The sequence below is a fragment of the Populus alba genome, chromosome 4 (assembly GCF_005239225.2).
Source record: "Populus alba chromosome 4, ASM523922v2, whole genome shotgun sequence".
In the NCBI taxonomy this organism is placed as follows: Eukaryota; Viridiplantae; Streptophyta; class Magnoliopsida; order Malpighiales; family Salicaceae; genus Populus; species Populus alba.
This window is the reverse complement of record NC_133287.1, coordinates 20,692,220-20,758,178: the sequence shown is the minus strand read 5'-3', so window position 1 is coordinate 20,758,178 and position 65,959 is coordinate 20,692,220. Positions and strand designations below refer to the sequence as shown.

The 65,959-nt window shown below is 34.1% G+C and overlaps 8 protein-coding genes and 1 pseudogene across 17 annotated transcripts in view; 5 read left to right on the top strand and 4 right to left on the bottom strand.

Annotated features, from left to right (window-relative positions):
• The first annotated feature begins 11,343 nt into the window (after positions 1 to 11,343).
• LOC118038915 (CEN-like protein 2) lies at positions 11,344 to 12,969 on the top strand. Its single transcript, XM_035045426.2, has 4 exons — positions 11,344 to 11,809; positions 11,905 to 11,966; positions 12,246 to 12,286; positions 12,364 to 12,969. The coding sequence occupies exons 1-4, from the start codon at positions 11,606 to 11,608 to the stop codon at positions 12,579 to 12,581; spliced, it is 525 nt and encodes a 174-aa protein (XP_034901317.1). The 5' UTR covers positions 11,344 to 11,605; the 3' UTR covers positions 12,582 to 12,969.
• A 3,105-nt stretch (positions 12,970 to 16,074) lies between these two features.
• On the bottom strand, positions 16,075 to 20,229 carry LOC118038917 (cytochrome c1-2, heme protein, mitochondrial). The gene is made up of 8 exons (XM_035045427.2): positions 20,074 to 20,229; positions 18,943 to 19,020; positions 18,448 to 18,668; positions 17,554 to 17,833; positions 17,401 to 17,472; positions 16,694 to 16,810; positions 16,521 to 16,586; positions 16,075 to 16,440 (listed from the first exon to the last, which is right to left on the bottom strand). The coding sequence occupies exons 2-8, from the start codon at positions 19,000 to 19,002 to the stop codon at positions 16,324 to 16,326; spliced, it is 933 nt and encodes a 310-aa protein (XP_034901318.1). The 5' UTR covers positions 19,003 to 19,020; positions 20,074 to 20,229; the 3' UTR covers positions 16,075 to 16,323.
• Positions 20,230 to 21,101: 872 nt separating this feature from the next.
• On the bottom strand, positions 21,102 to 23,602 carry LOC118038740 (uncharacterized). The gene is made up of 3 exons (XM_035045153.1): positions 23,189 to 23,602; positions 21,822 to 23,097; positions 21,102 to 21,370 (listed from the first exon to the last, which is right to left on the bottom strand). Exons 1-3 carry the CDS (start codon positions 23,600 to 23,602, stop codon positions 21,102 to 21,104), a joined length of 1,959 nt encoding a protein of 652 aa, XP_034901044.1.
• A 2,232-nt stretch (positions 23,603 to 25,834) lies between these two features.
• On the top strand, positions 25,835 to 30,289 carry LOC118038918 (uncharacterized). 2 transcript variants are annotated; one of them, XM_035045428.2, is made up of 5 exons: positions 25,835 to 26,035; positions 28,190 to 28,443; positions 29,241 to 29,452; positions 29,537 to 29,804; positions 29,899 to 30,289. In XM_035045428.2, the coding sequence occupies exons 2-5, from the start codon at positions 28,192 to 28,194 to the stop codon at positions 30,187 to 30,189; spliced, it is 1,023 nt and encodes a 340-aa protein (XP_034901319.1). In that variant the 5' UTR covers positions 25,835 to 26,035; positions 28,190 to 28,191; the 3' UTR covers positions 30,190 to 30,289. The 2 variants fall into 2 exon arrangements, with proteins under 2 accessions (XP_034901319.1, XP_073264985.1); XM_073408884.1 differs by lacking the exon at positions 25,835 to 26,035 and adding an exon at positions 26,174 to 28,065.
• Positions 30,290 to 30,627: 338 nt separating this feature from the next.
• LOC118038741 (cytochrome P450 78A5-like) lies at positions 30,628 to 32,308 on the top strand (annotated as a pseudogene).
• A 3,411-nt stretch (positions 32,309 to 35,719) lies between these two features.
• On the top strand, positions 35,720 to 45,886 carry LOC118038919 (uncharacterized). 7 transcript variants are annotated; one of them, XR_012169641.1, is made up of 18 exons: positions 35,720 to 35,855; positions 36,176 to 36,461; positions 36,907 to 37,150; positions 37,396 to 37,673; positions 38,637 to 38,801; positions 38,919 to 39,683; positions 39,801 to 39,895; positions 40,295 to 40,357; positions 40,450 to 40,538; positions 40,640 to 40,705; positions 40,927 to 41,550; positions 41,656 to 41,724; positions 41,902 to 41,972; positions 42,051 to 42,108; positions 43,121 to 43,397; positions 43,619 to 44,306; positions 44,878 to 45,160; positions 45,292 to 45,886. XR_012169641.1 is itself a non-coding variant. In XM_035045432.2 (16 exons), exons 2-16 carry the CDS (start codon positions 36,187 to 36,189, stop codon positions 44,227 to 44,229), a joined length of 3,744 nt encoding a protein of 1,247 aa, XP_034901323.1. In that variant the 5' UTR covers positions 35,720 to 35,855; positions 36,176 to 36,186; the 3' UTR covers positions 44,230 to 44,483. The 7 variants fall into 7 exon arrangements, 5 of the variants coding, with proteins under 5 accessions (XP_034901323.1, XP_034901324.1, XP_034901320.1 ...); XR_012169640.1 differs by lacking the exon at positions 44,878 to 45,160 and having other exon boundaries at positions 45,292 to 45,883; XM_035045432.2 differs by lacking the exons at positions 44,878 to 45,160; positions 45,292 to 45,886 and having other exon boundaries at positions 36,907 to 37,144; positions 43,619 to 44,483.
• Positions 45,887 to 48,084: 2,198 nt separating this feature from the next.
• LOC118038920 (transcription factor TGA9) lies at positions 48,085 to 54,943 on the bottom strand. 2 transcript variants are annotated; one of them, XM_035045435.2, is made up of 13 exons: positions 54,542 to 54,943; positions 54,244 to 54,387; positions 54,061 to 54,152; positions 53,600 to 53,685; positions 53,031 to 53,291; positions 52,285 to 52,323; positions 52,118 to 52,177; positions 51,949 to 52,026; positions 51,801 to 51,849; positions 51,307 to 51,578; positions 50,586 to 50,807; positions 48,966 to 49,108; positions 48,085 to 48,435 (listed from the first exon to the last, which is right to left on the bottom strand). In XM_035045435.2, the coding sequence occupies exons 2-13, from the start codon at positions 54,345 to 54,347 to the stop codon at positions 48,348 to 48,350; spliced, it is 1,494 nt and encodes a 497-aa protein (XP_034901326.1). In that variant the 5' UTR covers positions 54,348 to 54,387; positions 54,542 to 54,943; the 3' UTR covers positions 48,085 to 48,347. The 2 variants fall into 2 exon arrangements, with proteins under 2 accessions (XP_034901326.1, XP_034901327.1); XM_035045436.2 differs by having other exon boundaries at positions 53,603 to 53,685; positions 54,542 to 54,942.
• A 1,931-nt stretch (positions 54,944 to 56,874) lies between these two features.
• LOC118038921 (F-box/LRR-repeat protein At1g67190) lies at positions 56,875 to 60,562 on the bottom strand. Of its 2 annotated transcripts, none has more exons than XM_035045438.2 (2): positions 60,405 to 60,562; positions 56,875 to 59,931 (listed from the first exon to the last, which is right to left on the bottom strand). In XM_035045438.2, exon 2 carries the CDS (start codon positions 59,744 to 59,746, stop codon positions 58,487 to 58,489), a length of 1,260 nt encoding a protein of 419 aa, XP_034901329.1. In that variant the 5' UTR covers positions 59,747 to 59,931; positions 60,405 to 60,562; the 3' UTR covers positions 56,875 to 58,486. The 2 variants fall into 2 exon arrangements, with proteins under 2 accessions (XP_034901329.1, XP_034901328.1); XM_035045437.2 differs by having other exon boundaries at positions 56,875 to 59,911.
• A 2,105-nt stretch (positions 60,563 to 62,667) lies between these two features.
• LOC118038922 (transmembrane 9 superfamily member 5) overlaps positions 62,668 to 65,959 on the top strand; it is a 3,494-nt gene continuing 202 nt past the window's right edge. The window contains exons 1-7 of the mRNA XM_035045439.2: positions 62,668 to 62,952; positions 63,086 to 63,126; positions 63,351 to 63,939; positions 64,048 to 64,179; positions 64,701 to 64,857; positions 64,964 to 65,448; positions 65,688 to 65,959. The exon at positions 65,688 to 65,959 is cut by the window's right edge and continues 202 nt beyond it. Coding sequence (XP_034901330.1) covers positions 62,813 to 62,952; positions 63,086 to 63,126; positions 63,351 to 63,939; positions 64,048 to 64,179; positions 64,701 to 64,857; positions 64,964 to 65,448; positions 65,688 to 65,904 — 1,761 coding nt within the window. The 5' untranslated portion in view covers positions 62,668 to 62,812 and the 3' untranslated portion in view covers positions 65,905 to 65,959. The remainder of the gene's footprint in view (positions 62,953 to 63,085; positions 63,127 to 63,350; positions 63,940 to 64,047; positions 64,180 to 64,700; positions 64,858 to 64,963; positions 65,449 to 65,687) is intronic.

Genomic DNA, 65,959 nt, shown 5'->3' with positions numbered 1-65,959 from the left:
CCAGAAAAAAATAATAAAAAAACCGAACCTTGAAAAAAAACTGATTAAAATTTTAAAAAAATCAACCGGTTTGGTTCGGCTCTGGTTTTATAAGCCTAAAACTGAAAAAACCGAACCAAATCTAAACCGAAAAAAATAGCAAAAACCGAGTCAAACCGGTTTAAAGCGGTTTTTGTCCTAATAAACCGAACCAAAACCAGTTAATTTGAATCAGTTTCGATTTGATTTCAGTTTTTTTAAAAAAAAGTTGATTTAATTATTTTTTTATAAAACTAAACCAAACTAAAAATAATCATTCCTACTCATGTTCATAAAAATAAAGTGATTATAAAAATGTTAGAAGAAATTAACGACGTGATCATCCTATTTATGGTCGGGTTCAAGCCCAAATTAAGAAAATATAGCCGGCTCCAGTTATAAGCCGAAATGAAATTCAGGCCTGACATTATGGCCTGATGGCAGCTGAAGAAAATCCCATCCACGTCTAGACCTAACTCAATCCTCTTTTTTATTTTTCTGGGTGCTGAATCCAATTGAGAGTGTGAAGCTTATATTTCTTCCATCCCCCAATTCAATTGTTATACTCGGGAAAATTAAGGAGACTTTTATTCTTTTAATAAATAAAAAAATAATTAGCATATGCCACTAATATACCAGTCAATAGACTAGGCTGGTGCTTTTAGAACAGATCTAATTTAACCTATATTAAATAAAAAATAAAAATATATTATTTTCAAATAAAAAAATTTAAAAATTAAGTTAATTCTTGTATAAGTTTTAACCATAACTAATGAGTTATTAAGGAATTATCAAGTTGACTGAACCAATATAATCGAGTTAATTTAATTCAACATAAAACCCCATTTATACTAAGTTTCAAGTTAACCTGTTATGTAAATATTTGTTTTATTATAAGTGTTTGGAAATGTAGTTATACCTGTATTTTCAAAAAAAATTTTGCTAAAAATTAATTTTTTTTGTATGTTTTGGATCGTTTTGATGCGCTGATCTTAAAAATAATTTTTAAAAAATTTAATAAATATTATTTTAATATATTTTAACATAAAAAATACTTTAAAAAACAACACGACTAAACTTTTAAACAGTTATTCTAGAAATTGGCTTTGTTTTATTGCATTGTGGAAAACCTAATTGAATCCCTATAGGCTAGAGCATGTATCAATTCTCAATTAAGCCCGGAACAATTCATTTTTGTACTAAAAATTTACAAACATTTCTCAACTGGATCCTCCTGTCAAGTATCTTTTAGCAGAAATTAAAAGAAGGACCCAATTGAGAAATGTTTGATGCCTTAGGGACTAAATTGATAAAATATCATGTCGGGGACTTGACTGACGATGCAGTCGAGGTTTCTCCAGAAAGCTCAGCTTTCTGTCAGTGATGGAACCAGACTGAAAAGGGAGAATGATGGCAAAAAAGATGGAGATGACATTTGTTGAAAATAGGCTAAACTCAAGTGTGGTCACGATAAATGGTTTTGACCTCATATATTATTGCAACGTGCTCATGGTGCCATAAAAAAATAAAAAAGATTAAAAATCACAAAAGTAAAATTGAAGTTTTAAGAGATAAGGGGGAGGTAAAAAGCAAAGAAAACCAAGGTTATTAAACTCCAATTGCGGATATTAGGTGAATTAATTAATTCGAATTAAAAAAAAAAACATTTTAAAAAAAAAAAATCAACAAGTTTAATTTTGATAGAATTAATCTAGATTTTTAACTATATAACATAAGGTTAATTTTTTTTTTTTAATTCAAAAAGGTGTTAAGCATTTATGTCAAATCATATCAAATTTAATATTAAAAAAAAAAAACACAACAACAGGATGCTTAAAGAATCAATTCAACCCAAGAGTTTAAATTGCTAGATAATGTTTCAAAATATAATTTATATTATTCTTTAATACACTCCCTCAAAGTAAAAGTTCTCTTTAGAATTAAAACTTATATAGATATATACTCTTATACTTAATTTTTATCGAATAAATAAGAACAGTTATATTTAAATTTCAAACCGTTTGGTTATCAAAAACTCTGATATCATGTTAAAAAATTAATTTAATTTAAAAAATTTAAACTTATTAAATAAAATTTATATTATTTTTTTTTAATCAATATCAAGATAAAATATGTCATGCACAATTGTGTAACTTTCATGTAGTACCAAAGTGGAGGCCCATCTTGTATTTGACTATTCTTCAAGGCTTGTCCAAATGGTAAATGAGAGCACATTTATATTTGCGTTGTCATTTAAGATTCCAATCATAAGGGAAGATAGAAACAAATGTTTATAGTTTATACATAATAAACATACACACACCCACATCAAGTTTAGATAATTATTTTATTTTTAATATAATACATCAAAAACAATATAAAATTACATTTAAATAAATAAAATTAAATTTTCATGGAACGCACGCGTTCCCAAACGGTGTTTTAAAATGGATCGAGAAAGGTTTAATTAGATACGAAGGGACACGTGTCAGGCTCATATTGGTTCTAATTGTTTTCTTCTGGGATTAAAATCAAAAAATTAAAAACATGATCGGTGTCCTTCCTTCCAAGTTGTTGAGAGAAAATGGGGTTGCAGGTTTTAAACGAGAAGTTCTATGCAGTGTAGCGAGCTAAAGCTCATGGGCGCTCTCACTTGAATTGAAGGGAGCAAAAGGCCGTCGTCTTTGCCAAAAATCAATATAACATGGATCGATCCCTGGTTTCATTAAGGTTTAAGCCAGAGGCACACTTCAGCTCTGCACGAGAAACAGAGCCTGAGCTATGAACACAGGCCAGTTTCAACGAGAATATTCCTTCCTTGTTCTGGTAAAGCATCAGGGTAATATTTATAGTTTTTTTTTTTTTTTTTTGTTATTTGTAATGTATGTGTATGATCAGTGTATATGTATAGAATCAAGGAGTGATGATGATGTTTTATCGTTTATATATGCAACCTCTCTCGATTGGAATAAAGTGACGTAATTCATAATTCAGATGAAGCGATGCATGATTTAATTTACTCCAATGAGAGATATGGAGGGGGGTCTTCTCTTCCTTGCTTGTTTTTCTTGTTTTTAATAATAACATGATGTTGACCGAGTGTGCAAGAAATCTTTAATGTATCTCCTCCGCCAATCACCAGCAGAACATCTGCCGGTGTCCTTCTCGAGGGGGATTTACGTGTTTGATTTCCATCCATTGCTCCCAAAACAATAAATCAAAGGAGCAGTACTGCGTTGTTCATGTTGTTGACAGCTGAGAGGGGCTATAGACCCTTTTTCTAGGGTTGGATCATGGATGGATGGCGAGGAATTACCCAGTTCAGGACTTGAATTTGCCATTAGATCTTCGGCTTTTCTTCTCTCGCGTACGAACGGTCTCAGGCGGTTTCCTCCTCCTCCGCTGCCTTGACCCCTGCCATCCTGGCCCTTGCTCTCCCTGGCCCCGCTGCTCGCGGTTTTGTTCCGTGGCTCTTGGAGCTCCTCTGATTCGGGAATTTCCATTTTGCCTCTGTTCCCTTTTCTTCTGATCTCTTTTGCCTCACCACGCTAGCTTTTGTACCGCTTTTGGAGCGTGCTCTTGTTTCTCTTTCAGCCATCTTGTTCGCCAGCAGTATATTCTATCTTGTTGTAAAAAAAGACAGTATACAATGGCTCCACACACGGTGGTCGTAGCGGATACGAACATTTACGTACACGCCGTATAAATTGGTTCTAAGAAACTTGTCGAGATTTGTTCCCAAAACATGGCATCTCTCTCCTCCTATCCCGTGTCCCTTTCATAATGGACCACTGCATAAAATAAATATTGATAATATGTTCTTGAAACACTCTTAAGATTTTCAGTATTCCAGTATCCAACATTAATTTCTTTTTTATGTATGCTAATGTATACATAGCACGTTTAGTCATGAAATAAACCTGTTTTTGTTTTTTGAAAGTATTTTTTATTTAGAAATTTATTAAAATAATTTTTTTTACTAATTTTAAAACATAAAAACAAGGTTTAAATTAAAAAAAGAAATTGCTTGATTTACAAAAAGCGATAAATATAGTAACGCAACGCAGCTGTCAAATACCCCGGAGTGCCCCCACCACCGGTCATTTTTTAAACTTGACAAATGGCCAGATGTACGGAGACTTGGTGACCAGCTGCAAGTATCAGTCGCCTTTTTCAAAGAGGGGATTCTTCTAAAATCAATTGATTCCCTTCAGCTAAATTTGTTTCTTCACGGGGATGTGCTTGAGTGCTCTCTCAGTCCTGACTGCGCTGTTTCCTTTTTCTGCCCTACTCTCTTTTTGTCACTCTGATATTTATGAATTACGTTTTTTTTTTATTAATTTAATTTAAAAATATAATTGGGGCAAAATGCATATCACGGATTTGAAAAAAAAAAAAAAAAAGACAATATTGTTTTTGTTTTTATTTAAAATAAATAAACGAATAAGTCTATATCCTTCACAGGATCAAACTTCGCATGGGTTTGACAACCACTATTTCACTTGGGATTTTTGTTGCCATTTAGCTTCTTAATACTGTAGCACGTGAATGGTTGAAAATCATTGAAAAAGTTTTCAAATTGGTATCTTTTCTAAATTACAAATATGTCGATGAGTCGTGTGACCTGTTTGTATTTTAAAAATATTTTATATTTTTTTGTTTTAATTTAATATTTTTTTTAGTGTTTTCAAATTATTTCAATGTGTAATATCAAAAATAATTTTTAAAAAATAAAAAAAGCATCATTTTAATGTATTTCTGAGTAAAAAACATTTTAAAAGACAACCACAACCATATTCTCAACCACGTACAATACTAGACTATTTTTTTTAATATGAAAAAAAAATCATGAATGGTTATGTTTTGAAGTAGTAAAAGAAATTTAATAGTCGTATTAATATTAAAAATAATTTTTAAAAAATAAAAAGGTATTATTTTAATGTATTTCCGAGTAAAAAATACTTTAAAAAACAACCACAATCATATTCTCAACCATGGCTATGTTTTTTTTGAAGTAGTAAAAAAAATTTCATAGTCGTATTAAAATTAACTTGATTAATAATATGATAAAAAATATATATATGAGAACACACAAGTGTTCTTGTGAGCGCCACAGGGTAGCTATTTTTTTTATATCAAAATACTAAATTATCCTTGATTAAATTTGATGATTATTAAAATATATATATTAAAAAGAAGAAGAAAAAAAACCCTGAACCAAGGCAAAAACAATTCTCATTCAAGGTTGTTTTGAGTAATTTTACTAAGCAAATGCAATGAGAAAGGCAAAGCTACCCTTGCCAGGCAAAAATTATCATTTTACTTTTCAATTCACTATGTAGTGAGTCCACGTGTACAGTAATAAATGTACAATAACAGTGGTAGTTGGTTTAGTTTCTTTTAATGATTAATGTACATTTATAAACGCATGTGATCGTATGAATTATATTTTAAAATATTTTTTATTTAAAAATATATTAAAATATTATATATATTTTTATTTTTTAAAATTTATTTGTGATATCATCATATTAAAAAAAACACTAAATTATAAAAATATAATTTAAAAATAAAAAAATAAAAATTATATTTTTAAATGTAAAAACAAACACACGCAGAACACGAAAACCTTATTCCTGCATTGTACATCCATCCACATGTATACATGTGAACTTTTTTTTTGTCTATGCAAGAATCTTATGGTGCACCAGGAATAATTATTGGCAATATATTAGGAAAACCTCTTAGTCCCGGATTATTATTTAATTCTCAATTCCATCCCAAAACAATATTTGATTGTTAATCCCATCCCAATTCACAAGATGTTTGTAAATTGAGTCATTTTCTCTATGATCATCACGACGTCTTGATACAAGATTCCAAAATTCTCTTCAGAATGGAATTTTTTTATTTCATAAATTAACTGAATCGATAGGCAAATCGCGTGATGCTCTAGGGACCCAGATGAAAATATATTAAGTTTGAGCACCAAAGTAAGAACTGGTTGAGAGGCTTCCCTGAAACAAGTTCTATTCATGAAATGGTGGTTAAGGGCCCACATCTCTGGCATAAAGAGAGGAGGGAGGGAGCTGAAGGAGGAGCATGTACCCGTCTTAAATATGCTCGAATTGATGGGTCGTGCACCGTGTCAATATTTATAATTAAACACCTGACTTTATTCCTTGTTATATAACATTATTTCTTCAAACTTATAAAAAATTAAAAAAAAATTACAACCATTAAACCTCTTCAAACCCGATAAGTTGAGAAAATTTCATGATTAAACTTAATTCGAGCAACTTAAGAAAGTATTAACATAAATAGTGCTGTAAATGGTTTTTTATTTGGATACATGTTAAAATAAAATATGTTTTTAACATTAATACGTTAAAACAATTTAAATATATATAAAAATTAATTTTAATTGTTAGAGAACACAATTCCAGAGAGTGCTTGAATTTAATTAACTATAAAGATTTTGTTTAGAAACGCGATTAAAATCATATTGTTTAAATATATATATATGGTATTAAAAATATATTTTAAGAAATAAAAATAAATTATTTTAAAACATTTTAAAATAAAAGATTAGATAAAAATCAATAACTCTCGTCGTACCACTAGACACCTCCAAGTTCTCAAAGAATTGTTTGGATAAAAATAAGTAATTCAAGTCTATCCAATATACAGCTGCTTCTGGGGGTCATCTCAAATCAAGTCTGACAGCCATGAGAAAAAAGGGAAGAAAAGAACTTTCAACCTCGCACTTATAGGCCTTTTTGGTTTCAGGTTTCCATGGATCGAGATGATCATTCGGCATACGAATTGATAACTTGAACTCGAGACGTCTTTCTGTCTACATAAATCTTATGAGATATTTTGCTTTCTCCAAATTAGGTATCCATCATCCTGCAAAGATGGTGTTCTTGTTCATGATTATGTCAGGAAATCAATCAAATTGATGATATAACATTTAAAGTAATTAAAACCTTTCTTTCTCTCTCGAAATCCATGTTCATCAAGGTGTTTTGTTTCCTCTCTTTGTCATCAATAATTAACATACATGCTTATATATGTACAAAATAGCATCGATTATAATTTAAGCTTTGTACGTAATCATTATTCTAGCTTCTTCTTTTTTTTTTTTTTAATTATATCTGATCTTGATGATTCAACTCAACTCCAGTTTTTTCTTCATTAAATTGTTGATTCTTGGTTTTCCCTCCCCTCGGTTTATTGATAATATCCTGGATTTGCAATATATATATATATATATATATATATTTGGAAGGATATTAACTGACAAGAACACAACGTAAGAACTATTTAAATCTATCACTTTTACTGCTAAGAAAATTCGACCACTTGAATAGATTAGCCCATGAAACTTATTTTTTTTGGTTCATTCAAGGGAAAACCATAGCAGCAGGAGGAATAATGCAGCCTACAAAACCTGAGAGTCACAGCTCCACAAATGTCCTCGGAGAGGACTTCCACGAACCTCACTGAGGTTCCACAAAATAGATTATCAGTAATATATAGCTAGCCTTAGCCTGTCATATTTTTTAATCAATTCTGATCTTATATATATGTATATATATATACAGTCGATACCTCCACTGTTTGATAACAGTTGTGTTAGGTCATATATCATCTCTTCGCAATTAAGAGCTGAAATTGAGCTTAATTACTTCCTTGTTTTGGAAGAAATCTCGAATTTGGATGGTGCCTAAAAATCAAGAAATTCATAAACCATATATAAAATCGATACAACTTGAATACAAGATCCATGATAGAAAGGTTACTCCAACTGTAGTAATCTAGCTGCTAATCTCTGTGGGTTAGCTAGAGCATGATCGATATTGATTTGTTTGCTCTCATCTGTTAAATGTTTTTTTTTCTTTTCCTTCTTTGATACCAAATAGTGGAGTAGCATAACAATGTGTATGATTGACTACAAAGCATCCACTTTTCGACCTCATAAGAACCCATGATTCTAAAAGCTTTTGAACAATGTGAAACCCAGTGCGGAATATCAAGGAAAAAGATGAATGCTTGAGCTTCCATTTGTGGCAATCCAGCTTCATTGCTACCATGTTTAGAAAAACAACGGGACCCTAGCTATGAATCTCTTTACATGAAATGACCCCAAAGCACTAGCAGTCTTTGTTTACCGGCTCATGGTGGAGTTCCTTTATGCCCTAAATTCTCCAGAACTTGTCCAAATAGGGTAACTTCACAAGTGATGATGGCAGATTCTGGAAAGGTTCTAGCAACACCCATCTCAAGAATTTTCCTTTAATGTAAAAGGCCATGATCGAGCAGTTCCTAGCTCGAGAATGTCTCCGCAGGATCTGCTTAAAACTGTTTTTAAAAAACCAAGAAAGACAGCTACTTCAGCTCTACCATGCACAAAGAAATATAATAATCACATGGTGAAAGCTGTTAATTTGGAAGAATATTATAAATTTCTTATTGGTTTTTGGCTCATCAAAGAGACGAGACGAGTGCATGGTTCATCAAGGTTGCGTTTAGATAGTATTTTAGGATAGAAAAGATAACATAATTGAAGAGATAGAACATGAATATAATATAGATTATTTCTAGAATAATTTCAAAGTGAATTTTTTTATTATTAAAACATAAAATATAACAATCAAATAAATAAAACAAAAGGCAGCAAGATTGAGGAATGGTTAAGAACAGGTAGAACTAATAGGTAAGGTAATAAATTCTACCAGTCCGTGCAGAAAAATTTATGCAGCCAACGGCGGGGTAATTGATGACAACAATGCATCATGATGGGGAAGTAAATCTTACTTTTCTTTTCAAATTTAGAAGAATTCATTCTAGCTCAGGTTTGAGATTGGATTATGGGTGGGAATTTAAAAGGATATTGATTATTATAATTACAAAGGATTTCCAAAAAAATAAAATTATTTAGTAAAGTTTATATATAGAGAGCTCAAATGGTGAATAGAAAATTTACTGTATGAAAAAAAAAAATATATATATATATATATATATATATGTATGTATCAAATCAGGTACCTAACATGCTCTCGTGAGTCCCTCTTCATAGCACTGTTTTTTACTTTTACTTTTAGTCTTGAGATTTCAAGGCCTGTCTTTTTTCTATAATCACACTAAATTTATAAAATATTTGCAAAATCGAGAGTAAAATTGAGAATTTCAATGTAGAAGGAAATAATAGATAACTATGCATGCAAATGTTTTATAAATTTATAAAACATTTGCATGCATAGTTATCTATTATTCTCCTTCTATGTTTTATAAATTTAGTGTGATTTTAGAAAAAAGATAGGCCTTAAAATCTCAAGAGTAAAAGTAAAAGTAAAAAACAGTGCTATGAAGAGGGACTCACGAGAGCATGTTAGGTACCTTGATTTGATACATACACACACACACTATTCATAATAATATATTTATTAATTTAACTCTTTGATATCTTAAATTTTTTTTTTTTAATTTCATCATTTACTATTATATTTAATGAAAAATTGTACTTTTTAATTTTTTTATATTAAGTTATATATCAGTTCTATAAATTTAGTTTTTTTTTTATTTTAACTTTTAACATTAAATCGGTTAAAAATAGAACTTTCATAGTTTTTTTTTTGTTTTTTTATGAATTTATCATGATTTTATAACTCGGATTGTAAATTTTAGCATATTAATAAGAGTTGACTTGAAAAAAAAGTTATTTTTTAATTGATTTTTTTTTAATTTTTTCATTTTATATTAGTTTATTGAAAATCGAGTTTCATAATTTTTTTCATTTTGCTTCTATATGATTATTTGAATCTCGTAATATAGTTTATGGATTTGTCGGGTTGACCTCAGTTGAATTTGTTCAGTATTTAAGTCCTTTTATAATTGATTTTTTTTTTCATATTGGGCCTCGTAATTTTTTTTGCTTTCAATTAAATTATTTTGATCTCATGATCTAAGTCACATGTTTGGTAAGTTAATTGGATTCATTGTTTTTATACCTTCTCAATTGATTTTTTTCAATTTTACCTATCCAACAACTCAATCTTTATTTTTTTTTTCAGTTTTTTTTTTCAATATCATCTTTCAATATTAAGTTGTTGGGAATTGAGCTTCATAATATTTTTCAATTTTTTTGTAAAGTTATTTCGATCTCATGATTTTTTTCCTCAATTTCAACCTTCAACATTTAGTTTGTTGAAAATTTATGGAGTTTCACAAATTTTTCTATTTGTTTTTTTATAAAGTTATCTCACTCTCATGATCAGGTCACGAGTTTAACAGGTTAGGTTATATTGACTTGAGTTATTTTTTTATTTCACCCTTTAACATTGAGTTAGTTGAAAATTGGTATATTATTTTTTTTTATTTTTTTTTCTATGAGATTATTCTGATTTCATGACTCGGGTTACGAGTTCGATAGGTAAACTCGAGCTGACTCAAGTAATTTGAATAGAAACTAACTTTCATACTTTTATCTTAACTTATTTTTTATAGAATTATCACGTTCTTATAATTAGAATTATAAATTTAATAAGCTAACCTAGATATTCATTTAATATGTCACAGTCCCTCCTAGTATTTTTTTAAAAAATATTATCTAATATTTCATAAAAATATATGTGTGTGTCTATATATATATTAATATGCATCATATACATTAGCAATACTGAGACAATTTTGTTTAGATTAAAAAAAAAAAATCTGAGCTGCAGCGCAGATCAATAATATAGAATATTTATATTTGATATTGACATTTTCCGTAAGATCCGAGTTCCAACCATCTGGAATGTACAATAATAAGCTACAAATAATGGGTGTGAGAGAGAATCCATAACCTAGCCCTGCATGATGTGATCTCCCCCTCCCCCCTCTTAACCTACCTCCAATGTGTGAGAATTATTACTTCCATATTTCAGACCCACACACAGTACTGCAGTAAATTAATTAATGAAGTATGCCCACAGTTACCTATCACGGTATGAGGTATCAAATTTGTTGCCAGCAATGTTCTACCACACATTATATGATAGCTCAGTACTTGTATATCAGCTCGAAGGGACTGGATGAAATATATCCTTTTCTATGATTTATTGAATTTAATTTTGAGATTAACGCTTCAAGAAATTACTAAAATTGCTTGAATACACAGGCCAGCATAAAAAAAATACGTTTCCAGACGATGAAAACTGTGTTTTGCATCAAAAAGCATCCTTTTTTGGTGTTTTTTCATACGAAATGTAGTTTGAACAGTGGTTCAAACGAATTTTTAATGTACAATGAGCTTAATCTGACTTTAATAATCTCTTGATGTTGTTTTATTTTCTGTGACCCCACCTTCCCCGAGGCTCATGAGCTTCCATGGATCTCAAGTGGCTTGAAGGATACATCTCAGCACTATAAATATCAGGCTTCCATCCCCAATTCCCAGCACGAGTTCTTCCAAAAGAGAAGGGAACATAGCAATATCGTTAGCTTATCCACTCCCTCCATCACTCCCTTTTTGTGTACTCTAGCTCTCCTTGTCTCTTTGTAACATCCAGTCTTCCATAGTATACAAATATTTATAGATATCATGGCAAAGATGTCAGAGCCTCTTGTGGTTGGGAGAGTGATTGGAGATGTTATCGATCATTTCACTGCAAATGTGAAAATGACAGTGACCTATCAGTCCAGCAGGAAGCAGGTTTTTAATGGCCATGAGCTATTCCCATCTGCAGTAACTCAAAAACCTAAAGTTGAGGTTCATGGAGGTGATATGAGATCCTTTTTCACCCTGGTATGATACATGTTTGTATTTTTTCTTCCATGCCCAAGAGCTCCTTTTCCTTCTTCTTTGATAGTGTTCTCACTGTATAACCTTGATGGCTGCAGGTCATGACAGACCCTGATGTTCCTGGTCCTAGTGATCCATACCTCAGGGAGCACCTACACTGGTATATATATCAATTTCTCTAAATAATCTCTCCTCCTATATGTGTAGAACTCAAGCTAGCAAGGAATTATTTCCATGAATGATAATTGAAACAATTATTAATTGAATTCCAAGTAACAACCCAAAAATAGTTAAAAAAGCTGCCTCTATCATTTCCAGATTTCTCACACAACTCAAGTAGAAAAGGTGTAATCATGTTGAGTAATAAAAATAGTAAGAAAAAGTACAGTTAAAATCACATCCTCATTGCTTTACCTTGATTTGACCAATATCATTACAGGATAGTAACTGACATCCCAGGCACAACAGATGCCACATTTGGTATGATTCTTCACCCTGATCTAAGAAGTAATGATTTTTGAGGGTTTTCTTTTCCTTTTAATCATGACTACCTGCAGGAAGGGAGGTGGTGAGCTATGAGATGCCGAGGCCTAACATAGGGATCCACAGGTTTGTTTTCCTTCTTTTCAAGCAGAAAGGAAGGCAAACAGTGACCACTCCACCTTCAAGGGACAAATTCAACACCAGGAAATTCGCTGAAGAAAATGAGCTCGACCTGCCTGTAGCAGCTGTCTTCTTCAATGCTCAAAGGGAAACAGCTGCGAGGAAACGTTGAGGAGAGGATAATACCAGAAATCAGAATGAATAATTGACCACTGCCAGCATCATGCCCCTTCTACTGTACTGTCAACTGCTCCTGCACTGTATTTGAACTCGATGCAGGAGAAAGAAAATAACCCCGAAAAAAATTAAATAAGATTATTAGTGTTTATGGATGAATAGTATACATTACATCCAGAATATCGCAATCCCTTTGGCTGGATCAGATAATATCCTAACAAAGGACCTAGCTATCAGTTGTCAATGCTGCCTGTCTGTTTGGTTAGTGTAAGAGTGAGACCCCCTCTCCCTCTTTTGTATTCTTAGCTGCCTGCTACTTGTAATAATAGTACAGAGGAAAACCTCAGTTTAGTCCTGAACACATGACTTTATTGTCAACTGTGTCTCAAAAATCTCGTGATCTTGTCAATTTTGTTCCAGACATAATCGGTCGATACTAAACAATGCGAGCTATCCTTCCATCGATTCACTGTTGGCAACAAGAAGTAGACTGGCCGGCTATGTTGGGTCCAATACTACTGGCTGGTTTCACAAGGATTCAGGCAATCGTTCGTAGAGACGATGATATGATCTGCGGGCAGACGCGCGAACATGTGGATAATTAATAGCAAGAAAAGAAATAATTAATTAACAAGAAGAAGTACAAACAATGACAGTACTCTAAACTTGTAGTTTTTGTTCTCAAATAAAAGTGTAAGGAAACATGTTTCCTTGAAAAAGGTTTATGACTTCTTAAATATATCAGAAACCATCATTCATATATAAGCTAATAAATCAAAATATTAAGATAACAAAATAACATAAAATTCAAAATTAAATATAAAATCTAGAAAAATAATAAAACTGGCTTGAATAAGACGTTTAGGGCCTAATCTTTAGAGATTTAGATTTAGTTACAGGATTTAAAGTTAAAAGGTTTAAAGGGATTTTCAATAAAATTTTTCGAAGTGAATGAATTAAGATTAACTTCAAGAAGTTATTAAATAATAAAATATAAATCTTGATTATTTTAAATCATATTCAAGAAAGATTGGAGATGGACATTCATATATTAGAAAACAAGTGAAATAAAAAAATTCAAATATGCTAGTTTTGACAAAAAAATTTATTGTTTTGAATAATAACAAGATATACAAAATAAATTTTAATATGATTCTAGTTTTATTGGAAAGTAGACATTTATATATAAAATACTTTTTAATTCATTAAAAAGAAAAAGAATCATGAGTTTGAATCCTATTGAGTTTTGATTCTATTAACAAATTATAAAAGAAGCTTTATTCTTATTTAAATTAGTTCGGCTATTATTTTATTTATCTTTTGTTTATTATTAGAGCTTTTATTTAAATTTGGATTCATTGAATTATTATTATTTATTAGGTTTGTCTATACTTACTATAAATATCATGTCTGACTTAGGATTCTTTATAGTATAAACACTTTTTGTAGAGATGTTTTTGAGAAATTTTTATTTTTAATAAAGAAATTAACATCCTTATTATTTTTGTGTGGTTGAGTGATTTTCCATACTAAGTTATGGATTGAAATTACAAACTCTTTGAAGGATTAATTAAGTTTGTTGTAATTTTATACTACTTTTTATATCACTTTTTAAGCTTAGAATGATAGTGATTATTGTGTATAACTTTAATTCTTTTTCAAGTAGGTTTTTATTGAGTCAAGTTGCAAACAATTTAAATATAATTTTAATGTATCTTAAGAGATATATCTGCATTATAAATTTAAACTCAATCCAACAATCGAATAAAAAATCTTATTGCCACTATATTGTTCTAAAGTAATCAAGTAGTCTCTTTTTTGGATTTAGAGTGTGTTTGACAGTGTGGTAGCAGTTTCTTTTCAAATAAATTTTCATGCCGAAATGCATGCCAATAATATTTTTTTATTTTTTAAAAATTATTTTTGATATCAGCACATCAAAACGATTCAAAAAGTAAAAACCACACTTAATTTTAATAAAAAAAAAATTTAAAAATTGATGGGAATGCGGTTCTTCCAAACATGCTCATATTGCCCAACTCATTCATAAAAGCATACGATGGACCATCCATATGGTCTATTCGAGGTAAATCCTCATCTAACCAGGATAGATTCTCATTGGACTGTTTAGAATAGGCCACATCTACATGTTGTAAAAGACAACTATAATCACGTTTCCGAACAAACTTTAACGGTGGAGGTGGTTGTTGTTCTGTATCAAAAATGTTTTTAAAAAATGAAACTCACGGTTAAACGACGGCAACCGCCAGGAGGGTCTTTTAAGGTTCTGGTCTTCTTTTGAAACGCTGCCTGCTGTCTTGTGGCTGAGAATGAAGGGCCAGGTAGTACGATTATTGTAAGCTGTCATTGACGGTTTCCTAGTCTAGCACAGAAAGCACGCCTACAGACAGACATTGAATTTCAAGTAGAAAATCAGCTTTGCTAAGAATCTGGTTTTGTACATACCCCTTGGATTAAGGTACGTACCGCCCTGTAGAGTTTAGCTTACGGGCTAAACGAGGCGGAACCTCTCATCTCTCGACCTCTGCTTTTACCACTGGGGCCCAGCTTGTAAGATTTTATTACCAGAGGACTTTTTTCAAATATTTTTCGCCTTTTGTTCCAATTATTTTTGAAATCCGATCTGATCTAAGGATCACGAGTTAACTCATCGAGTTAAACATTAAATAATATATTTTGATTGAGTTTTTCGTTTTTTTTTAAATTTGATTCTCAGTCACTTAATTTTTATTTTTGTTTTGAATTTTGTATGAGTTTTCAATTTTGCATCTCGATTGAATACATGATGATATTTAAGATTTTGGTCCTAAATATTTTGATTTTTAATTCTTTTTATCAAGTTTTTTTTTAAAATTTCATCATTAAATTCATAATCTTGATTTACTTTTTAATTTCTTTACCCAGCTGTGATAAAAAAAAATTATTATTTTTTATTAATTTTCATTATTTTAATTATTGGAGATTGACAATGGTTTTTTTTTTTTTTGTCAGTTCTCTTTCTATAATGTATTCGTTAATATATATATATATATATATATATATATACACTTATAGCACTTAAAATTTAACTCAGCCCGGCCCTACAGCAAAGCACAGGGAAGCTATCTAGTAAATGCTATAAAATTATAGCTAGTCCTCCAAGTTAATGACATCGTACATATTGCACCTGTAAAGAGATCACATGTTCAAATTCCTACTTCCTTGCAAGAAAATGTCAGAACTCCCCTCTAACTTTAAGTACGATAGCAAGATGACTCCTGTCAAATATTAATAGTAAATATCCATCTTTCTAAAGGCTCTCAGCCAGTTAGTAATAGTATTGGCTGCATCAGAGCCAGGTCTGCTCCTAATTTATCTAGGGTTTTTACACTTGGGGCGGCAATCCTCAGGGCCAGAGTTTGTAAACAGTTGATTTTGTGCTTTTCAGCACCCAAATATCAAGGATTCTTTAAAGAGCTTGAAGAGAGTGAACCAAGCATGAGGATATATCCATCACCCAGAAAGAAATTTAACAAAAATTCATGTACCAGTCGCACCATTACAAGTATGGAGGAGCTTATTTTTCTACCTCAATTTCAGACTCTTTGGGTCACTCCATCACCATAGTGATAGAACAACCGATCATAGCCAAAAAAAAGAAACCTAGTTTTCTTACAAAGGAATTATTGCCAATCCACGTCCTCCCAGAGATAAGAACGAGAGAAGCCGGATAGAAGCTAATTGACAACATCAAGGACCAGCCTGCGAGACTTGAGAACCGACCACTTCAAACGCCGGTAATAACCAGCTTGAAGCAACGCCAAGGAGAGTACGAATATCCACTTGAAACCCATCTGCATCAGAGAGTGCATGTCATGTACAGTAAATTCTTGAGGATATAAGGTGCTGAAAACATGTTTTTATGCTACGTTACCAGTTTCCTCTCTTCCATTTCTGGTTCTGCAGCCCATGACAGAAACGACACAACATCTTTTCCCATCTGAAACACAATAAATAACATGAGATTACCTGATAGAAAGTACATTCCAGTCTTGCAGTTAATGCCTCTCCTGAAAACCTGGCGACAAAAATAATTAAGAAACCAACCTGAGCTTCTGTTGCAGGGGTACCATCTTCATACTCAACAGCACCGTCAATGAGCATTTGAGGCATGGCAATAGCTCCCCCGGGAAAGTAAGGATTGTAGTGCAGACCCTCTCGGATCTACAGTGCCATTTTGAAAATATATATTTGAGGTTAGATGAGGAATGAAAACAAGATACTAGTAAATTCAAACATGGAAATATAAACTTCTTGATTAAGCATACGAAGACAGACATGTGTGGTAAAGGAACATGGTCCATGATGTCAAGAACAAGAGGAGCAAAAAAAAAACTCTTCCTTTTGAAGAGGAAGATGGATTTACAAGCATTTCACCCGATCTTAACTGAGAAATTTAAAAAAGAAGAATAATACATGGTAGCGAACTTTGCAGACACCTATGAATATCCCCTTTCCGGCAAAGAAAAGGGACTTCTGCACAAATCAAAACTGACTTGCACAAGTGAAGAGAAGCACAAAATGCATCATGCATTGTAACAAAGTTTTTTCTTGAACAAAGTTGGCAAGTTTTTTTTTTTTTTTTCTATACCAGAGTTGTCAGTCAGCAAAGCATCTGTTCACTAATTTATCAGCCAAACTTCTATGTATCTTATATAAAATTGTGGTTCATACTTTCCTTCAAGCTATATAAAGAACAACAATATGTTCTATGTAAAAAATTGTGCTGTAAAAGAAACTTGAGCAGAAATTACCGAAACACCAGCAGGAGGATCACGATAACCAGTTAAGAGAGAAAACACATAGTTTTGACCATTGTGACGAGCCTGAAAGAACAAAGTGTAAGATATTTCTGCAATAGATCATAACAACTTCCAAATTTTTTTCAAAAAGAAGGTAGGTAGTACTTTTGTAATAAGACTTAAATCTGGAGGATATGCTCCTCCATTAGCAAATCTAGCTGCTTGTTCATTTGAATATGGCTGAGGAAAACGGTCACTAAGTTTACCCGGACGTGTAAACATCTCACCCTCATCATTAGGTCCATCAACCACCTCAATTTCTGCCGCCATAGCCTTGGTCTCCTCTTCTGTATATGCAACACCCACCAAATCACGGTATGAAATCAAGGACATGGAGTGGCAAGATGCACATACTTGCTGGTAAACCTGGTGACCACGACGAATCCTGCTCAGGAAAGATTCATCTCATTAACAGCACCGGAGACTGCATTTTATTTGTAAACAATAACTTAACCAAGCATATGACAATGTCCTAAAGTTATCCGGGTAATTTTTTTATGCAAACACAGCCACCACCAGAGGAAGAAAACATAAATTGCATAAGAAAAACAAAGTTTTCACATTTTTTCCTTCTACTATAAGACAATAAATTTTTTTGAAAGCAGGATATTTTACTGCTGCAAATTTATGAAAACACACTTACATATGCTACCCAAAAAAAATATCCACCAAACCAATAGGGACCAGCAATATGGTTCATGTGCAAAATGAATACACTAAACATTATAGCTTGAGGTCACGGGAAAGCCTTAAGTACATAACATAACTGATATAACAACCATTAAGCTTCTTCCAAGTCAAGTTAAAATGTGCGCTTATATGTGAAAAATAATACTCAGGAAGCATGGCATATGAACTCAGAATCCCTTAGACCGGGGATAGCTTGGACACAAGTTTACATAACTTCACTGATGTAATAATGATTAAGCTCTTTCAAGGTTGAGTAAAACTGAGGGCTTAAGCACGTCTTCTACAGAAAGGATGGAGAAATATACTCACGAAGCATGGTCATATGAGCTGAGAATCCCATTGTGAGGCCAAGGATAGCTTGGACACTCTAACCCATGCTCAGCCTCATCGGCAGATGCTACTGATGCAAAACTCAGAAACCCTGAAAGTCCAGCTCCGAGTAATGCAAATGCTCTTAGGGATTTCATACCCACAGATCCAGCATCATCATGAAATTTCTTTGAAGTAAAGGAAGATAAGACTGGAGGGACCTGCAAAATTGTGCCAGCTACTTAGCAACTGATATTGTAATACCTAGATGCATAAAATGAACATGCATTCCAAAGTCCAAACAATGCCTCTTCCTATTTTAGATAGAAAAGTAGAAGACAGATGAATTTGTCCCAGGAAAATTTCCATCTATATATGCACATTAGAGTGGAAATCCAGAGCATGAGCATGCATTCAAAAGAGACCACAAGTTGACTAAACAACACATAAACCAATAGTGGACCATCAAATTCAATAAGGAAAGGAAATTCTTACCCCAGAGCGTGACTGAAGTTTTCTCCTCAGAAGCTGGTGGATCACCCCTCCTCCAGCCATTTTTGTTAATTAAATTCACTAAAAAGAAGAAAAAAGAAATAGAATTACAAACACATACAAAAAGACATAGATGCAAGAGTCAAATGTTCACTTTAGAAGCAAAAGATTCTGATTACATGTCTCTAACTTTCCACACCAGAATTTATTACCTTTAAATTGTAAGCTGCTAAACTAAACCCTTGGTATCCTCAGCACATTAGATTTTTTTTAAAAAAACTCCGATACCACCATAAACACACAAAACAGCTAGCATGCGCTGAATGATTTTTTTTTATGACAGCTCTATGTGGTTTTTCAGCAGAATCACAGGAAAAAAAAGAGCTCACTTGCTACAGATATAAAGATTAATTCAGAACTGAATTATATTACAAAGAAAGATGAGAGTAGAGAACCCTGACACGGCCTTGAAACAATAGTTCAAGTTCCATTCTTGAAAATCACAGGCCAATAAATCCTTGTCTTTTAACAACGATGATTTCTTAAAAATGGCAAATCATAGCTTTCTCCACATATCATTCAGAACAAATTTTCCAACACTAAAGAACTTACATGTCTCGAAACTGGACAATTTTGCAACAAAAAACCCAATTAAATATGAGACATGTTTGCACAAGCACAAAACATGAAGAACCTAGAATCCAATTTTGAGAGACACCAATAAACAAGGAGGCCTAAACTAATCCACACGATTGCTAGAGCAAGCTTCCCAAACTAAAAATTGTATCCTTTTTCTCTAAATCAGAAAAAAAAATTGAATCTTTTAAAACCTTCCAATTACAAACATTCATAAAAATCAAATCCTTTCTTTTTCCTCCAAATCAGACAAAACACTAGAACTCAAGACCTAACCCTCCAACAACAACATTAACGACATTCAAACAAAACCAACCAATAACAACCTCAAAATTCACAAAACCCATTTTTTATTTTCACAGAAAAAATACAAACAACTGTATTTCATCACCTAATACAACCTTGACCCCATACAAGAACACAAGCATTTCCTAAAAAAAAAAAAAACTGGTGTCACTGGCAGATCTAAGAAGCTTTGAAATGAAAAGATAAACTTACATGAAGAGTAGAGATGGTCTGAAAAGTATAAGCAGATCCACAATGGAGGAGCAGAAATAGCTTAATCCACAACTGACTTGTTTTTTTGTGATGATGATGAAAAAGAGGAGAGACGCCAACACCAAAAAATTAATCTACACACTATTTCGCACCCTTTCCTTCGGCCTTTTGGGCTTTCAAAAATTTAATATTTGAAGACAAATCTTTTCGATCCCCTTCAATGGGCTTGTACAATTTGGGCTTTGTGTAATGTGATTTTATGGACTGAGTCTTCTTACCACCTCTGTTGCTATGGGCTCTAGGCTAGAAGCTCGTGTATTGGGCTCTATTGTGCCCCTATCCAGTAGGCCCGAGGTCATGTTTGTAAATTCGTAATTATTAAGATATAAAATTATAGAAATAATTATAGATTAAGATACATGGCTGATTAGAAATTCTTTTAACATATTGTACATCAAAAAGTATGTATTTGATAATGTAATGGAGAATGTTTTTCAATTAAAATTATATCAAAATAATAACTTTATAATTTTTTTATTTTTAAAATCTCTATATTAAAACTATAAAAATATATTTAAAAATCTCAATTTAATAAATATTTGTTAAGGAGGTTAGTCGCTTGGTGACAAACATAGATTTGATGTTTTTGCAAATAAAAAATAATTTAATAAGTATTTTGAAAAATAAAAGTTAGGGGAATACAGACCAAGGTTGTCAATTTCATTTCGGCAGGCGTTTCGTTTTTTCAATTGGAACGAAATATTCCGATTTCGGACCATTTCGGCGTGCTATTTCGGGGTTGTACTGTTCATATATATATATTCAACAAATATAATTCAAATTTAAGATAAATTATGCATGACAAAATACAAACACAATGTCAAACAACATAATTTTAAAATTTAAAATATTTCCTAAATAGTCAAGATTAAATATAACTTTAATTTAAAGTCTTAAAATAATTCAACTTAGAATAAAATACCAAAATATTATGAAAGTAAAATGTTTTAACACAAAATAAACATAAATCAAACATCATCTCCATCATTAACATAAAAATAAGGATCTTGATCTTGTGGTGGTATGTAGGGCAAGTCATCAACTAGACATTCCAATAGTTGATCATTTCCATCAAGCTCAATATTCTCTTCATCAAAACATGTCTCTTCATCCTCTAAAGTCAAAGTAGACAAAGGTGCTTCTATAGTCTCCCAACTTATATCATCTCCATTAAGAAGGCTAGGTTCTTCACAAATCCATTCATTCAATAGGTCAATGTTATCGAGGCTAATGGGATCTAAAACATCCCTTGTTTTACTCAAATTCATACAAAAAACAACATGAATATAAACCACATATATATTAGTGATAAATTTAGTTTTAAAAAATTAATATCATTGTTAATAAAAATAATAATAATCATTTTCAATATTATTATTAATATGATAATATCAATATTTTACCTCTGTTGAATCCGCAAATTATAACGAACAAATACTAGATCACTCAATCTTTTGTGCTTTAGCCTATTGCGCCTTTTAGAATGAATGAATTCAAATATGCTCTAATTTCTTTCACACCCAGTTGCACTACAGCATTGACTAAGAATTCGAATTGCAAACTTTTGAAGTTCTTGAGTATCATTGCCAAATTGCTCCCACCATGCAACTAGATAAGAAAAAAATTTAATAAATTAGATACTATAAATATAAAACAATATTATATTTAAAAAAACATAATGTTATTACCTGGATTTAACTTTTCTCTTTGACGAATAGCTAGGGGCATGCCAAAATCACCAGTTGCTTTCTTATACTCCTCAAGTTGGCCACTAATTACATCTTGAGTGTCACATTCAGGGACCAATCTAGTAATTGTGCTAAGCAAACCTCGAGTAACCTCCTTTTGTTTTGAAAAAGAAGGCCTAAAATAGATTCCAGGATTAAGAAAACAACCTGCTGCATGTAATGGATTATGAAGTTGCTTATCCCATCTAGCATCAACTACCCGAATATATGGTCCATATTGAGATACTCTATTTTTCAACCTTGTCTTGATGGCTTCTTTTTCTTTATCCATTGCCTCATATAAATAACCCATTGCTGGTTTTTCTTCACTATCTGCTAACCGAAGAACTTGCACTAAAGGCTCACTAACTTTGACTATATGTTCACATCGAGGCCAAAAGTATTTATCTTGTAAAATTATGGCAGTTATTTCCTTTCCAACTTTACTTTTACCATGACTTGATTCTACCCATTTCATGCAAGTAAACATTTGTCGAAGCTCTTTCTTAAACTTAAGCAAACATTGGATGCTTAAAAAATAGGTAGCAAACCTTGTAATGCTAGGACGACATAGATCATTTCCATTAGTAAAGTCTTTCCTCATCAAAGCTAAAACCCATGCATGATTATATATAAATTTGATTATGTTTCTTGCTTTCTTAATGGTTTCATCAATCATCGGAAAATATCTTGGATCAGAAATATTTTCTAACATCAAATCAATAAAATGGGCAGCACAAGGAGACCAAAAGAAAGTGCCATACCTTTGTTGTAACGCCTTCCCAACAGCCTTGAATGCAAACTCATTATCACTAACAAATTGGACAATATTCTTTTGCCCCACTTCTTTGACAACTTCATCAAACATTTTAAGTAATGTCTCTTTATCTTTTCGAAGACCTGAAGTGTCAACTGACTTCAAGAATATGGTACCTCTTGGAGAATAAGCAAGAAAATTCACAATTGGTACATTCCTTCTATTTGACCACCCATTTGCCATAATGGAGCATCCATAAAGTTTCCAATCAGCCTTGATTTCAAAGAGATATTCATGGACATCATGAACTACACCTTTTAAAAGTGGTTCCCTTAAATCATGATATGATGGTCCTTTAAAACCAGGTCCCATTGATGCTATGACGTCTATCATTGGTTGATAATAGTATGATTTAGCACCATTAAATGGTACATTAACATCATACCACCATCTTGTTATGGCCTTCCTTGCATTATGTTCCTTTTCTTTAGAAGCCATTGCACTTTTAATGCTAGGTTGTGAATTTGGGGTATTTCGTGGAACGAATGAAGTCATCTTTTTTTTTATTTACAGTTGTGCCTTGTATTGCCAATCTCTTATTTGCTTGTGAACCGATATCACTTAAAGTAGGATTTGCACTATCACCCTCTTCGACTTCATCATTGGAAAGTGATTGAGAATTTCCAATATCAATTCTAAGTCTCTTTCTTTTCTCTTTCTCCATTGTCAAGTCCTCTATCAATTGCTTCATTTTCCATTTCACATCTGGAGGGACCTTTTTACAAGCTTCAACTTGGCCCTTAATACCAGCAAAGTGATACTTCAAACGAGTAATACCACCACCATTGATCCTTTTACTATAATGAACACATATACTTGAGTTCTTTGCACCAACAACCACTTGCCCATGAGCCCATGCTGGATCATCTGATCTTGCTGGAGCTGAAGGCATAGAAGAACCACCACTTGATGAGTTTTCAGCCATGTAATTTGATCTGGAAAAAAAAAAACACAATTAATTTCAACTATTACAATTTACATCAATGTGATTTTTAAAGTAAAATGATGGTAATAATAACAATAACTTAAAATGAAAAGAATGACATTTCTCAAGATACCATGTTGATTTACAAATATTATTTGTTGGCTTCACACTTTAAATTTATTATTTGATACATTCAGTTTCATTTAATAATTATGTCTCCTTCCTTATAATTAATTATGGTTGGGTACATTTGGTGTCACACACACACACACACACACACACACACACACATATATACACATATAATAATTCTCAAAAAACTATATAATATGGTTATGATAAAATTACTTATATTTTACACATATACATATAATAATTACTTAGAAATTAATACAACATAGCAGTAAACATATATATACATTCAGTTTCATATAGTAATTATGTATCATTTCTTATAATTAATCTGGTCATGGTCAAGTTACTTATATTATTAACTACCAAACCTAGCAACCTAACAACCTAACAATTAATAAATAGTTAATTAAACCTAGCTTGTGCACAGAATATAGATCAAATATCAAACTAGGATTCAATTTCAGATAAAGCTTCAAAGTTCAAACTAGCTAGCCAAGCCCGATGAAGTAATAAAATGATAAATACAATACAAAGTTACAACTTACAAACCCAACAGTAAGATTATATATAAAGAAAAAGATTACATGCGTTTTCCATTTCAGAATTAAATTAGATACAAAGAAAGACCAAATTAAATACAAAATTTGGTATTAACATTCCAGCAATGTAAGTTAACAGAACTAAGTTCATGCGTTTTCCATTTCCAATTTGAACTTGAAGTTTCTCTCAAATCAAATCTTTGTATCAGATTGATCCGCTGACATTGATGCCAAAAAACCCCTCCTCTCCTTCACAGGGAAGAATCCAATAAAGGGAAACCCGCAGTCCTGATTTTCCCTCTGCTCTAATCACTTAAAAAAACTCCACAGTCCACTCACTAAAAACAGAGCTGATTATTTATAGCAAAACTCCACAGTCCAGATTATTTACAGCAAAACTCCACAGTCCAGCCATTGAGCTTTTGTTGTCATCTCCGCGAGCTCAAGAAAGAACCACCAGAGCTGAATATTTACAGCAAAACTCCAAAAATAACAGAAAGGCGGATACCAATGTCATTTGGGAAATGAGGGGAATTCTGACATTAACATGGAGACAATGAAAGAAAAAACAAAAAGACCAAAAATGATAAATAGACTACTACTAAGGTAAGAGTTCACTGGAATGTCATGCCTAGAAAGAGATCAATGTTTGAGAGAAAAAGGATCGCACTTTAGCTCTACAGGCATAATTATTTGAGAAGGGAGCGGATGGCCAGCGAGGTTTGATGAGTCTTCTGGTTCTGTATGATAATCCTCTTTACAGGGAGGTTGAGACTTGAGAATTATCAACCTCTTTGATAATTCTTTGCCAGGTTACAGGGGGGCTTCTTCTTTTTTTTGTTGATTGAGCTGCTTCGATCGGGAAGTCAGCAGCAGTGCAATTATTGGCTTATTGCCGCATGGAAGAGCATGACAACAACAGAGAACTGGAGAAGATGAAAGATTGGAGGGGGAGTTTGTGAAACTGAAAGAAAGATGTCGATTGTAATTGTTTTGGTCAGGAACTTGAGTCTGCGAGGAGGAAGAGAAATTAGGGATTTGGTTTAGCAAACTTTACTTTAGACTTCAGAGAAAAAGAACATGGGTGTAGCCTTGTAAGTGGACTATGCAGTTAATGAAAATGAACCGGGTTTAATTTTGAGTCTTTGACTTTGACTCGGTGGCTTTAACTCGAAACGGAACACATGGATTTCAACCGGAACGTTCCGGCCGAAATTTTACCGGAAATTCCGGATCAGACCGAGATTTTAAGCAAGGCGAAACTTATTCTATTTTGTTTTGTTTTTTTAACTGGTACGAGATGTTTCGGGCATTTCAATTGAAATGGAACAGAATTAACAACTTTGATACAGATGGGTAATAAAGTAACATGAAAGGCATGATCTTAGTGAAAGTACAATAATTTTGAAGAAAAAAATGTGGTTTTTTGCCCTGTTTGTTTTTTTGGTATGGCTAGTACACTACTGTTCGAAAATAAGCACGTTTCTTGATCTGATAGTATTTTTTGTTTCTTGCTATAAAATATCAGTAGATGTCACCGATCACCACCACCTACGTGGCTGCGTGGACAATATTCTCAGGGGGTCCTTTTCAGTTCACTTGAATGATTGTCTGAAGTCTGAACGGCTGTGAGTAGAAGACTAGCTGTTTTAAAGTAGAATGGTAGGCGTTGAATCTGGCTAGAAGATATCAGCTGCATCAGCTAGAGCTCACACTCGAAGAAACAAAGCTAAATCCTCTTCCTTTTCACTCTCTCCAGGTAAAGATTTAATCTTTTTATACTCTGATAAGGTAAAGATTTAATCTTTTAGCTCTTTTTAATGGGTTTTTGTTATTGTTTTAGTTCTGATATCATATTGGAATTTTGTTTGAATTGCATGAAGTGTATTATTTTTTCCTTTTTTAGCAAATTAAGGTGTTAAAAAAGGAAAATCTTGGAAATTCTGTCTTAACTTTGTGGTGGCGGAAATTACATTTTATATGAATTTAAAGGAATGATGATTCATCTTGATCTAAAGCAAAGAAGTTTAGGTTTATGTTCATCTCTTGTAGAATTCAATTGCTTTGTCCACATATCTGCACATTTTGTTGATATTTATAGAAGTTTAGCAGAAATTAGAATATGCAATAGAGAAAAAGATGAGCAAGGGCTGTGTTGAAAGCATGATGTGCTATGTCTCCTGCTCACATACTAATGCAGACGGAAGCATCAATAAGAAGACAATATGCAAGAAAGACAGAGTTAATGGCTGAATAGTGTTGCACACAAAGAATCCTAAATTCATAGTTTTATTTTCGAAAAATAATTTTGATATCTTGTCTGCCTCTCTAAGAGAATTACAACTCCCTAGATAGGTCAGAAACTGTGACTTTTACAAGGTAATAAAATCAGAATCCTAAAACAAACTTGCCCACACATCATCTTCGGTACCTAATTTGGGGATCTTATGAAGGGGGCTCGTGCAAGCTAGCAGACCCCACCATAGAATTGGGCTTTTAGAATCATCCAACAGTCGGATCAAAAGTTATGTTCTTTTATTGCCAAGTTGTTGGTCTGGCGTGACCGGGCCTCCACTTGAGCTTAGTTCTGTCCCACCAGTTCATAAACTTGTATGCTAGGCTATCTGCATGAATATGATTGTTCATAACTTTCAAACTCTTTTAGTAAGACCACATAACTTATTCTTATAGCTATTAGATACTGTTGACTCTAAAAAATTATCAAACTGCCCAAGGGGCTGTCTATGTCTGCCAATTGGGAAAGAGGTGGTTGAGCGGAAAACTGTCAGTCACATGACCTAGTGATTGAGAGAAAGGTTCTGACTGAAGAAAGAAATCTTTCCTGGGGGAGAACTGAAAGATTGCTGATGTTCATGCGGGGAAGAACGGTTGTGCATTTTTTGGCTTTGGTGTAGTCAAACATTTTTATCCCTGAAGAAGAATTCTGGAGATTTCTGACTGTTGACGAGCACAAATACTTGCTTGATAGGATTGAGGTTGGTCAGTCATAGAGGTTCATTGATCACATAACTGCACTGTAACTCAAAGGATATGAAGATCTCGGACCAGAGGCAGTGATTGATTGATTGATTTAGAGTAATCAGGATAGTTTTCCTATTCTGATCTAGATTAGGAAATGTAAAGGTTGTATCTATTTAGGATATATTACTAGTTTAAATTAGGAGATGAGCTTCTGGATATTGCATTTAGATTTTATTTCTAATTTAATCAGGGGAACTGGGATTGTATCTTGTAAGGATTCCATTTCCAAGTTCAGTTAGGATTAGGGATTTTCATGGAGGACCACAAATTCTAACATGAAACTTACTGCAATAGGATCAAAGATAGGACAGAGTGCTTTTCCTTTAGCTTTTCCTGTTCTTCGTGGCTTTTCCTTATTTGCTGAGATTCACAAAGCAGGTAAAGATATAGCATAAGAAAATAACATGGACTATTTAAGATATTGAGTAGATTGTATGCATCAACACACTGTTACCTTAAACAAATGATTGGAAACTCTTATATCTTTTATTTCTCAACCCCAAATCCCAAAGTTGTCATCTTAAGATCGTTGTACTGGATGAAAAGTTTGGCTGTGGGCTCTGTCATGGTGGCATAGGCATTTGGTCAACAGAGCTAGGCTTTCTCTTTTGACTTGAACCTGACACAGGAAAAGATCATTATCAGTATCTTCTTAATCAAATACAAGACATCTTCACAAATGCCTCAACTTTATAAAGCCCCTCTAATTACAAGGAGAACCTATTCTGCATTTTCTACATCTTGAACGTATGAATTCTCTACAGAGATTCCAATATGGATTTTCCATAGTTGTTAAACTCCTATATTTTATCTAATTTTCAAATAAATGTTTTGCTAACATGATAACCCATGCACCCTTCCCAATTTCCAGCAATGTTTGCAGCAATAGCAGTGGCATTGGCAGCAGGTCTTCTAAGCTGGGCTTACCAGACAATAAAGCCTCCCCCTCCTAAGATATGTGGGTCTCCAGGCGGTCCTCCTATCACTTCACCCAGGGTAAAACTCAGTGATGGGAGGCACTTGGCCTACAGGGAAATGGGAGTTCCTAAAGAAGAAGCTAAGCACAAAATCATTGTCATCCATGGCTTTGATTCCTCTAAAGATCTGAGTTTACCCGTGTCACAGGTAAAAGCTGAATTCACTCATTTCCCTGCATTCATTATTGCAACTTGTCATGAGAATATAATTGAATCCTCTTTCTTTGCACTTTTACTTTACTGCATTCATTAAGTATTGACCCCTCTTTCAATAAACAAATGTCTATTGATGATAACATAACTTTTCAGATTAACAACAGGAACTCGTTGGTAAAAGTTTCCTTCAATAAGGCAAAACGAAACACCATTAACAATTTAACCTTTAGTACAAGTTCAATGATCAGAGATATTCAGCAACTACCATTTTTTAGAATTATTTCTTGTGATCTTACCTCAGCAATTAACGCTTTATGATTCAAGTATATTTATTTTGTATTATATGAAGCAATTCCAAGGAAAGCATTACTCCCGTGGCATCTCTGTTGCTCATTCGATTAGATTGGAGGTTGGCTGGGTGGGAGAGGAGAGATCAAGCTGGGATTCATATTGTCTTCACCCTAGATCCATACATTTCCAAACATAGATGTTCTATGCAAATAAGTCCCCTATTGGTTAAACCATTTCAAGATACAAAAGAAATGAAAAACTCAGGGTTTTGTTGACAAAACGTATTTTTAAAATAATCTCTCAGTCAATAGGTTTGTTTATTGAATGTCCCTTTGACCTTCACTTGCTTTAACACTGCTTTGAGATGTATCAGTTGTCCGATGCTTTTCTTGTCTGCACCATGTCTTTCAGGGTGTGTGTGTCCTTCTCTTACATATGTAATGGTATTTAAAAGTTTATGGTAAATCAGATTAATTCATCAACGTGCTTTGATTTCAGGAAACTATAGAGGAGCTGAGCATATATTTCCTTTTCTTCGATAGAGCTGGTTACGGAGAGAGTGATCCATATCCATCACGCTCAGTAAAGAGTGAAGCGTATGATATTCAAGAACTAGCAGACCAATTACAGATTGGGTCTAAATTTTATGTAATTGGATTGTCAATGGGGGCCTATCCTGTATATGGTTGTCTTAAATATATACCACACAGGCACGATATTTGAACTGCTAAACTTGTTTTCTGTGCTGAAATTTGGAAGTTACTTTGGAGTTCTCTAATATTTTCCTTACTCAGGTTGTCTGGAGCTTCCTTGGTAGTTCCATTTGTGCACTACTGGTGGCCTTCTCTCCCTGCTAATATTTCAAGAGAGGGTTTCCAAACGCTTTGCACAGCTGATCAAAGGACATTTCAAGTTGCCCATCACACCCCCTGGCTATTCTACTGGTGGATGACTCAGAAATGGTTCCCATCGTTATCAATTATGGCTGGAAACATGAACCTTTTTAGCCCCCCAGATATGGAAATCATTAAGAAGCTGTCAGAAACTCCAAACGTTGGTCAGGTAGTTGTTTTTGTTATGCAGCATTTGTTCATTGCCAAACAAACTACTAAAACTTTTTAGCAATGGTCTAAGACTGCTGTGTTTCTGCATACAGGAAAAGGTTCGTCAACAAGGTGTCCATGAATCACTGCATCGAGACATACTAGCTGGTTATGCCAAATGGGAATTCGATATCATGGATATAAGTAATCCTTTCCCTAATAACGAGGGTTCAGTTCATCTCTGGCAAGGCTATGAAGATAGAATCATTCCATTTCAAATAAATCGATACATTGCTGAGAAGCTTCCATGGATTCATTATCATGAGGTTCCTGATGCTGGACATTTGATGTTGTTCAAAACTGAGCTATGTGAAGCAATCTTTAGGGCACTTTTACTTGGTTAAGCCCTTTCTTATCATAAAGGCCACGTCTATTTTGTACTGGTTTGAAAAACTCTCTGTTATCAATCTGTATTTTATATAATAAAACTATGCATTAAAATTAGATATTTCACCCTTTATATATGTAAGTGTATACTTTCTTGTCCTCAACAATATATTTAAGTTTTAATAATAAAATTGGCATTTATTAAAAAAAAATACGCACAGGGTCTGTCCAATAATTTTTTATGGTGGACAGACCACATTTTCTTAATTTTGTTGACTCCATTATTTTCCATTTAAATTATGAGTATTTTTAGAAATATTTATTTGACTAATCATGCTTTTGGAAAGAGAAATCTATTACGAAAAACCTTTTTTTTGGCACTAAAAATAACAATAAAAAATATATACCTCACTATAATAATTAAGTATAGGGTCTAACACAAAGCATTGCTGGCCATGGCTAGTTCTCTAAAACCACCTATATATAATCCCACCATTCTCTACCATGTATGCTCATTCTCAACCTCCTCTCATCACCATTTCTCCAAAATTGCTCATCAGCAAATTACAATGTCTTCTCAAATATTTAATTTTGAGATTTTTCACTTAGGTCCTTCAACATGTCCTAGTTTGGAGCTCATTCCTGGCATTGTTCTCTTCGTTTTCATATTCTCGTTTTGGTTAGCTCCAGGTGGTCTTGCTCGGGATTTATCCAAAACTAGAACAACCATTCCCGGCTCTTCAGGTTGCCTGTTCTTCGCACGGTCTTAGCTTTCACAGGTTCTTTGATTCATAGGGTGCTTGCCAGGACCTCTGAGTTGCTGAAAGCGAAACCCTTGAAGGTATTCTCTGTAGGGCTCACTCGTTTCATTATCTCCAGTCATCCTGAAACAGAAAAAGAAATCCTGAACAGTTCAGCTTTCGCTTATCAAAGAATCAACTTATGAGCTTTTGTTTCATAAACAAGGGGGTTTGCTCATTTTGGTGATTGCTGGAAGAATTTGAGGGGAATATCAGCGACTCATTTGTTTACTCCTAATAAGAGAATTGCAGCTTTGGGTGAGTTCATAAGAGATATAGGTCTTAAAATGGTGAGTGAGATAAAGAGTCTAGCGGAGAGAAACGGTGAGGTACTTGAGATTAGGAAGGTGTTGCATTTTGGGTCACTAAACAATGTGATGATGAGAGTGTTTGGGAGGAGTTATGAGTCTGGTGATGAGAGCAAAGTCGATGTGTGTGAGCTTGAGGGTTTAGTGAGTGAAGGGCATGAATTGTTAGGGATTTTCAATTCGAGTGACCATTTTTCCTATTCTGGGTTGGCTAGATTTGCAAGGAATTAGGGAAAGGTGTAGAAACTTGGCTGCAAAAGTGAATGTTTTCGTGGAGAAAATCATAGATGAAGAGGGTTGAGAGTGACAAAAACGAAGACATCATTAAGAGTGATGAGAGTTCTAGTGACTTTGTTGATGTGTTGCTTGACTTGCAAAAAGAGAACAAGCTCAGTGCTCAGACATGATTGCTGTTTTATGGGTAGATTTTGTTATTCTTATTTTCTATATTAACCTTTTTTTTAATATTTTTCTTTCCAATTAAACTAATTATATGTAATTAATGACTAATTTGACTATCCTTTCATGGTTTGTCTTCCTCGGAAAATGATCTTCAGGGGTACTGATACAGTGGCAATCCTCCTGGAATGGATTCTTGCGAATGGTTTTACACCCTGATATTCAAGCACAGGTCAGGCTTAAAATCTAAACCTCGATGAAAGAATCCCCAGCATCACAACCACAGGACCAAGAGTACCAGACATTGAAGGACACCCCATTCAGTGGACAACAATCTCGGATCTTGTCACCTACCCTCGATGAAATTCAGCTCAAGAGAGGGAAGAGCTTTGGCTCTATGAACATGGATGAATTCCTTGCTAAATTGTGGAATTCTGATGATAATTCTGAATTTCTGATGTTAAGCCTGCAAATGATCCTAGTGGAGTAATAAACCACCACTTTGCAAGAAAACCGTCGATGAGGTATGGTTTGGGATACAAAAGGAAGAACCACAACAACAAATTTCCAGCACCATTGATGCTGATCATGAACCTCCTCAGGGCCATCAAACATTGGGAGGGAGATAGCATTAGAGGATTTCTTAATAAAAGCGGGTGTAGTTCAAGAAGCTCCTGCAGGATCCTCACAACAAAAAAGGTGACAACTATACTGGACAGCAACAATTCGTGTTTGGATATGAACTTTGGAATAGGGCTTGTGGTGGGGCTAGGATACCAGAATGCAGGAAACAATTTATCTGCTGGCAATGGTTTCACAACTTACCACATGTTTCCACTAGTCAAAGGGTATATTAATGTGGGAGATAAGAACTGTGTAATCCCATTATTTTTCATTTTCAAATAATTTAAAAAAGTGTGGGAAAAATATTGTATATTTATTATGAATATAAATTCATTGTATTGTGGATCATATTATAAATATAGAATGTTTGTACTGTAGACGACACTGTACTATCATGAAAGCGTTATCTTTGCTGTTTTTTAGTTAAAAAATATTGTTGGGGACGTTGTCTTTTTTTTTTCTATGCTAAAAGTTGTTAGGTGTGGCTTAGAAGCCAGACCCAACTATTAAGTCTGGCTGTTAGCGAGACTCAAATCGCTTATAACAGTTGTTGGGTCTGGCTCGCAGCTAGACTGAGATATGTCTAATTATATATTTTTTTCTTATTTAATTTTGTTTTCATACGGTAAAGAGAAAATAAATTAACATAATTTTTTTTATATTGTTTCAAAGTTCGATGATGATAATTTTTTTTCACTTGAGGTTGGGTTGGTTGAAATTTGTTTCTCTTAACATTGGATTTTTTTGCCACTAGAACCCAATAGAGTTGGGTCCTGTTGCTACCAGAACCCAAGAGCGTTGAACCATGTTGCCCAACAAGACTCAATTACCTAATAGCATTGGATTCTACCCCCATTAGAATCCATTTGTGTTGGCCCTGCTGCCTAGCATTATATAATAGTGTTAGGTCATGCTGCCTTGCTAGACTCATTAGTGTAAGGTCATGCTGTTGGCATAACCCTATAGAGTTGGGTTGCCTCCAGACACAAGGCACTTAATATATTATATATACTCTTCATATTTTTTTATATTTTAAAAAAATATTATTGACCTGCTGTGAAGTGCAGGCTAATATGCTAATAGTGTGTTAAAATGTGTATAACAACCTGTTATGATGCTGACCTTTTGATGTAAAAAATTAATTTAATTTCTTCATTCTAATTACAAATTAGGACAAAAAATGAATTCTTCTAAATCACTCGGAGATTGTTTAAGCTAAAAGAAATAAATTATTGTTACTGAGAATTATATTATTGTGTTGTGTTTCGTGGAAAATATACACACAATGAAAATAATAAATTTAAATTTTTTTTAGGAGTCATAAGAATCTCGTTAGATAGATCTAGAGTTATTTAGAATTTATGTGAAGATTACCTAAAGATTAAATGTTTCTTTTGGATTTGAATATTTACTTTAAGGCCGAGTTATCACAAATCATAAACTATCCAAATATTCAACCTCTAATAAAAATCTACACAAACCACCAGAGAAAAATCTCTCAGACCATTAAAAAAATTAATTCATAAATAATTACAAAAACCCTCCTATAGTTTGATTCAAATTTCATTTTCCCTCTATACTTTCATAAATTATATTTTCCATCTTGTAGTTTATATGTTCAATAATAGTTTATTTCATCAACAATGCATTTTATTTGTATTTTCTGTATTTAGGATGTAAAATGTAATTTATAAAAGTATAGAGGGAAAATAAAATTTGAATCAAACTATAACAAGGTTTTTATAATTATCCCTTTAATTTATTATCAATATAATAATTAATTGACTTTTATTAATCTAAAGATCAAATACAATGTTTAGTAACTTGTCATGGTCTTTCAAATATTAAAAAAGTTATAAGTGGTTTAATTTAACCTTTCGATGACTAGTTTCTGTGTGTAATTATTATTCATTCATAAAAAATATTCTAATTTAGACATTATATCATTAAATATGTATGTTTTGTCAAATCATATTAGTTCTCAACATTATAGTCATTAATTCTTTGAATAAGATTTTGAATTACTTTTAAAACTAATTCCACATTGGCCAATAATTTCACAAGCATTATTGTTTGAGAATAAATAAAATATTTTATATAGGGTAATGAATCATCCCTTGATTATTCAAATACCTTTATATGTTTATATTATACTCAATATTTGCCTGTTTATTACCATTGATTAAGATACAATTATGGTCTATATCAAAACATAAAACTCTCTATATAAAAATAACTATCATAATAGCCTTTTTATAAACATAAATTATTTTTCTATATGAAATTTTCATGTGAGGTAATTCGATGTACAAATCATTTGATAAACATCTGCATATTAATTTTATACATCTCTCATACCTCAATTTATGAGAGAAGCTACTTCTTTTCATAAAAAAAAAATATAATATATTTCAGTTTCAACAATTCTAATTATTGTTTAATTTTAATAGAACATTGATAATGAATATTTATGAACAATATTTTGATATAATAGAAATCTCATAATTATAATAACTTTATAATTTTTTTTATAAAGTTTTTTTTTATTATATGAACTTTATCTTTACTTTAAATTTATTAATTAAATATTTTATTTATTAATCAAATATAAATTAATATTAAAATTAAAGAAAGCTTTACTACTTATAATTAATTGGTTAACCATATGGTATATTTACTAATTTATGGAACATCTCCCTTTATTACAAATAACATGGTTTATTTATAAACCACAATAAGTAATTATCTAGAACAATAACTGCTAAGTTTTCTTTTTTTAATGTGATGTATTCCCTCCACACCTATTTTCCATGTATTAACATAAGTTCTTGCTCTGTTTATTTTTGTGTTTAAAAAGTTTTTTTTTTAAAAAAAATTTAATTTAATTTAATTTTTTTCTTTGTTTTAATTTAATATTTTCTTGATATTTTTAGATCATTTTGATGCGCTGATATCAAAAATGATTTTTAAAAATATATATAAAAATATTATTTTAATATATTTCTAATGAAAAAAATTTTTTTTTGAAAAATAATTACAACTACACTCTCAAACAAATTATTATAAAATGTTCTAAAATAAAAAAAAGATAAATATATGAAAATAATAATATGTTTTGTTGAAATAACATAAACGAAGACATAAAAATATATATTTTAGAATACATATTTATTTTTTAAAATATAAAAAATATCTTATTTATCTTGATATTTCCAGGAAATCAGTTTTACCTAAATGCCACCTTTTTTTAAAACCGGTATACACATAAATACGCGAAGGGATCCAATCATTAGTACTTTAAATAGCATAGGACCCAATTTGACTGAAACTAAAGAAATTACATCAATTAGACCAGATACTAAAACTTTAGGGACTCAAGATAAGCTTTATTATGATCTCCCGGCTCTTTACTTTTCTCCCTGTTGATTTCAACATTACCATCAAGTTTTCTCACGTCTCTCTCTCTCTGTATAAAATTTATACCCAAATTTCCTCTCTCTAGAAAAAATAGTAGTAATCTTTTAATTGAAGCTCAACTCCATCGATTCTAAGGTAATCTTCGATTTCCTCTTTTAATTTCTCCTAATTTTGACTGTAACTAGTAGCTAGGGTTTTTCTCCATCTCTTTTGAAATTTATATTTTTTGTAATTATTTCATGTCATTAAGTCAAGTATTTTTTTTCTACTTGCAATTAGTAGCTGATTGCTAAGGATCAACGTGGAAATTTCGATTTTCTTGCAGTTTTTTCTTCTTAAAACTGTTTTTTTTTCTATTGTGAATTTTCTGCTTGGTTCCTCAGAAAATGGCGGGGAAAGAAAATGAATTGAGTGTTTCTCTTAGTTTTATTAAGTTAGTTTCTTGTTTCTAGCAGGTTAAGACGGAATGTTAAATTCCGGGAATAATTTAAATCAAGGAAGTTCCGCACTGTCACCAGATATGCCACCAGTTACACAATGTGTGCCTTTGGAGCCTATTACGTTAGGCAATCAGAGATATACGCGGTCTGGAGAGGTGAGGAGGGTTTTGGGAGTTCCTCTTGGTAGCGTGTCAGAGGATCATTCGTTTGGAGTTGCGCATCCCAAGCCGATGCCTCCAGTGGCAACAGAGGAGCTAAAGCACTTTAAAGAAAGTGTGCAAGATACCTCTAGAAAGGCCAAGTATTTTGTTCATCTCATTGCTACTTTTTAGTTTATGTTATGGTTCGGGATTTTACTGGTATAACTCATGATAAGATTGTTTTAAGTGTAATGGTTATGTGTCATGATTGACATGGAGATTCCATGGGATAATGCAGTCACGGAAAAAATTCATTGCATGTATTTCATGATATAAACAAGATGATGAAAAAAATTGTGTAGTGCTTAACAGGTCCTCTTTCCCCTGATATTTTTTTTTAGCTTTTATATTTTGGAAAACCTGAATTGACCACCACATATTATTGCAATTCAAAATTCTTTCTTTGATGCTATTTCTGTCTTTATGAATATAGAATATCCATGTTTTGCTTTAGATCATGGTGTTGAGGATGTAGTTCAATTTATTTATATGTTGCTGGACTGTGCAAACCTTTTGAGTAGTTATTAAAGGTGCCATGTCAAACAGGGACAGAGCAAAACTGTTGCGTGAATCCTTATCTAAATTGGAAAGGTACAGGGTAGCCTTGAGCTCAAAGAAGCGGCAAAGGAGTGAGCTTTCATTGAATGAGAGGTCAAATTTAGCGAACGTAGCAAAGGTGGCAGGTCAGATTCATAGAAATCCTCATGATATTATGACTCAAAGATTGGAGGACAGGACCAAGAGTATTGGGCTTAACAAGCGTGCTCGTACTTCAGTGGCTGATGTGCGGGTTTGTACTTGAATATAGATTTTGATATCTTTTCTTCTTTTGTGCATCTTCATAATGTTTACAGCGTGGGTTTCTGTTCCAGATTTTTGATTAGAGAGTAGGCAGTTAGTTTCTTAGATGCTTTGTTGAATCAGCCTCCCCCTTTGATCATCAAGAGTATTTATGTTCTCCCTGTAGTATACTCTAGCTTTAACTCTGTTTATATTTTCTGCAAAGTTTTGATAGAATTTTTCTTGTGCTACCAGGCAGATGGTAGGTCCTCGGTGCCCTCAAGGCAACATATGGTAATGGATAAGAGTGGAGATATGGTCCAGGATCTTGGTGGTGGTGCTGTTCGGTATGAAGAAAAGATCCGCAGATTGCCTGCTGGAGGTGAAGGATGGGATACAAAAAATAAAAAGAAACGTTCTGTTGGAGTGATGGGTAATAGAGTTATAAACGGTGATCGAGAACAAAAACGAGCTATGCCTTCCAAGATGAGTGCTGACTCTAAGTTGCGATCATGTGATGCTCAGGGTTTCAGGTAATTCTGTTAGTACATTGACCTGATTACTGATTTTTTGGGTAATGTTATCATTCTGGTTTAATAGCAGGGATCTGCTACAGTTTTATTTTGAGTGTAAGAATGGAGACATCATGTTTAGAAAGCTTGTATCCTATTTGTATCTTTATTGTTTGTTTGGGTTCTCCTTTTCAAAGCGGTGATCTATAATCGACATGCTAGTACATTGCTGCTGTTCTTTAATGGAGTACTTGATGATTTTAGAAGAATAATATCATCTTACACTTTTGCTGATTAAACTATTGGTTGAAGTTCTTCCCCAAGGAATTAAACTCAAAATTTTGTTAATTGTTCACAAAACTTGGCAGGAATTGAAAATTTGATTATTAATATGGCTAAGATTGATGTAACATCTATCATATAATACATTGGCCAGCTATGCAAATGCCCAGGCTTTAGTGTTTTGACAACTTTCATATTTTCTTCAAAATTGCGGGTGCAAAAACATTTCTTCAGAAACTGTAATTATATTTGTAACATGTTTTATGAATGACACTGACATGAACAGTCAAAGAACTTGACTGCTTTTGCAGTTTGATCTGCAAATGTTCCTCAAAGTTTGGGTTTATCATTAGCTTGGCTGGTGAGTTGCGTGCAAGAGTTTTTATGGGGTATTAGAGTTTGGCTGCTCAGGAAGGAAAGTTTGTTTTTTCTGCTAATGATGCATATAGTGGTTGCTTTATTTCATGCTTGTCTGAATTGTTTCCTAATTATTTAAGGCTTCTGAGTGTCTATGGCTGTATGTCACATGTTTAATCATTGCTTTATTCTTTCTTTTCAGTTATGCTTTCTTTTTTTGTAAGTAGCCATCCAGTTGTTGTTATGCTACTGATTAAACTGTGCTCATGCTTTTTCCCACATTCATGGTAAAAGAAGAAAAAGAAAGAGATTTTGTTATATAAATGGGTTTCTAACATATTACAGATCAAAGTCATCTGCTGGAGTCAGTGGATTCAACAAGCTGGAAGGTTCTTTTGAACCTACCAGTTCAGATACCAGTACAATCCTCAAGAATGAAATGGAAAGTGGTCTGCCAAGAAATCGTATTGCTCTTTTAGAGCATAAGGTTGTGACGAAAGGAACAAATAAGTATGTATTTTCATCTTTAATAACTAACTCTTTTGTATAAATGTATCAATAGGTTACATAAGATAGTTTGCTATTGACTTGTGAGGCTATTAATTGATATGTGGTACTGTTTATCAGGCCAAATATTCACGAGGATAATTCAGCAAGCACTCCTAATACAGTGATAAAGGCAAAGGTTTCCCGTGCACCACGTACTGGGTCCATCATGCTGCTAGATTCGTCACTTAAAGTTCAGCCCTCACCCACATCCCTTCAAGGTTCGGAACAACCTACAAGTTCAAATAGAATCCAACTGCCAGGAGTGGTAAATAACCATAAGGGTCATTTGCCAGCAGGCTCATCCTCACATGCAATAGCTCAGTGGGTTGGTCAGAGACCACACAAAAACTCACGCACACGGAGGGCAAATATAATGGCTCCTGGTTCAAATCATATTGAATCTCAGATGTCATCTCAAGGTTTTCCCACTTCTGAATGTGGTGCTAGAACCTCTTCCATTGGAACCAAGGGATATCTGATTGCCAGCAATCTAGATACCAACACTCCAAAATTCAAGAGGGAACTTGAGAGTGTTCCATCTCCATTTGGGTTGTCTGAAAGTGAAGAATCGGGAGCTGGAGAGAATAAACCAAAGGACAAAGGAACAGATGGTAGCGAGGTTTCTCTGTCTGCAAGTCAGAAAGTTGGAACTTTTGTATTGCCTGCTAGGAAGAATAAATCATCAACAAATGAAATTGGGGATGGCGTGCGGAGACAAGGAAGGAGTGGACGAGGGTCATCTTTAACAAGGCCAGGTACTCATCCAGTAAGGGAGAAGTTAGAGAATCTTCCAGCTGTAAAGCCACTTCAGAGTTCAAAGGCCGCTTCTGATAAGAATAAAAGGTGTCTTCCCTAACTGCCTCTACTCTAAAGCAACCTATTGGTTGATCAAATTATAGCGTGAACTTGTTTTAGACCCTGTTCTGAATTTTGAAGCTTATATATATTTCTCTGAATCAGCAAAACTGGTCGTCCACCTTCCAAAAAGTTGAAAGACCGGAAGGCTGTAGTGCGTGTTGGACCAATGCCCAACAGCAGTTCCTTAGATTTTACAGGTACTATTAATTAATAACTGTACAATAAATTTGGAATTTGCATTTTTAGATTTGTGATAGGTGTAGAAACACTGTTGTGCATGATGAACATTGCAAATCTTAAAGCTGTGCTGCAAGGACAAAATTATATGAGAGTGTTTTTCCCAATGGACAAACCCTCTCTTCTTGGCATTACCAAGGTACTCAGCTTGAATAAATACCAAATGGCCATCTACATCTTTCAGCGAATTTGTGCTTCTTCTTCTTTTTTTTTAGTTTCAGGTTTTATTTATTATTTTGTCTATGACTATGCAAGCAATTCAAAATGGTAGAAATTTAGCAGATTACTTTGTACAAATTCCATTTGATTTAAATATTGGCTGCAATCTCTTCTAATATGCTTTGGCATATTATTCACAGGTGAATCTGATGATGACCATGAAGAACTATTTTCAGCTGCCAATTCTGCTCGGAAAGCTAGTGGTCTGCATCTTTACCTTTTCATTAAGCTTATCAACAAAAGCCAGCTCTGTTTTTGAAATAAACTTTGTCTTAAAAAATGGTTGCTTTTGTAGAGCTTGCCTGTTCTGGTCCTTTTTGGAAGAAGATGGACTCTTATTTTGCTCCTGTCAGCTTAGAGGATATGTCCTACTTGAAGCAGGAGGTAATAAGTGGGATGCTTTGATAGATTTGGGATGTTGTGAACGCTTATGAATCAGAGACTTACAATTTCACTTGCTTCGTTGCTCTTTGTGGTTTGTTCAGCTAACATCTGCACAAGGGATTGATGAGAGTTTTTCTCAAATGCTTGGCGCAACATATAATGTTTTGGTACTATTCCTTAATTATCCAGTCTCTCTTTTTCTCTCATGCATTCCTATAAATTGCATTGTGGTTTACCTCCAATTTGTTCAAGAATTGTTACGGATTTTCAACTGTCAGATATCAGTTTTATTTTAATCGTAATTAAACTCAAATGAAACTAAAAAAAAAAAAACAAAGAAAGAAAAATGTGAGAATGAAATTTGATAAAAAGGATCTTTTTCTATCAGGGTGTTCTTGTGCACAAAGAAGTACATCCTGGCAGAAGACAAGGGGAGGACTTCAATCAAGAATCAGCCAAAACAACTTCTTTATGTGGAAGAGTTGAAATGGGAAGTTTGGACAAGGTCGCTCCATTATACCAAAGAGTTCTTTCTGCTTTAATTGAAGAAGATGAAAGTGAGGAATTTTACACACAAAGTGAAGGGAAGAACATGTCTCTTCACTATGCCAGTGATGATTCTCATTGTGGTTCATGTAATCTGATTGATATTGAACCTAAAGATAGAGACAGAATGGAATCTGAAGTTGAGTCAAAAGTGAATTTTCAGACACAGAAGAGTTGTTTCTTGGATAGACTTTCATGTGATAAGAGTGTCGCATCAAATGCAATTGGGAATCCAAGCATGTCCAGTTCGTTGCATAGCAATGAACAGTGGCCACTAGATGATGACTTTTCACATTCAGATGCCGGGCATGCCAGTGAAATATGTTCTAATGATCCAGGTTCCTTGCAGATTAGAGAAATAAATATGCCTGGCTTTTCTTCCTCTGATGGCCAATATCAGCTGATGTGTTTGGATGATCGGCTTTTGCTTGAGCTACAGAGTATTGGTTTATGCCCAGAAACATTGGTAAACATTCTTTTCTGTACATTTATTTGCCTTTTATCAAGTCATATCATGGTGTGTTCCTCAATTTTGTTTCATATTTTATATGCTTCTTATGCCTTCCTGCAGCCTGATCTAGCAGAGGGAGAAGTGATTAATCAAGATATAATGGAGCTTAAAGAAGGGCTACACCAGCAGGTTGTGTGCATCGGTTTCTTTTTCTCTATTTATTTGTTCATAATGAAGAAAGTGTTTGCACTGTTTCTTTCCTCTTTTCTTCTTTTTTTGACTAACGTGAAGTTTTTTCTTTTGAATTCATTTTTCTTTCATTTTACTTGGCTCGTTATCTTTTGTAACAACTTCCATTTCTGACAGACTGGAATAATGAAAAACAAGCTAGGGAAACTTGGTAAAGTTGTTCCGAAAGTAAGAGATATGGAAAGAAGGTAGGTTTTTTGGTGATTGTGTGTCATGAAATCCTTAAGAGTTTTTGCTTAGATCAAAGTAACACTGTTTGTTTGCAGGAATGTTGAACAGGTTGCAATGGACCAACTTATTCAGATGGCTTATAGAAAACTACTGGTACTTGTTTTAGTCTTCTATTGAGCCATTGTTTCTTTTTGTCAACTTCTAAGCAATTAAGGATGGCTATATTATGCAAACCTAGACCACACAGAGTTACAATTTTGCTTCCCCATCTTTTTAGATGGCCTTTGATTGAGATAGAAATATTTTTTGGACAAAAAACCTGCACTTAAGGACTGGCATATATGGACCTCAACAATTTCTTTTCCACCTTTGAATTTGTCAAATAGATTGAGGACACGGCCTTGCGTCTAGGGGTGTGTGAGTTTGATCAAGAAAATTAAGATTTTTGGGCATTCCTACTTATACAACATGTTTAATTGTTTGCTGCACTCCTAAATGAACTTTTCTTGAAAGAACTGTTGAAATATAGCCACATGCATGAAGTGTTATTTTAGGTTCCTGAAATGAAACCTGTGCCTTTTTGTGCATACTTAGTGATAATTAAATGTTTTTAATTTTATAAAATGCAGTTTTTTTTATATATATATATATATATAAAAGCACTCATTTTCTTTTGGGGAATAAGGAAAAATATGTTCCTAGCTGTGTTTGTGTCTGTAAGAAGTTGCATGCTATTTACTGAAAGACATTGCTTGGTTGTTCCATGTGGACATATGGTTTAGTAGCCTCATCCCATAGAATTTTCGGGCTATTCTGAGATAGCATAGCAATTGTATTTACCTATCCTACTAGTGGAGAAAATCAAATTGCACCTTCATAAAACTGGAAAATTTGGAAGTCTATGCTGTACTGCAGTTTTCCAATAAATCCAATGTGCAAGATTAGAATCTGGAATGGACAAGTGTGGAAAATGAATGCAATACTTTTACGCTCTTTTTTGTTGTGGAGATCAAAGGTTAGAACACATAATAACCTTTGGGAGTTTAAAACTGGTGTAACTTGGTCCCTTCCAGATTGGTCATACAAAACATTCCATGTAATTATGAGAATCAAGACCTTTTTTATCTGTTTTATACTATTGCAACTCTGTTATCAATTTATACAGGCTTGTCGTGGGAACAATACCTCAAAAAGTACCATCCGCAAGGTTTCAAGGCAAATTGCATTGGCCTTTGGCAAACGCGCACTTGCTAGATGTCGCAAATTCGAAGATACTGGCAGCAGCTGTTTTAGTGAGCCTGTGCTACAGGAGATCATATTCTCTGCACCTTCATGCAACAATGATGCCAAATCTGTGGACTGTGTTGGCTCAGGAACTGCGAGTAACACTTGTAATGAAGTCTCTAACATTCATGCTGAAGCCAGAGGATCAGGTATATCAGGTCAAATCTTTCCGGTGCTCTTTGATTGTGCTTATTAATGATCTCTTAGGATGGATTTACAATGTGCTATGGATTTCTCAAAATTCTCAGACTTTCTCTGGTGATGTCAGCATATTGATAGTATACTATGATAATTTTAACTATTTTTAGCATTCTTTTAAGTTGCTTTTGTGTTTCACCAGCTGCATGTAATTCTTTCTGTCTTCTTTTCTTGGCACTAGGTGCTGTTTCTAGCACTATCGAGAGATACGATTCTCATAGTGACAACTTTGATAGAATTAAGAAGAGGGAAGTGCTTATAGATGATGTTATTGGTAGCGCTTCATCAAGGGTAACATCCACTCTTGACAGTGCTGCTCTTGGTGGAGTAAAGGGTAAGAGAAGTGATAGAGATAGAGAACAGAGCAAGGATAATTCAAGAAGCAATTCTGTTTCTGGGGCCAGTCGCTCATCATTGGATTGCATCAAAGGCGAGTGCAAAACAAAACCAAAGCCCAAGCAAAAGAGTACTCATTTGTTGAATTCAGGAAATGGACCTCATGGATCTGCTCATTCAGTACCTAATGCTAGTAATAAAATGGAGCGTGTGGGGTCAATGTCTCTTGGCAACATTCCTCAGGATGCCCCCAAAGAAGCGAATGAACCGATGGATTTTGCAAACTTGCAACTGAATGAAATTGATACAATTGAACTAGGAGTATCTACTGACCTCGATGGGCCTCATGATCTCGGCTCTTGGTTGAATATTGATGAGGATGGATTGCAAGACCATGATTCTATAGGTCTTGAAATACCAATGGATGACCTTACAGAGTTGAGCATGCTTTTGTAAAGAACTTCTCACTTCATGCCGGTGGAGCGGGAATGCAAAAACCATTTTTGAGATCCAATCTAACCTTCCTGGTGGAGGTAAGCAAATCAACAATTGTAATTATCGTTGATTCTTCATTATACAAGTAATTGAAGTACATTGATTGTATGAACCGTGATACTGCTTCGAGTCCAAAAAGATCCATGCCCCCTTCAGACTTGCAATATATCTATATATCTATCTGTCTGTTTCTGCATGACGGACTCATTTTTCCTTGTTTCTTTGTCAATCCCTTTCCAAATGCATCCGCATCTGATTCATGTTCTCATCATAGTTTTCGTTCCGATCACAAGAGATAATGATCTTGTGGCATACTTTGCATAAAGTAACAGGATATTTTAATTTCTCATAATACATGCGCAGTACACGTACTATCAAGTAACGAGTCAACTGCGAGAACTTCTCTTTACTATCTGTTTCACCTTGCTAGACATGAACGAAGCATCAATGCACGAAATGTTGATGTTGAGTGTCATCTGGGCTTTTAATGTTGACGTTTTGTAGCTGTGTGGTGGTTTTTGTTTTTTATTTTCTGCTCCAACCTTGTCCCTCTCCATTGTCTCCCATTCTCCATGAGAAACTGAATCCAGATTTTTGTTTTCCTACCAGTAATACTACCGGACCTTCGTGGACTGTCGGTAAAAAGTAAATCATTCCACGTTGGATTGCAGTATTAGCAAATAACAATTCTGAGCCCTCGCTGATTTGCTAATGAAAGGGCAATGACGAATGGTACTTTTTCTGACAAACAAGTGGTTGACCATAAATTACAATATTAGCAAAAAAACAACTACCCATTATATATGACGAAGAGAGATAATGTAAACCAATGGCAAGAATTGGATTTGGTTATCCATCAATGATCCCCACCCGTCTCTTTATGAATGATTTGGTGAGTTGAAGTAGCCATGCTAGTCAATGCCAGACAAGCTTTTATTAAATAAATGTTATGAATATGTTTGCCTGATGATGCGTACCTCCATGAACTCCTAATTTCTGACTGACCCTTTTCTTTTGATACAGAGTAGAGGGATGGAAGCAGCATCACTCTTAGAGAATCAAAACCTAATCTTAAAAAAGGGTGCATAGGACACCTAAAAGTAAAGTAAGGTCATCACTGTGCTCGAATCCTATCTATCACCTTGCGGGGTTATAAAGGCACGCTGATAATGACCCTTAATGGGTCCAAAAGCTGAGAGGCAAAAGGCAACATTAACGAATCCACAATGAATTCATAATTAAGGTTAATTAATGTAATTAATAAATTAACTTATACGTGCAGGAGCATGATATGGCATTTGATCTATACGTAGATCGATTGTTGCCATCAAAGATATGCTACAAGATCTTGAGAGACGATTATAAAAAGAAACATGTCGGTATCTGCTTAAACAAGTATTTATTAAAAATCAAGAGCCACTTTGTAATTAGTGACCTAATTTTGATCCAATGTGTCCCAATGAGGGAATGAATTACAGCCATATACCTTCCTTCGGCATGCAGGTGGAGGTTGGCTGTGTGTGTGTGTATATATATATATATATATGTAGAGAGAGAGAGAGAGTTCATGTTGAGAACTTAAACTTTATCAAGAGATCTGGCAACCTATATATACTAATTAATTCCATTAATCTAGCTATTTGTAAGTTCTTAATTTTGAGTTTTGATATGTATTCCATGTATTGTAATCCATCTTCATGCTTCTTATATCTTTTTTTTTTTTTGTATATATAGAAACTGAAATCCACAGTTTTAAAGAAAAAGATATTAATATCAATAAATTATAGATTATATCTAAAGTAATAAAATTAAGATTTAATTCAGTGTTTTTAAATCAAACCAATAAATTTCTCCCAAAGAGACATGCTACTTCTCCAACTTACATTTTTTCGGGGGCAATATATATATATTGGCATAATATTTTTATGTAAGTATTTTGCGTAGTCCATAGACAAACGCCAGTATTATTAAATTCTCCTTATGTCAAATTAAGATAATGATTAATTTATTTAAGATATGAACTAGTCAAGTTTCATATTAAACTAATTAACAAGTACATATTGATCTGATCAAATTCGATTAATCTGGTTAAGATCTAAGTGAAAATTGATTTAAATTTGAAAAATAAGAAAGTATTGTTTTAACTTTTTAAAACAATTTTATTTTGAATGTAGTCGCCTAAACTATAACCTAATGCAAGTGTCTACTGCCCCAGTACCATTAATTTTCCAGTTCTAGAAATATCATGTCCAAATTACATATCTTCATTTTCATTGACCCAAGCCTGAGATTTTTATATAAAAAAACTTTGCAAACACTAAATATGTTGAAGCATGGGAACTGTGGACTCAGTGCAAAGAACCTGGATATATAGAAAGAAAACTATACAAAATACATTCTTTCTAAGCCCACAGAAACCATAGATTTTCTCTGAAATCTTTCTCAGATGCCTGCAAGGAAATAAAAGTAGAGAACACTGTCAAGGCCTTCTTCTCTCTTTATCCATCGAACACGTAAAACAGGCAGCATGCATGCTCCCGCCACATGTATCACGAATGCCCTTCAGCCAAGACACGCATGCATATACATGCTAGTCCTCTGGGAGCACAAATATTAATTTAGATATTGTATCTTGTTATTGCAGGCTCTCTCTGGCCCTCACCGCTTGCCGTTTATGCATTCTTCAGGATTCACCATTATATGTTTTTTAGCTGCAGAACTCTGAGCATTATTACGTGAAGATAAGGGCATATGAAGGAGGTATGAACGCAGGATGTATTTTTAAAATTATTTGAAAATAATATATATAAACCATTTGAAAATAACTCTTTATATCAATAAAAGAAGAAGAGGAAGAAGAAGAAGTGTCTTAATTGAAATCTTAAACAGTTGGGAAATGATCACCAAACAATATTATTAAATATCCTAGCAACCTAAGAGTTATAATCATACCTTAAACTATATATATTATATATGGTTAATTTAATATAGGTTTGAAATCGAAGGTCCCATGAATTAATTAAATTATACTCATCACTAGCTAGCTAGCTAGACCATGCATTTCATAAAAAAATAAAAAGTTGAAGTGATCTTGTCCACCATTGATGCAAGTTGCTCCTTAGTCGACCTTCTCTAGAATATATTATTGCTTTTGGCTCGGCTCTTTCTTCATGCTTTGTTAGGTCAAAGTAACAAAACCCTTGTCTCTCTCTAACCATTCTTGCTCGTCCTTTCTCCAAGATTTATCATGATAAATATATTAATTGATTATCTCTTAAAATAAATGAAGAGTTGCAAACAACCTTCTCTCTCTCTTGCGCTATAAATTTTGTAATAAAACCTCGCAGGTAAAGACAATAGACTGGGTTTCTTTCCTCCCTCCCCTTTGTCCTATGTAGATTAGAATAATCCATGGCCTCCCCTTCACAACCACTTTCATATAAATGAATTGCAACGTACGGTCCTCTCTTCTTCAACCATTTTTTTAATACAATTCTGATTTTTTTTTCCTGGGGGTTTTCCTTCGATTAATAGTGTTTCTAACCCATTAAAAGCAATGCAATTCTAGCTCTTTTTAGACACACACATATATGGAGTATTAACCATTTCTAGCGTTTCTCATGATTCAAGCATAGTTAGAAAACTCGACGACGGACTCATGATTGATTCTACCCTCAACTCATTGATTATTTTCACTTTCTAAACATCGTTTTAAGTTCTTTTTTAAAAAAGACTAGATTCAATCTAAGTCAAGTCTCTCGATCCGTGGTCTAGCTATGAATTCAAGAGGACGTAGAAGATAACAACACGTTGATATCTTTCTTTAAAGCAAGCGGGAAAGCTCCTCATGCATATAAAATTGATTTGCATTTACAAGATAACATAGTGATTGATGATATAAAGATAATGAAGAAGGCAGAGGAGAAAGAAAAGAAAAGAAAACGATCCTATCTTCACTACTAAAGTGCTTATCCGAATTCTAACAGCCCATAACATTTGTCGCAATACAGGTTCTCAGTCACCGAGGAAGGCAAGCTGTCTGGCTCTTTTGTATCGCTATCCCATGTTCTTTTTTTATATTAAAAGTTGGCGAAATGATTCTGTGAAGGGTGCACCATTTGAAGATCAGTGGTGGTTTGGCATGAGTTATCTTCACTCATCATTGTCCTGCAAATTAAAAAAAAAAAAACCCAAATTGTTGAGTAATGCTAGACACCATGCATGGATTTTATGTTAATGAGACAAGAGAAATAAATGTGTTCTTCATACCACATGTTTTTTTTTATCAGCTTGATTTAATTTATGGGGCCAGATAAGTTAAGTACTGGTGTCAATTCAAAACATTTTAATTTCAAGATTTTTTTTAAAAAATTTAAAAATTAAACTAAATTTTAATTGAACTATGAATTATGAATTAATCATGTCAACACCTGTCTATTTTAATTTTAAACCGGTTCTCAAATTAAACCGATTTTAATAACAATTCATCTGCTTAAGTTTGGTTGGTACAGATCATTCTCTAATAATGAAAAGTAATCATAGTTAAGAGAAGAATATATGACCGACCTGTCGACCAAAAGTAGGATGATGGAAAAGATGTCATGGGATATAATTTTGTCATTAGAAACTTCCATTAAAGTCAAGTTTGGACACCTTGGAAGTTCAAGGGCTAATAATTTATCATAGAGAATACTTACTCTCTAGGACGACATGCCCACAGGGAACTAAGTGCCCGTAGCCTCCCATAATACTCTCCGATCACCAAAAAACACCGCGCCACCTGTCTTACCGTCAAAATCCGGCGGAGTTGGTGAAGGGTTTGTTGCCTCAGATTATCAGCCTGTATTATTTAATAAAAAAAGGCATATATCTCCTTAAATAATGGAGGAGGAGGGGGGGGGGAGAATATATTCAATTGTGAAGAATGAATCGAATAGAAGCTATAATGGGTCCCAAACAGTTGTGTGAACATTTCAAATAGGTTGAAGCTCATGAAGTTGTCTTGTCTAGCAGATGAGGACAATTCAAAACCTTAATAAGATAAGTACACAAGGTTCTTAATTAATTCCCTATTGATCAGGAATTAGAGAGTTTCTAGATTAGTTTAATGTTGTTTATAGGTTTAGCTAGTGTTTGTGTATTTCAACAACCCTTTTGATAGCAACGTTTTATTAGATGAAACACTCCCATCAAAACCCTAGCAGTCACCATTATGAAAATGGACTTCTTAGCAGAAAAGTAAACATATATTCTTTCCAAAATGATTGGCCATGTAAAATTAAAATAAGCTATAGTGCAAGTCAAGGGACCATCCATCCACCCTAAACGTGGCAAACAAGTAGGGGAAGGATCAATTTTGATGTGTAAAATTATGTTAAATCATTTACAAGTTGACCATAAGCTTGATAGTGACAATACAATCAATATCCATTCTTCCAAGGCAGATATTTATATGATGGACAAATTAATCCATGTTAATTGCACTGGGGACATGACTGTAGCATGTCCTGTTGACTAAGTTAAATTAAACACTTAATATTTTGGATAAAAACTCGATAAAAAATGTTAAATCAAGCTTATCTTCAAGGAAGTGTAAGCCCTGAGACTCTTGCTCCTCGGGTGTAAGGTGTAGAAATGGCGGCTCAAAACAAGCTAGTCATGTTGGATATATAATGGAATGGAACATTTGAGCTACTACAACCTTCTTCTTTGTTGATAGCTGAACTAGAACTACTTCAAAAGGTTTTTGTTCACTTGCATATGATTAATGTCATCAAACACATCTCTAATCATGGTGTTAAGACAAATCAACATCTAATCTTCTATCACTTAATCAAATGAGAGGGATGTTGTTTAAAGTATATTTGTTGCCTCCCCCGATGAAATGTACTCTCATCCCTGTACCAAATAGCTTCCACTAGAATTGGAGCTCTTGTTATTACCTTGACATGAACATTAAAGTTGATGCATCACCTTGTTGCTAATCAGAAGCATGATATGTAGGAGCTAGCTTTCATGAAAATCAAGTGAAAAAGACCCTACTGTGTCACCTAAGTTTCTTATTTCAACCTCTAGACTTGAGAGCTAGCAGCTTTTCAATATCATTTTCAAAAGGCACTAAACTTAACTTTGAAATGAAGTACACCACTCTCCAATTCTGACATAAACTGAAAGTGCTGTTTTTGGACTCTCCTCGCAAGCCCTCGTCTGTTTACTATTGGCCAATGGTTCGTGACAAGGTACTAGTATAAGACTTATGATCACTATCTTATTGTCTGCTACTCAATCAATGTAATAAAGGCTAATGACATGCGTACCTGGCGAACGAACCCTTCAAGATTGGCAAGCTTGCCCAAGGCCACTGCCATCTGCTGCATTCCACCAATGACCGGTCCGCCGGCAATGGTGTCAACCAGAGACTGCTGGAGCTGCTCAAGGCCTTGGGAGAGAGCCTCCTCTGCCTGCTGTGAAGATTGTTGAAGGTTGTAGATCCCCATGATTTGCTGTTCTGTTAAGGGGTCTAGTTGGGATATTAACATCTGCTTAATAGAAACAAGAGGGAAAAAAAAATAATGTTTAATTTCTGGTAGGAACAAAATGAATAATCTGATAGGGATATTTTAGTCATTTAACTTTAGCTGCATGTGTGTGCTCCTCGACACTTTAAGTAGATGTCTTAATCACTCATTTTTTAATGGTTAATGTGCCCTTCATAAGGGGAATATTTCATCTGATTAAATTAATTTTAACACTAGCTCTTAAATCGGGTTTTTTCACTGACCCGGCATAATTAGTGTCACTGTGCCTGTTTCTTTCTTGTTAAATGACTAAAATAGCCTTACCTGTTTCTTTCTTGTTAAATGGCTAAAATAGCCTTACCTGTTTCTTTCAAAGGATTTTTCATAATTACTGTTCTACTTTGTGTACTACACAATCCTGCGCACAGTAATTTCCTACGGCAGCCACCAAAATGGAAAATGGCAGACTATCTCAAGCAGAATGTAATGAGCTAATTAAAATGGAGTAGAAAAATCAGACCTTGATGAGTTCTGAGGGCCTAAAACCACCCATCCAGAGGAAGCAACGCTCCGCCGGAGTGGACCACATTCCGGTGATGAGATGACACATATCAGATTTAGCCGCCTCTACCTTGAGCCGGAAAATTTCATCATAATGTGAAATGTATCCATCTACTATAACTCGTAGTTCACCATCAGATAAATGAGCATGCAATCCGGCCCGGAGCTCCGACATGTGCCGGTGGTCATCTTCTAGCCATCTTGCATACTCCATATCAAATATTGCAGGTCCTGTAATCACAGCAATAATAACAAAAATAGTTAAAAATTATTGGTTGGGGTTCATTTAATAATAATAAATAAATAATGTGAAATTTATCCATCCCCTTGAAAAATCACCAACTGCGACGAGGACTTAAATAAATAAAAAGTTGATAAAAGCTGGAGTCTTCTTAGTTTTTTTTTTCCTCCGTAAATTCACTACTTCACTGTGAAAAATTCAAGAGAAATCACCAGAGCTGATATTGCCACCAGCACCACCACAGCCACCCATGAATAAACCCTGAAAAGCAACCCAGAATTCAAAAAAAAAATAATAGTGATTTCTTTTTAAAAAAAAAAAAATGCATTAATTACTGTAATTTTGTACATAATCAAAGACCTGCTGTCTAGCTCTTTGAAGATCTTGCTCTAACTGAGAAAGCTTTATTCTGCTAGTCTCTAGCTGTTGAACATATGCCTGTTTTGGGACAGAACATAAAGGCAGCATTAATGATGTTTTAGCATTAATTAAAGTGTCCAAGTTGCTGGTAAAGGAAAATGACCCTTGCCTTTTTCCTCAGTCGACTCTTCCTTGCAGCTTCTCTGTTTTGAGCTAATCGTCTCAATGTCTGGAACCAAAAGCAAAGCAAAAAAAAGACATTTATTAGTCACAAAAGGCAACAAATTTTGAACGAACATTGTTAAGGTGGTCAAGAAAAGAAAAGGAAGAAAAAACCTTAGCATCAAGTGGTTTCTCTGATGTTGAAACTTTTCTCTGCAACATGACATAAAACACATGTAAACCACTGTCCCAGTACCCAAAAACAAGAAGTTTGAAATGAACCCAAGTAAAAAAAAATTACGCTTGGTCTAAGATGTAGCATGCTTATGGAGAGATAGATGGTTGAGTTAAGAATTGAAATATAAAGATAAACGGGATATCTCACAGAATTCCCAGGAAGAAATTGTGGTAGCTGATTCTCAATATGAGAGTCTTGTTGTAGAAATTGGAAATCAAGAAGGTCTGGATAGCAAAAATCATCATTTTCTTCCATTTTGTGGAGGTGTTTTGGCTAAATTCCTGGTTCCAATACTGAATTTTTAAGGCTAAAAACATATGGTTAAGTGGTAGTTATAGGGATTGAGTAAAGTGGGTCATTGTTGCTGTACAAGAAAGAAATAAGTGTAAAGATTCTCACTCTGGCCTTACATATTTATTTACAGCTCTCTCTCACTCAGCCTCTCTCCCTCTGATTTCATGTCAGACATTTGAACAGAAAATCCTTCAGGGATCAGGGAAGGGTTTGGCCTCTTCGATTTTATGTGGGTGGTTGGGATCTGTGCTTTTGAAGATTGAAGATATGGAGAGAGGGAGCAATAAAGATACCAATTTTTTCCTGAGTTTTGGGATTTTGGGGGAGAGAGAGAGAGAAAGAGAGAACTTGGAGATTAATTATTAAGCAAAACAGTTGTGTTAAGAACCTTTTCATGGGGAGCTTTGGCAGGTGATTGATTCTGTTGAGAGGGTCGTCCTCCTGTTGTTGATGTATCATTAGCCATATCTACTTGTTGCTGATCTTGAAACTGTAGATGCTTCTGATCAAAAGCCTGATTGTAATGATCCGAGGAAGATGCCTTTTTACTGATGGGAGATTCCGGTTCCAGATGAGCATCAGCTTTGCTTGAAAGAGTGTTCGTTGCTGAGCCTGAGTCAGTACTCTCCCCTCCTGACTTTGAACTTCCCTGAGTTTTTTAAATTAAAAAAAAAAAAAAAAAAGGCAAACCCCACAAGAAACATTCAAAAGGGCAGTCAAGAATCAAGATTCATTATTAAAAAATGTGCTAAATTCTGGAAATGGGAAAGCACTCAAGAGCCATGTAGAAAGTTTTAAAACTTTTCAATCAGAATGACTTTCAGGAAAATGTTGATGTGAAGAAAATAAGTGTGGGGAGATTGGCTTGGACTTTCATAGCCTATTGTTTCTATCCAGTGCAGGCATCAAAAGACAAAAGACACGGTCAAAGATAATGAAAGGATGCTAAGAAACTACTACTCTTGGGGTTTGCTGGAATCTAATTGGCAACGAAGGGAACATCTCCAGTGTTGCTGCACGTCTGCCTGCTACTGTAAATAAAGCTGCAAGAATCAACAAAAGCAGAATCTCAGAAGATCAGATCACCTCAAAATAAAGACAATAAGATTTTAGTACTGTTTTCTTTGCCACCTAATCCCCCTCTTTTGTGCAGTTAAAGTCAAGTGAATCATTCCAAGGCGGTCAGGTTTCTATGTTTGTAGCCCTCTTACACCATTGATTTCTCTAGCCTCCTCAGAATGATTACTGTATCGGAAATGGTAACCCCCCCATGCTGTACTCTTCTACACAATAGACAAATTCAAACCTCTCTCTCTCTCTCTGCTTGTTTTAGAGTTGGTTATGCTTATCTGCTCATCAAGCGTCACAAAAGGAGAAAAGATAGCAAAGAAAGATATAGGAAGAGGGTGGTAGCATACGTGCTTTAGCTTCATCATTCCTCATCTGAACTCCTTGCAGCACAATCGCTTCTTCCAGCTCTCCAAAATCAAAAGCAGATCCTTCTTGATTACTAGAGACAAAAACATAATAATACCATGTCAGTCATAACCGAAAACTATTCAAATATGAGAATTTTGAAAGTTGACTAGTTCTTGGCATACATGAAATTGGCTGATGGGGTGTTGATTCCATGTGCATAAGGGAGATGGTGATTCGAGGGAACTGAGTTTGATAAACCAGTCTCTCCAACTCTGTAGCTAGCCATGCAAGACTCTCTCTTTTTTAGACCATTCTACTCATCATATCTTTCTCCAACAAGAAGTAACCGATCAAAAACAAAAACATGTTGTGTAGACAACAAAAAGAAATGGTAAGAAACAGAGAAGTTGGACAGTAAGTAAACTACTGTCAAAACAAATTCAAATTCACAAGCACTATAGCTTCTAATTCTATGTTTACCTCAGTTTAGTATTGAATCCCAGAGGTAGGAAAGGAAGGAAGCTGTACTCAGAGAAGAGCACAACTGAGAAGAAAGGAGGGAAATCAAAGCTAGCTTTCTTGTCAGAGTATATCTAGTTTCTACTCTACAAGAAGGGACGGGTCTTTATCTTCAGATATCTCTCTCCACTGTTTCCAACTTTTGGCCCTTTCATGGCTGTCTCTGTCTCTTGCTTTCCTTAGCCTTCTTTCCCTCCTTCAATGCGAAGAAAACTAACCTGATTTTATTACTCTGTTTTGCTTTTATCTCTTTCTTCCCTTTTTTGTTTCTTTTTGGAGCCTGCTTTAGTTCCATCAAACAGGGCTTTGAAAGTTGAAACTCATCCCCCTGTGTAGTAAACCAAAAACCTTGTCCTTACAAGCAAGAGCTGTCTCAAGCCCTCTATAATAAAAAATAAACACAAAAAAATATATAATTAAACAAAAACAGAAGAAGAGGAGGTGGGGTCTTTAGCAGGAACCCACTAGAATCACTGAATGACTCCTACTCCACTAAACCGCCTGTGCTATTCAAACAACAACACTTAATATCATGGGAGATGAGACAAGTTTTTCTTTCACAGAAAATGGTAATAAAAAAGAAATCTTTTTGATGGCCTAAAAGGGGATTGAGTTTGCTTTTGACAACTCTAGGCGGCAGGATTGCAAGAGGGAGGAGGGGGGTTTAATTTTAATTTTTAGTTATTTTTTAAGAATTAATGTGAATTGCTTCAACCAGAATAATAATCCCAAAACAAAACCCATCTTGTAATATATCAATCCAAGTTCTTGAAATGGATTTGTTTGGTATTATCTTCTTCGTTGATAGGTCAACATCCATTCCCTGTCATCACCTAAAACCATCCCACATTAAGATTCCTTTCCTTTAATAGAAATCTATTATTTCTCTGAGGCCTCGGAGTTAAAGGATCATCGCAAAATTCATTTCATGAGGTAAGATCATCTCCCTTTGTGTTGCCAATGCTCCAAACCCTTTTTCTTTAGAGCAGGGATGGCCAATCCTATGCAACCACCCTTTTATTAAGGTCTGACCAAAAGAAGAAATACAGGTGAAAAGTTAAGAGTCAGATAACAGATTATAAAGCTGTTTAAGCAAAGCAAAGCATAGCATTATTGATGATAAGTGCTAGTATCCTTTGATGTGTCTGTGTGTCTAGGTAGGGAGAGAAAAGGCTATTGGACCCATGATCTTTCATAAAAATAGGTAAAAACAAATACTTTATGTTGTGCTTATCTGCTACTCTTGTAGGTAATATGCCCTTACGCCAATTATTCCCTTGTGATCCCAATGATTGGCCTAAAAAAGGGTATGGCTCATACATAGAGGTAGGGTTCGTGGATTAGGTAAAAATATGAATTTCAAGCCTAACATAACTTTGTTCCCAATAAACCTTACAGCTTGTTCTTCTCATGAAAGATTCTCAGAGCCTTTTAGATTGTAGATTCCATGAATCTTGCATTTACTCTAAATCTTTTACAAGTTCCTTTGCTTCCAGGCTTGTAGAAAGGTGATTGGTCTAGATCAAATCCAAGTATTAAGTAAGATTTTGGTTCACTAATTCAAGGCCTTGCTTGTCACTTAAGCATGAAACTAAAACATATATACACTGATTGATACTGCTTCTTCATATAAGGAATTGAGTTGCGTGAGCTAGGTTTAGAAGATTATCTTACAGTTTCTCAATTTATTAATCAATTCAGGAAACTTGTTTAAAAATGTTAAGAAGGGATGGACCAAATCCAAATATAATGAAAATCATGTTAATTATTTTAGTTCTACTAAAAAACTATTCTTAAAAATGTAGAGAATGCACTCATAAAATCATTCAAATGATATAGTTTCATATATTTCTTACCGTAGAATGGAAGGGAGAGAGTTATTCAAGTCGTTGTTTTATAACATGCTGAGAAATTTCCATGAATTATCAAGATAACTGCTATAGATTTCTCATTTGCTTAGAGGCCTTCTCTCTCAAAACAAGTAAGTTAAGGGATGCTCTGCTGTTATGAAAAGAAATAACTTCTCTCACTCGGTGTATCCTCTCAAAATTCTGGCAATCTTGGTGCCAAGATTCCAATTTATCTGTCAGTAATTTATCAGATGATGTAGTAGCTCCCAAATCTCTAATCAGCCACTGATCGGAAGTAGATACATGATTGAAACTTAAACACTTATTTGGTTGTTAGAACATCTGCCAGGGCCACCACCTAATACAAGAAGTAGGTGGGTGCTGGGCTGCTGGCTATTTTAATTTTGTACAACAAGTCCATTTGTTAGTGTACCATAAAACAAATAAAAAAAACATAAATATATAAAATAATTTTACCACATAATAATTTCTTGTCCTTTCAAAGCAAAATAGATAGAATCTTCGTCTCTTTTATCTTCCAATGTTACACTGGGCTTTATTTCCTCCTGGTTAGTTGACGTTATTCCCATGAAAAGAGCTGGGGGCACAGTTTCAGCCTCAACCCCACCAATAGAGCAAAAACTAAACAAAGACAATTTCACTTGAGATTTAACATTTGTACGAGTTCTCCTTCAAGGATTTACAAAAAAGCAACAGCACCATGTAATATAATCTGGTACTTGGGAATCTTCTCTTAAGCTGAAATTATCGGACGTCTTGTTTCAGTAATCTTTCAAAGATCGCGGCCATATCCTACAAAAGCTGTTCCCTTTTAATCCGATTGACATAAAAAATGAGCCTTACATCATGCTAGCCTGCAACAATTGAATATTTTCCAAGGAATTTAATAAATTGTAGGTGTGTGACAAGTGCTTTTCATTCAAAACCAGCATAGCTCTGTTATGGCCACAGATTCTCCGGCCATTCATGTGTTACAGGAACACTCGTGATGTTTGCGATTCATCAGATCAAGGGGTTGAATGGTCTGATCGTCGCTTCAATGGGCCATGGACACTCCATCCTCGGGTAATTTCTCTCCCATATAAAGGATGACGAGCTGCATGTTTCTGCTGTAAGATCGATCCTCAGCGGGCCATTCTTATTTCATCACTGAAAGAAATTCCAGGTATTTCACCAATAAGACCAAACGTTGTGGGATTACTTGATATCTACCTTGGAACGTTTCCTATATATATGGTATGTACTATGTAGGTATGTCTGTAGGCACTCGTGTATATTGGCATCTAGACCTCAGCCATATCACACGGATCAACATCCTTAAAAACAGTTAAGCTGCCGTCACACGAGCAGCAGGGAGGTGCAGTTAAATTATGCAGATAAAAATTTGCCCATTGATCCCAAAAACTCTGATAGCCATAATTTAAAACCACATCATTTTTTCCCTGGCAAGGGAGTCTCTTAGAATTATAGAGATCCATAAAAAGATAAATCGTTCAGTTTAGAATTTGTAGTTATGTCAAAGTCAGACATCACTCGCTCATTGCAAATTTTATTGACAAAAAAACTGCTATCCTTGTTCCACCAATGATTTTACTATCATTTCCATATTTTCCAGATATAGAAACGTCGGCACCAGTACTCCATCAAGGACAGGGAATACAGTTAAAAAAACAACTCATAAAGGGACGCGGAAAACCATCGGTCAAATAAAACCAAGCTGCACTGTTTATCTGTGTGTGTGGGAGAGGAGGGGGGGGGGGGTGAGCAAGAAAGGCAGAGCAAACTTTTCAATCAGATGAAAAGAAAGGCTTGTCTACAGCAATTGAGTAAAATGAAAACAAAGTGAAAAGAAAACATGTTTCCGTTGCAAAAGCAAGTTGCAATTATAAGGAAGAATTCAGATATCATTTACAGGACATGGAAAGGGATGCTCGTGCTCAGGTTATAAATGCTGCGAATCTTACCTGGCGTATGTTGTAAATAACTTGTTTAGAAGTCAAAAGGTGAACATGGACGAAAAGCAATCACGAGATTTCTATTCATAATCGAACTGCACATCTACATGCATGTATGTTCTCATGAGCTGAACTATGGATGAGGTAAAATTGGCCAACATTTGGCATTCTTCATGACCTTTGGCCTCTGAAACAACACCATGAATCACCAACTTCTTGAGATTTGGACACAGTTTTAGCAGTCCCTCCACCCAAAGAGAAAAGAGATCATTAATTACAGTCCACCCGAGTTCCAAGGTAATAACATTTTCCAAGTGGGAAGAACCTTGTAGACCATAGTTAACCACTCCATCTCTCAGGTCATAACTTAATGCAAGGTGGCTGAGATGTGGGAAACAAACAGCAATATTTTCTAAATCCACAATCTCATCCTCGTCATCAAAGACCACGTCCCAAAGACGAAGTTTCCTTAACTTGGATGATTTTGAGATCATTAGGTAGAACTTTGGCCAAATAATAGTGAAGTTGCTGACATCTATGCTCTCAAGATTATCAACAGTCTCGCCAATATAAAGTTGAATAACACTCACGTCATCAATTTTGAAATGCTTCAAAGTACCCTTTCCAATGAGTTCAAATAGCTCAAGAGCACAATCCTTCAAGTGCAAGCTTTCAATGTTATCCGCTTCCAATATAAACTTGTCCAAACTAATTGCTTCGACATAAACACTCTTTAATGTAGGGCTGCTCAGTTCAACAGTCACCTGTGCATCAGATATTGCAATCTCTGGATTAACAAGCCTCAAGGTCTCAATCTTTGGGCAAGCAGTGAGTAAAAGATTGAGATCCAATGCTGAGATACTGACATAACTCAAAGAAAGGGATTTTAAACAGGGGAATCTCTGAAAATTGGGTTCAACCCCTGTTATCGAGTTATGGGACAGTTCCAAAGTTTCCAGCTTCTGCCTGCCACAAATCTCAAGAATATTAACATTCGGAGTGGTCCGAACATTATAAATCAATCGATGCAAGGTTTCCCTGGTGTACATGAGCCAAGCAATAACTGTTGAAGCAGAAAAATCATCAACATCATCCATCAAAATTGACAAGCCTTGTAATCCAGTGGTTTGGAATATTGTTTGAGTTATCAGTATCTCTAGCCGACTACCCAAGAGATCATGATAAACATGCCAATCATTGGAATTGAATGAAAGGGTGTGAAGGTGTTTACGACAAGCTTCTCGCCACTTCCGACATGTTGCAGAAGCTATCACCACATCTCGAGCGCTTCCTAGCAGTGACAAAATGTTCCCAATAACTTCAACTGGAAGATGTTCCATTACCCGAAAACAAAACCCTAGAGTTTCAAATCCTCAACTAGGGCTTCCCCCGTAACTCATCAGAAAAATCAACACGGCTCAGTTTATAAGACACAAGCTAATGAACTCTTCCACTACATTTGGATCCTGTGCATCGTTCCTTCCTCAATAACCCCAAAGTTTGATCTAGTACACAAACATAAAAGCTACTCAACATGGTAAAACAACCAATTGGCACAAGCCAACATATGAGAAATTAAAAAAAAAAATCAAACTCACTAACTCACAAAGCATGCAGTGAAATTTGAAATGATAGAAACAGAAATCCAAAACACATCAACAAAACCAACCCCCCCAAAAAAACACTCAAAATTCAACATCAGGGCTAGCCAGTAACATTGATTTCAACAAAAAGATAAAATCTTTTAACATGTTAGAAAAAAAATTCCAACCCAACAAAACATCGAGCCATCCGGCAATAAAGAAATCAACAAACAAAACCCATCAGAAACATAAAATCCGGCATCTAGGTATTAACAAACCAGGTCAGAAGTTCACACTACAGCGTTAGTTAACACAAATAAGATGTTGAAAGCAATGAGATTCAATAAATCATACCCATAATTAAAAAACGCAAAATAAATAAATAAATATGCAAGAGGGCCATCAAAGATCTTACCAAACAAAAAACCAGCAAGAAATTAATGATTAAAAGGGAGAGAATCAAGATGGGGGGCTGATTCCAGGCGTTACTTCTATGAAGATCTGCCACCCTGGAGAATAGAGAGGGAGATTATAAGTTGAAAGAATCCATCATGATGAGTGAAATACTGAATAAAAAAATAGGTTTTTTATTTGTAATTATTTGCTATTTTTAAAAAAAAAAAGGACAAACCTAAGAAAAGTACTCCATCTATACGAAAAATCTTAATTAGATCCCCAATCTATTTTAATCTCGATTAAATTTAATTAAGTCTATTCGTTGGTTTCAATTAAAAATTTATCTTTTTTTTAATTAAAAAAAAAAACATGATTCTCTAATATTTCCCCATCCACAAACCATGTAAAAATACAGAAGGTTTTATATATATATATATGCAAACAATAATTATTTGTTTTTAAAAATACAGAAGGTTTTTAAAAAATTGTTTTTAAAAAAATTAAAAAATTTTATTAATAATTATTTTTTTATATATTTTTTGAATTTTTTTTAATAAACTGATTTAAAAATAAAATTTACTAAATAGAAGAAAATGAAAAAAAATACTATATAAGGTTGCACATATTAAAAATATCATAAAATATATATTTTTAATTTATAAAAATAAATAAAATTTATATGAAATATATAAAAAATAATACAAACAAGTCATATTAACCTCGTGAAAAATTAAAGACACCTAATATAATTTAAAAAATAACTATTATTAAAAAAAAGGTTAAATAAGCCCAAAAATGATATAGGAGGGATATTAATTAAAAAAAAAACTTAAAAAATTATTTTAAAAGGCAAAGAAAAGTGTTAATTGAAAAACAAATATCAAAAAATAAAAAGCTCAAGTATGTAGGCCTTGAAGCCCATGCCCACGCGTTGGGCTTGCTATTTTTTTTAAAAGAGACGGATAACCCACCCTTATTTTTTGAAAAAAAAAAATAGGCAGATAACATATTATTTATTATAGTAAATGACATATTGTTTGCCATCTCATATTTTAGTCGCCATTATAATGCCTGAAAATCTAGATCTACTATTTTGTTTTTACCAAAAAAACATTTTTTTAACTCATTTTAACAACAAAACACCCTTAAAACACTAAAGAATTTATTAAACCTAAAAAACAATTAAAATGACTAAATCAAACCAGGAAAAGGAAAAGAATTGGATCCATGACTTAGATCTATTTTTTCAAGCTACATTGAAGCTTGAGACAACCACCATGAGATTCTTTTCATCTAGTGGAATTAATTTATTGACACTAATTTTAACTTGTTTGGTGGTCAAAATCATTACCAACAAAAAACTTTCTTTTTATTGGTTGAAATTTGGTTATTTTTTTATCTTCTCTCATGAAAATAGAATTGAAAAAAAAAAGTTTAATATCAAGACATATTTTTTAAAATAAAAAGAATGGTCATCTTATAGCAAGGAAAGTTGGGGATTAAAACATACTTCACAAACAAATTACTCATATTACCTATGTTATTTTATTTCAGTTTCTTGTTTTTTAATTCAATCAAATTTTAACTAAAAAAATGTTTAATTGTGCAAAGAAAAAATTTTAAAATCGAATTAAATATTTTTAAAAAATTACTTTTCCAATCCACAATCAACTAGGTTGAATTAGATTAATATTAAAACTGGTATAATTTTAAACCTAACTCGAGTTTGGTATCAAATCATCCCATCGGACCAGTGTAACAACTATGCTAACTAGCTTAAAAAAGCAAACCGATCGTTTGATGTCATTTATGAAACTCATTTTAAAGGTGTCGATTGGTGCAGCCAGGTTGAAGGGTAAGCAGGCAGCAGTCGTGTCCACTGCAATAGGGAATTCATACGAACTCGGAGTCTCTTCTACTTGTCCAAGAATATTAGCAAAGAAGTCGACGGGGAAATGGCATTGATATCTTCAAGCATAAAAGGTGGTCTCACATATCAAATACTTTGCCAATTCTTTCAAGCAATTTTTTTTAGCTCCTAAAAGGACTTTGAATAAATTGAGTGAAACCTGTTCATCTAGCTCAGGAAACAGTTTTTTATGGTTTTAATGGTGAGGTATCATTGGATCATATCAATTTTTACATAGTAATTTTTTTTCTGATTTTATATTAAGCATGCAATCTACCCTTAACGTATCTTAAAACCCATGCATATGAATGCTTCACTTATAAATAAATAGTTAATCTTTCTAATACATTAAAAAATAATTTTCTTTCTGAATTATAAAAATTTTATCTTTCAGAGCATCAAATGGGCCAAAACGACATGTCTTTCATTGAGAAGTCAGAGCATCTCTGTCTCACTAAACTCCGCCCTGCGATGCATTGATCTGCATCTCATGCCCTGACTCGAAACCCACTTGAAAAATGAGCTCCCTTTTAGTCCTCTCTATTATTCTAGCCTTCTCTTTTGGATTCTCTGCATCTTCACCATCCAATCACCGCTACAATGCTGGAGATCATGTCCCTTTGTTTGTTAACAAAGTGGGTCCATTGCACAATCCCAGGTACTTCTATATATCAGCTCAAATCTTTCATTCAAATGCTAAAGTCCTAATCTTTTCCTTGTTGAGTATGGTGTGGACAATAAAGTTTTTTGTTTTTATGATATATTTCTGCAATTTTTGTTCTGTATTGCAGTGCGACTTACTGGTACTATGACTTGCCATTTTGCCATCAAGGTTAGAATTTCAATGATCCATTTTGTTTTTAATGCGTAAGATAAAGGGTCGTATATGATTTTGTGAGAAAATGGAATTTTTATGCAGTGCAGTGAAAATGAAGGAAATTTTTTATAGGTTCTCTTTTTTGGTAAATTGTTACTGGGTTTTGTTTAGTTGATGTTTTGGTGAAAATATTGGAGTTTGAAGTGGTTAAAGTTTGTATTTTTTTTGTGGGTTTGCAGATCATATAATCCTAAAGCAGGAAACACTCGGGGAAGTGCTGAATGGTGATCGTTTGAGTAGTGGTTTGTATGAGTTGAAATTCAGGGAGGACAAAATTGGGGTGACCCTTTGTGAAAAGGGGCTTAAAGGATATGAAGTTGCTAGGTTTAGGGATGCTGTCATTGATGATTTTTACTTCCAAATGTACTACGACGATCTTCCATTGTGGGGTTTTGTTGGGAAAATTGAAGAGCAAAGTTGGGTCCTTGGAGAGAAGAAGTTCAACTATTATCTGTTCAAACATGTGCGGTTTGATGTTCTTTATAATGACAACCAAGTCATAGAAATAAGTGCTTTTAGTGACCCTGACCATGCTGTCGATATAACTGATGATGTTGATATGGATGTGAAGTTCACTTATTCGGTTTTTTGGAAAGCAACATCATCCAAGTTTGAGACCAGGATGGACAAGTATGCAAGGGCTTCGTTGCTTCCTGTACGAAGGCAGATTCGCTGGTTCTCATTCTTTATCTCTATTGCCAACATTGTGCTTTTTACAGGATTGCTTATGGTGTTTCTTAAGCGACTTCTTAAGAAGGATCTGGGAAAGTAATGTTCCCTTTACTACTTTATTCATATTTGGTTTTACGATGAAGATAATGTTATGAGCTGGTCATTTGGTATTCTTGGCCTCAGCTTTTTTCTTGCATGTTGTAGATTTGCCAGTGGAGATGAAGAAGAAGATAGGGAAGTCGGTTGGAAATACATACATGGTGATGTTTTCAGATACCCTCAAAACATGTCCTTGTTCTGTGCTGTCTTGGGGGTAGGAACTCAACTGCTGACAGTGTAAGTGATCTTGGATCATCCTTTTCTGTCCTCCACATCAATTTTAGAGCTATATTCCATTAACTTTCTTAGGTTGAATCATCATAAAGTTTTTATAGGGAAGGGACATCATATCAAATTTTGCCTCGGTGTTCACTTGCCTGGTTGCCTGCCATATTTCAAAAGCAGGCTTGAATTTTTCCTCACTGCTGAGCAACAACAAAACCTCCCTTTTCTGTACATGTCATCGAATTTCTTTGCATTTGAGCTTAACAAATCTAGCATCATGAAATATATTTTGTTTCTGGTGTTGATATATGGTGCTCTTGTGTCTATTACTCTCCAAGCATTGATATCATGGACCTTTTAGAACAAAATAGAACTGAAAGGTGGAAAAGGTCTACCGACCTCAACTAGATTAGAATTTCAAGCTTATTGATTTGAATTGCGCCTTTGAAGCCATTTACATTGTTCATATGCTAGCCTTACAAGTACCAGATTTCTAAGATTTATGTTCTTTCCAAACTGTAATTTTTTTCCAGGGTTTTCTTTTTATTTGTTTTGGCATTTGTTGGCATGCTCTACCCCTACAACCGTGGAGCACTGTTCACTTATTTTGTCCTGCTTTATGCACTTTCATCTGTGGTTGGGGGCTATACCACTGCGTCTTTCCATAATCAGTTTTGCGAAACTGGATGGGTGAGAGAATTGTTGGATTTGTTTTATTGTTTCTGTTTTTATTTTTTAGTGGGTGCTCCTTCTGATTGTTTTTTTCCTGATTTTTGTGGCATATTGTTAATTTCAGGAAAGGAGTGTACTTCTTAGTGGGATTCTCTACCCAGGTCCATCATTTGTGATATTGTCCGTTCTCAATACAATTTCTGTATCTTATGGGGCCACGGCATCACTTCCTTTTGGCACCATTCTAGTGATTCTTCTCATATACATTTTGTTAGCCGTTCCTTTATCTGCCTTTGGAGGGTTGATTGGGCATCGTTTTAGGTCTGAATTTCAAGCACCTTCTGCTACAAAAATTCATCCAAGGGAAATTCCACCATCATCATGGTATAGAAGAACACCTTGTCAAATGTTTATTGGGGGACTTTTGCCTTTTAGTGCAGTTGCCATTGAGTTACATCACTTATATGCAAGCTTGTGGGGCTACAAAATATGCACCCTTCCTAGCATTTTGTTTGTCACATTCATCATACTTATCATGCTGACTGCAATCTTGAGTATTGGGATGACATACATTCAGCTTTCTATGGAAGACCATGAATGGTGGTGGAGGTATGAGTTTTATTTTGTACCTGTTATTTACTCTCTTTCCCTTGAATGTGTTTTCAATATTTTTATCTTGTTCGCGTTTTCTTTTTGGTTTCCGAGGAGCAGGCAGGTTTTTGGTTTATTTTCTTAATTTTAGCTGCTTCACTTTATTAATGGAAAGAAAGTCTCTTTCTTTTCTTTTCTTTTCTTTTTTAACATGTAGGTGTAGTATTTTTCATCACTTATTTTTTGGTTTGATGCAGATCTCTGTTGTGTGGGGGCTCAGTGGCTATTTTTATGTTTAGCTATGGCATCTACTTCTTTTCCAGGTCAAGCATGAGTGGTTTTATGCAGCTATCCTTCTTCATTGGCTATAATGCTTGCATGTGCTATGCATTTTTCTTGATAATCGGTACAATCAGTTTCCGCGTTTCCTTCGCCTTTGTTTGCCACATTTACCAAGCTGTTAAGAGTGAATGAATATGCGTTTGTTCAATGCCCTTTTTGTATTTTTTTTTATTCTGACTGCTTTCAA

Excerpts from the sequence above, each read along its gene's own strand:
- LOC118038915 (XM_035045426.2), top strand. The coding sequence starts at position 11,606 with ATGGCAAAGATGTCAGAGCCTCTTGTGGTTGGGAGAGTGATTGGAGAT. Across the intron at positions 11,810-11,904 it reads TGAGATCCTTTTTCACCCTG|GTCATGACAGACCCTGATGT; the intron begins GTATGATACATG and ends TGATGGCTGCAG. Across the intron at positions 12,287-12,363 it reads CACAACAGATGCCACATTTG|GAAGGGAGGTGGTGAGCTAT; the intron begins GTATGATTCTTC and ends GACTACCTGCAG.
- LOC118038917 (XM_035045427.2), bottom strand. The coding sequence starts at position 19,002 with ATGGCTGGAGGAGGGGTGATCCACCAGCTTCTGAGGAGAAAACTTCAG. Across the intron at positions 18,669-18,942 it reads AACTTCAGTCACGCTCTGGG|GTCCCTCCAGTCTTATCTTC; the intron begins GTAAGAATTTCC and ends ACAATTTTGCAG. Across the intron at positions 17,834-18,447 it reads AGCTCATATGACCATGCTTC|GATTCGTCGTGGTCACCAGG; the intron begins GTGAGTATATTT and ends TTTCCTGAGCAG.
- LOC118038740 (XM_035045153.1), bottom strand. The coding sequence starts at position 23,602 with ATGGCTGAAAACTCATCAAGTGGTGGTTCTTCTATGCCTTCAGCTCCA. Across the intron at positions 23,098-23,188 it reads TGGCAATACAAGGCACAACT|GAACATAATGCAAGGAAGGC; the intron begins GTAAATAAAAAA and ends TCTAAAGAAAAG. Across the intron at positions 21,371-21,821 it reads AAGAGAAAAGTTAAATCCAG|ATCCCATTAGCCTCGATAAC; the intron begins GTAATAACATTA and ends GGGATGTTTTAG.
- LOC118038918 (XM_035045428.2), top strand. The coding sequence starts at position 28,192 with ATGTTTGCAGCAATAGCAGTGGCATTGGCAGCAGGTCTTCTAAGCTGG. Across the intron at positions 29,453-29,536 it reads CTTAAATATATACCACACAG|GTTGTCTGGAGCTTCCTTGG; the intron begins GCACGATATTTG and ends TTCCTTACTCAG. Across the intron at positions 29,805-29,898 it reads AAACTCCAAACGTTGGTCAG|GAAAAGGTTCGTCAACAAGG; the intron begins GTAGTTGTTTTT and ends TTCTGCATACAG.
- LOC118038919 (XM_035045429.2), top strand. The coding sequence starts at position 36,187 with ATGTTAAATTCCGGGAATAATTTAAATCAAGGAAGTTCCGCACTGTCA. Across the intron at positions 36,462-36,906 it reads GATACCTCTAGAAAGGCCAA|GGACAGAGCAAAACTGTTGC; the intron begins GTATTTTGTTCA and ends CATGTCAAACAG. Across the intron at positions 41,973-42,050 it reads GTAAGAGATATGGAAAGAAG|GAATGTTGAACAGGTTGCAA; the intron begins GTAGGTTTTTTG and ends GTTTGTTTGCAG.
- LOC118038920 (XM_035045435.2), bottom strand. The coding sequence starts at position 54,347 with ATGGCTAGCTACAGAGTTGGAGAGACTGGTTTATCAAACTCAGTTCCC. Across the intron at positions 52,178-52,284 it reads AGAAACCACTTGATGCTAAG|ACATTGAGACGATTAGCTCA; the intron begins GTTTTTTCTTCC and ends TTTTGGTTCCAG. Across the intron at positions 49,109-50,585 it reads TTGAAGGGTTCGTTCGCCAG|GCTGATAATCTGAGGCAACA; the intron begins GTACGCATGTCA and ends TAAATAATACAG.
- LOC118038921 (XM_035045438.2), bottom strand. The coding sequence starts at position 59,746 with ATGGAACATCTTCCAGTTGAAGTTATTGGGAACATTTTGTCACTGCTA.